The 65,171-nt window shown below is 40.4% G+C and overlaps 1 protein-coding gene across 5 annotated transcripts; it reads right to left on the bottom strand.

The window, feature by feature from the left end:
* Positions 1-13,716: 13,716 nt before the first annotated feature.
* FNIP2 (folliculin interacting protein 2) lies at positions 13,717-62,261 on the bottom strand. Of its 5 annotated transcripts, none has more exons than XM_059844463.1 (18): positions 61,976-62,261; positions 39,698-39,824; positions 37,588-37,722; positions 36,411-36,511; positions 36,253-36,324; positions 35,566-35,666; positions 35,296-35,385; positions 34,125-34,196; positions 33,397-33,526; positions 29,792-29,993; positions 29,138-29,226; positions 28,130-28,276; positions 27,819-27,988; positions 23,228-24,536; positions 22,284-22,440; positions 20,349-20,549; positions 16,673-16,788; positions 13,717-15,430 (listed from the first exon to the last, which is right to left on the bottom strand). In XM_059844463.1, the coding sequence occupies exons 1-18, from the start codon at positions 62,068-62,070 to the stop codon at positions 15,352-15,354; spliced, it is 3,393 nt and encodes a 1,130-aa protein (XP_059700446.1). In that variant the 5' UTR covers positions 62,071-62,261; the 3' UTR covers positions 13,717-15,351. The 5 variants fall into 5 exon arrangements, with proteins under 5 accessions (XP_059700446.1, XP_059700442.1, XP_059700443.1 ...); XM_059844459.1 differs by lacking the exon at positions 61,976-62,261 and adding an exon at positions 44,772-45,352; XM_059844460.1 differs by lacking the exon at positions 61,976-62,261 and adding an exon at positions 44,772-45,347 and having other exon boundaries at positions 33,400-33,526.
* Between the last annotated feature and the right edge of the window lie 2,910 nt (positions 62,262-65,171).

Raw genomic sequence — 65,171 nt, 5'->3', positions numbered from 1 at the left:
TTACTACTAAGAAGCACCTGTAATTGTGATTACTTTTTAAGGAACTATTTAAAAAAAATTTATATGTTTTCCAAAGAAACCACTCAATTGAATTTGATGCATAGGTAGTCTCATTTTTAAAAGCTTCACCTCTAATGGATCATTTTTATCTCAGAAATTGGGGCATGTAAAAATACGTTTCCTTCTCTATATTACAAAACACAAGTAGAAGGAATGGGTTTTGCTAGCTGTCACACCTAGTAACTCCATAAAGGACACCCAAAATTCCTCGAGTGTGCCATCATGAGCTTTTGGAGTTTCCACCTGACCAAGCCCTACAGCTTGGGACACGTGGTTCACCATTCTCAGAAACAATCTATGAATTTGAATTTGTCACCTGAGTTCAGAGAATACACCCAGTTCTGCATGTGCTCCACGTCCTTTGAGCAGGCAAAAGACAGAACAGGTCCAAGGATGAGAAGGTATGAAAACAATACTGAATGAGAGAAGGTGACCATCATGGAAAAAGATGAAAGTAGAAGAGCCCAAAAGCAGGAGCAGAGGATGGAGAAAAAGGCTGCAAGGCAGAAGCTGGAGAGGTAGAGGTGAGAACTGAAGAGGTTTTTAATCAGTCCTCTCTCACACTTTGTTTCAGAATTTGGCAATGAAGAGACATCTTCTGAGCCTCAACATGCCTCTTCTGTGTAGCTAACAGCTACAAAACCCAACAAGGGAAAATATTTTTTTCTCATTCCTCTCATATTGTGCCTTTAAATGCTGCTTTCTCAAACCTTATTTTTAATTTTGTTTTGTTTTTAATGTAACAAAACAAATCTCTTCTGTAGCAGCATTAAAAGACAATCAGATTTGAGTGCTGGGCAAAGTACAAGAGGAGTGCAAATAATCAACAGAGTTGACAACCTAGAAATTCTGGTCCCCTTACAGAACAACTGCTGTGTGGATATAAAATCTTTGTCCTATCAGTTACACGCAGGCCTCTTCTTTTTTTTTTTTTATTTTTCTTATGAACATCTTAAACATCAATTATCCATGCAACTTGGGGAAAAAAATCATAATAGATGCTCTCTTTCTCAAGGCAAATTTTGAGAGAAGAGTACTGCACTAAGTGGCAAAATACTCAAACAAAAGCAGTGATTATATCTCTGTTATTGATATGAGCTTTTAAATGGCATATGATACAACCAGATTGGTTCAGTAAGAAAACAGGTTTAGAGTTGGATGGTAGCTGAGATTTTTCTGTTGTTTTTTAAGGCTAAGGATAGCCAGATGGATAAGGATTTTATTATAGGTATTGGCAACTTAATGCTGCTGAAAGCCTGACACATGACGCATTGACTTGAAGTTGGAACATTAGATTTTCATCAACATTAAATTCAAGCAAATTTTTCTGAAACTGCAGCCTGGATGTGCCACCATGGTTTGCATATTACCTACTTCAAATGAAAAAAACCCCCGCAATCATTGGTAATTATTCCCTCTGAGGTGAAAAAGGTGAGTGAAGAGCATTCTCCCCGAGGGAAGAGCCAGAATTCTTGAAAACTCGTGCGTGCAAACACACACGCTCTGCTCTGCTCCCCTGCACACCCTGTCACAGCCAGGGCACAGGGCTGCCCTCTTCACATCAGCCTGAAAAACAAGGTTTTACTGTCAGTCTTCTGCTGCCTTCCAGGAAGAAGTACTCCAGTGATCCCCAAACCTTGCACTGCAGATGAACCTCTCACACACACGTGATCTGTTGAAAATGCATGAAAATACATGCACGTATTCATCAGTTAAATCCATAATTTCCTAATTCAGGTATGAAAACGTTGTTGGAAAACATTGGCTTGAAATATGTGAACCAAAGTGCTGGACATGAAAAGTCTCCAAAGGAGCCTCCCAGGGGTGACATTTTTCTATGTTTCTTCATTTGTAGCATAGATAAAGGGAGTCATTTGCATTCCTGAAAGATCTTGTCTCAGCAATTTCCCTTCTGAGAGGGTAAATGGAAAGAGGTAACTAATCTGTTTGTGGCCTTCCAAAAACTTGACAAGCATGGCCAGGTACCTGCCTGGGAAAGCTGGCCATGTAATATCAGATATGCCAAAATGAACATGAGGGAAAAAAATACCATAGACAGAGGAGGGTTAGCAAGGAAAGAATTCTGGCCAGTAAGACCACAGAGTAACGTGATCAGTGCACTTTGCACAGCACGACATGTCTCTGTTAACACAAAGGATAAAAAACTTCACCATTCGTATCACTCAATCTGCGGTGATTAAACATCTCCCTGGGGTTTCTCCTCTCATCAGAACAAGAACTCTTCCTCAATTTGGCCCCTATCTCCCAGCCAGTGTCACATCAGACCTTCTCCAGTAACACAGACTTCAACCGCAATAGTGAGCACCAACTATTATTTGAGTCCCTAAAGAAAGTCTACCTGAGGTGAGCCAACTGCAGCAGTCAGCTCAGAAAAATGACCAGGAGGCTGCTGTGCTTGAGGTGCAGCAGACAAGGTCAACATTTCCCTGACTAATAATGGATTTGGGACAGGAGGCATTAGGAATGAGGTAGGTTTTGGACGCTGCTTCCACCAAACCAAGGATCTGCTTGGCTTGTGATATTCCCAGCACTCAGCAGCCCAGCTGGAAGCCATAAGCACCATTGGCTCGGGCTTGTGACATCACCGTGGCACCAAGCACATTTGTCACAGACTAAGCACAAATACAGCCTGTTAGCCTAGGCAGTTTATGGAACTGCTGGCTGCAGGTTAAGCTTTCTTGTTTTGTTGGAATGATCACAGTTTTCAGCTGCAAAGAGTTTATTTTAAAAAAAGAGTCATTGTCATCATCATTGGTTACACTTGCTTGTCAGAACACCCAAAAATTAATTTTTTAAACGCACGTAATTCCTTCCAACTCTTCTTTGGTTTTCTGAAGGGCCTGAGGTTTCTGGTTGTAAATTTTACTCACCAGTAACTCAACCCTCTTGTGAAACGTGCAGAAATTGCAGAAAACAGTTTGATAAAGGAAGGCACATATTTAACCTCAGCGAGCCCAGCCCCTGGGAATAACACTGCTCTGTACCACAGCACGGGCAGTCTTGTGAAAGAGAAATGAATCAATCAGCCACGTACTCTGCCCTGTAGCCTCACAGAGGCTGTACTGAGCCACTGGCTGAGGGGCCAGCTTTTCACCTCATTATACCTTTGGGGAAGAGAAATTACTATGGTTGAGGCATTTTGCAGCATGCTAAGAGGTTTCACAATCCCTGGGCAGGCAGAGATGGTGAAAGAGCCTAGACCTGTCAAGTTGAAGGAGTAAATCTTTGCTCTGCTCACGTGTCCCTAGCAGCCACCACCCGCTGGCCTGCACTTGGGCTGCCTTTCCCTGAGCTGAGAGAGAGCACTGCTGCCCGTGCAAGGAAGGGGGGATTTATCTGGGGGAGGAGAAAATGCTGCAGGCCAGGCATTAGATCTGAGACAGAAAGGCCAAGCCTAAGCCTAGAGCTCTGCTGCAGCCCTGCAGACACCAACACAACTCATGGAGGAAAACCATATCCTACCTGACACAGAGGCTGTGGCTGGCTCCTCAGAAGGGCTGGCTTAGAAGAGACCCATCTCTTGATTTCAGAGATGCTCATGACCTCAAGTGAGAAATGCACAGAGCTTTAGTCTTAAAGCTCTACTTAAGTCTACTTTATGTTGACCAGATAGAAGTCAGCTGCTCAGCAAAACAGACTTCTGCCAGGTTCTTTATGCCATTTCTGAGGATGGCACAGTGTCAGACCTAGAGTAAAAAATGCTTTCAATTCAAAGCTGTAGTGTTTCAAAGTTCATTGAATTTTTACTGCGCCAGAAAGAATGTGCAGAAGTGAAAGGCAGAAGGCAGCCCTATTCCTTGTGCTGGTTAAAAGGCATGGTTTTAGCAGCTTCCAGTTTCCTTGGGTGAGGGAAGCTTAGCTGCAAAGGAAAGATTTGCTACTCTTCACATATAACTGAAATAATACACTGCAAAAGGTATAAACAGTCACAGGTCTTCAACTGTAGAAATGTGACCAAAATAACTGAGAACAAATCACACTGAAGTAGAAGTTTGAGAAACAAATTTGAGTTTGATGTCATTAATTTATTTTTTTTTTACATTCACAGGATGACCAAGTACCAGTGGCACTCCAGTGTGCCAAACACAGCACAGCTCAAGTGGCTACTACTACTTTAGTGTTCCCTACTGACTTCTTTTTTTATAGGATGGCTAGTGCAAAATCCCAATCTCATGAGAGCAAAAAAAAGCTTTGAAAGAGAAAGAGGAAGACAGCATTTTCTTACTCTCTGTTGGTGGCACACAGCCACGTTTCCATGCACAAGACAGCAGTTTAAAAAGATGTGGATTCTTGTCTTCTACCCAGCCATGATCATTAGGGTCTGATTTAAGACGTCTGAACTCCTGGGTGTACTCAGCTATTAAGGCACGATTTGACCTTGATTTCCAAGCAGTCATTGCTCTGTGGCTCTGCATTCTTCTTTGAATTGTTCCACCTCTTTATAGATTTTTCCAGCTGACCCTCTTGATCCTATTTGAAGAAGCTGTGTGGGGGCAGCTCATTGCATGAAGGAATACAAGGCCTGAAGAGCAACAGCTGTAGCTCCAGCAGAAGTTAGAAAAACTTCTATATGGCAGTGTTTTCCTTTTAATTCCTATGGAACTGCCTTCTGAGTGCAAAATACACTTAGCAGTTCATCTTAATTCTCTGATGACTTTGCCTTTCCCCAGCCAGCAGGACAGCGATTTTGCAGCTGCTGCTACTGCACCTCATTTATCAGCAGCTTCCCTTGCCGGTGCTGGGAGCTCTGACAATTGTGCTCATAATTCACAGAGAACAGGGACTTCACTCTGCAAGGAAACAAGAGCTCCACAATGCCCTTCTGCAGCTTTCACAGCTGCTGTGGGAGATACTTGGATGAAGTGGTTCCTTCTCCTGCTGATGGCCACTGCCAGCCCCACATCCCTGACAACGATGTGTAATGGCCAGGGAGCAGAGTGAAAATAATGGAAACAGAACAAATACATCCTGCAGTTTTCCAGGAGTTACTCCTCTTCTTGGCATGGTATTAAGGTCAGAAATAATGGCAGCTACCTTCACAGGGTGCTTCTGTGGTGAGGAAGGGAGAAATTAGGATATATTTCCATAGGTTACCTTAGTCTCTGGCAGAATAACAATCAGGTCCAATAAACACATCACGAACAGCAAAGAGGGTTTGCAAAGCTGAGCTATTTGATGCCAATCTAGAGCTAGGCAAGCAACCTGAAACCAGCTTTTACACTAACTGCAGCTGGGGAAAAGGAGCGTGACTGGCAGTGGTCCCACCAAGCAGACGTTTTGGTATTACAGCCAGCTGTAGCCCCGGTACTTCACCAGCCCTTCAGGGGGCAGTTTTCCTGCTACAGCTACGCTGAAACAATGGGGAGGCGATGCTGGAAAGGGGACTCCCGCTTCTCCTTCTCATCCTTACACCTGGCTATGGATTCTCAAAGCATCACAGTAGCAGCTCTCATCTGACCCCTACTGCAAGCAGGTGGGTAAGGGCATATTTCCACCAGCAAACACAAGGGATCAGCGACAGACTGGCTTAACTAAGGTGAAACTCACTGCCCCAGATTCACATTTCATCACTGCTTTAAGCAGACTTCAGTGAAAGGGGCAGACCAGCTTCTGTCTTCCCTGCTGCAGCCACTTCCCTTGTGCCGGCAGGAGCACCTGCACTGGGTGACAGCCGAGTGCTCCAACCTCATCCTCATCATGAACACAAAGATCAAATACTGTTTATTGGCTGGGTGAGGCTCTGAGCAACCTGATCTAGCTGAAGATACCTCTGCCCATTGCAGGGAGGGGTCGAACTACAAGACCTTTTACAGGACCTTCCAACCCAAACTATTCTGGGATTCTATAAATACTATTCCTATAGCAGGCACCCAGGCTTCTCTTTCTCTTGCTGTCAAACCTTGCATTCCTTCCCCCTGACATGGGGGAAAAATTGAGGCTCCAACTGGGTTTGACATTTGCTATCCTTCAGAAACTGGTGGTGCCTCTCAGGCATTCACTTTTACAAGAGCCATTACTTCATCCTAAGCAGCAGGAAGACATCATTTAATGGCCTTTGTTTTGAGACAGTTTGCACGCTTGTCTAATTATCCAAAAGGCACCTTATCCCCAAGGGGATTCACAATCTCCAGCTACCCAGCAGCTGGCCAAAATCAGCCATCTCCCAACAGCAAGAGCCAGGATTGCCATGGTAATTTATCCCCTTAGAGAATGACAGTCACATCTTGCCTGGTCATGGTTGCTTTTTATCTTTGGATTCTCACCACATGGGTTAAAACAAACAGCACCAAGACTGAATCAGGATCTCAGACAGTGGTACAGAGTCAAATGGCATTTATGACACATATTTTTACATTTTTGCTTATTTTTATATTGCCTCCTGCCCCTATTCTTTCACATTGTTTAAAGCGATAACACTGGCTGCAGTATTTCAGCCCATATGAAGGCTAATTCCAAGAAAAACTGCATTGTATCACTGTTCTCTATATGAAAATGGGCAGATATAAACACACTGCATTGCCACAGCGCAGCATCATCACAGATACCTTCATGCCAATGTGTAAAATCTAGCTGTTTCTGTGAAGCACTAAGTTAACATCTTGTATGATCCACAGGCTTGCCTGTAACACCTTCCCACTGCCTCAAACAAGGAATTCACTCAGAGACTTTGATCTTTCACTTCTGCTTTTATTTTTCTGAAAACTAGCACTTCCCTTGGGTGATTACTGACTCCTGCTATGTCTCCTTACATGTTGCTCAGCTGCTTGTCACGAGTTACTTTTTCCCACATAAGTCATGCATCTAAAGCAAAAAATAAAGATCCATAACAGCAAAGAAGCAGGTGTTCAGAAAAGCAAAATACACTTATTTGGCAGCATCCACGTGGCAGATACTTTAGCTAAACTACCCTTATAGGCAAAATTGTAATTGTACACAGTGTATAAGAACGAGCACACATTTTCTCTTTTTAAATTTCACAAAAGATATGTCTAAATGCCAGACACGGTGTCTCTGACTCTTTTAAGCAATTGCCAGGAAGGGAAAAGGGAGGTGTATGCATGCCCCCAGCCCAGCTTGGCCAGTAGGACTGTTTGATGATGAAGTCATTATCTGAGGACTCAGAAGATCAGATACTAACCTTTGACACAGTATCCCTGCCAATTGCCCCATCCTTTAGTAACTAACAGTGGTAATTACCAGAATGCTGAGAAAACAAGTAGGAGCTGATTTAATGATGAGCCACAGACACAGGGTGAAAATTCCCAACCTGCCACCAGTCAGGCTTAGTCAAGAATTAGGAATGGTTAATCAGTGTGGTTAACCCAGCATGAGATAAAGTTGTGTTACAGAGTGAGTAGAAACAGGTTTAGCACATCCAGAGATGATCTCACGACTACTGCAAAGCACTGTGCTACACTGACAAGCTGTGCTATCAGGATGCTCTGTGCTATACATCATCACAGACTACATAAAACTGCATTTAACTCGAGCAAGTCCAGCAGGCTGTAAAGTTCACAGTCATACTTCAACCTCAGCTACAATGCAACCCAGCTCTGCATCACAGCTCAAAGAAGGGCAGCAGTGTGCACTTTGGCAGCCAACCATCATCAAACTCTTGGACTTGTCACACCGCAAAGGGCAGGCTGGTGCTGCAGTGACTTCACCCCAGACCATTAACATCTTTGTTCTTTTTAGCACAGTCCCCAGTTGTTAAGAAAAGAATGGCACTTAGCAACACTCAGCAACACACAGTGAGAGGAACTGCAGGTGCAGATTGCTGCTTGGATCCAGTGGGACAGCAATTCCCATGGAGCTCTCCTTCAAGAGCTTTCCCTCCTGGCTGGAACCATTCAGATCTTAGCTCTCCAACTAAACCAAGATCTAAAATCTCAGCACTAATCACAAAGTCCATACCAGGTTTTTTTTAGGGCTGGCAGAGCAGTTGCTGGCTACAAAAATAGACATGCCAAAAAAGCTTTGTATATTTAGAAGAAAAGAAGAGAATACTAATTTGAAGTGAAGCAAGGCAGGGTGGAGGAAAGCCAGCTCCCCTGTAAAGTTTAGTATGATCCCAGGGATGAACTAGTTAATTAGGTCCTCTGCAGCAATACAGTCTAACCATCACAAGGCTCAGGACAGGAAGCCTTGTGAAGACAAGAACAGCATTCTCTAATTACCAGCTTGCTTTTATATCAAGAGCATCAGCACTTACACTTGGGAAGCCACCAGATCTTATTTAATTCAAACATGTAATAATGCACTGCTACTCCTGCAGCCACTCCCAGCAGCCAACTCATTACCTGCGAGACCCAGAATTTATTTAGCAACATTACAAATGGGCTTTGCATCTTTTGCTTGTGGTGTTTACTCACTCCTGAGCAACAGGAGAGGCTACTGCATTCCTGTGGGAAGAAAATGGCACACAGCAAACCAGAGGCAGCTGTCTATCTTTGGGGTGCAGCCGTGGCTCGGCGTAACACAAATGGTTTAAATACCAGAGGCCTGACAAACTCACCTGGAACACGGGTGGTTATGTCCCAGCTGGACTGGCACAGCTCAGTCCATGGCTTTGGCAACGGCAGCAGGTCAGCATCCAGAGAACCCTGCTCAACAAGCCTTGGGGTTCAGTGACCCTTTCCACTTTAGAGACATCAGACTGTGACAGGAGACTGCCAGAAGTGTAATTGCAGTAACAAAAGGGCAAAGGAAAAAAGTTAGCTTTCTCTCAGTGCTAATTCCATTTTTGTTTTAACCCCCCCATCCACCAGGCAGCCTGCTCCCAACACTCCTGACCAACAAGACCACAATGCAGAACTAGGCTCTCCTCACCCACACGGTGAACAGGCTGCAATGATGCAGGCAGCCCAGGAAGCTCTGCTCCCCAAATCAAAAGTTAAGGCATAATTTCTGAATTAAATACAAACCTTTACAGAATTAAAGCACTTGCACTATGACTGCAGTGTCCTTACACAAGTCAGTCCCTTAAAGAGGGCAGGAGGAGCTGATGGAATGGTTTGGAAATGTGATTTTTAATTTCACATTGCTTTCAGATCAGCTATGTTTCAAGGTCAAAAAAAGCTGCATATTGTACAGAATGACACTACTAGTTCAACAAAACACATTCCCTGATATTTTTCAAAGATAAAGTGAACAGTTTTAGACTTGTCCATTTTGAGGCTAACAGGACTTGTGCAGATCTTAAAAAAAAAAAAAAAAGAAAAAGTGATGTAATGCTGTAGAAAATGAAAAATTATAACATCTATATGACACAGAGAAAACAAAACTCCTGTCTCATTTTGCCTAGGGAAAAAGAGATGAGGTAGCAAAAGAGAACTAAAATGGTAACATTATGGACATATTTGAAACAATTTTGTTATATGCAGGGTTGGAATTCAATCCAACAGAAAGCAAAACCTTTTTGTGAGCCAAAATAACCCAGCCCTTGACACTATAGCACTCTTATCAGAACACACAAACCCACCCTGGGAAAATCTCAAGCAGACCTAAGCCTCACTTTTTTTTTTCACACCCATGACCATTTCTCTGTCCTTTGGAGAGGGAGATTTATTCCTTAGTGAGAAACTCATTCCTCATGGAAGTCTGCTCTCTCTCAAACATCATTTTGTCAGATCACAGTAGAATCTCTTTTGTAGCTCTAAATGAAAAAAAAAAAAATCAGTTTATGAGATTTGAGTACTTGACTGTCACTCCTAAGCCCTTCAGCCATGTGTTGACCTTAGGATTTCAAGACAAAGTGCTACTCTACTTGCACTGCTTAAACTGTTTTAGCTTTGGGATTGTGCCAGACAGACAACTGACTGCAACTATTATAAGAGTAATTTTCCAGCATGTGGATTACTAGCATGTGTCCACTTAAGCTAATTTTATATGGGATCAGAAGCCTTACACAGGTCACAGTCTCGTGGTTTGTCACTTGGCTTTGTGTCCTTTATATCCAAAATCCTGTTTTGCATGTTTAGTCCTGATCGACCTCTTCAAAGCTGTAAGCAGAGAAAACCAAAGGATATGGTGCACAGATGATCAGCAGAAAGCTTTGCTATACAACTTTTTCAAATAGAGAGAAAAGTAGGGAGAAAGACTGGCAGAATTTTGGCACAAGACTTAGTTACTTTGGAATATAGTTCATGTTTACTGCTGAAGCCTTGAAACCATTTTTACACATGAGGAGAACTCCTCCATCAGATCTGTGATCTTCCTTGCCACTTACATAAGCAGGAAAACAGTTCAGTTGCTTGTTCACTATAAACATTTGTATTATTTCTAGTCACGTCTTCTGAACAAATCACGGAATCTGACTTCAGAGTTTGAGGATTTTTCAAATCTAGGTATTATTTTCCCCTTTGCAGCTCTCAGTTCTAGAAGCTCTTTGGCCACCCTCTCAGCCCTACCTTGTAAGTACTCATTAATGCAGGACTCCACCCCTTCCCAGTGCTTGGCTATTTAATATCTGCCGACCTCTGCACCTCCCTCTTCCTAATCTGCCACCATCCTGAACATTTGGATTCTGAGAAACTGGCTAAGTGCCTTTTAAAAAGAAATTCAACCAGCTGGTATGAGCAACAGCTTAACTACAATTTTTTTTAAAGTAGTGAAATCAGAGCAGAGGAGTTTCATGGAGTCTTACAAGACCTGGATGGAAAAACAGGTTGATGAACTGCACAAATCACTAAGACGTTCCCATGGTTCACAAGTATCAAAGAGATCAGGGACTGAAGCAGTCAGGTAACTGGGTTTTCTCCTCACTATCAAGTCCTTGATGCCAAAGTTCCTTGGCTTTTTTCTTACTTCCAATCCTTGGTAGCCTGACCCACAAGCAAGCATTTTAGTCTATAAGTAAGAAATGCTTAGATCCTACAAATCAGACTAATTAAGACGTGCTCAAAGAAGCACAAATACAGTTGATCATCTCATCTCCTTTCTGTTTTTATTTCTAAATAAGGATTTTTCAATAAGCTGCAGAATACTAAATAGAAAGTCAGGTCATGGAAGATCTGAGAGAAATCAAAAACCTCTTAATTTGGAACTAAATCAGACCAAATGCACTAACCATTTCATAATCTAGTAGACATGAGGGGTCACTCACTCCAGTTCAGTTGAGCAATTTTAGAAACTGGATTTATTATCTAATAGCAACATATTTTCAGCTAGCTCAAATGCTTATGGAAAGAACTAAAGAGAACACACCTGTGAAACCTCTGCACCACCTATTTCAACAGCCACTGTCTTCATTTTCCACTATTTTTGTCCATATTTTTCACACTGTAAGAACTCTTGTTTACAGGTCAGTGGGGTAAAACTTCCAAGGATAACCAACCAAGTTCCAAATTTTGTGTGGCCTTCCTGTCAGACACTTGTAACAGTTACTTACTTTGCTGAAGGGTTATCTAATAGACCATGTGCTGTTAGACCTCAGCTACAACAAAAACAATTTCAGAAGCTTTAAGAAGGAAGATACCAAATACCACTTACATTGATTTCAGAAAGTTTATTGCACCAAATGCCGCAAAGAAATTGACCAAAATGATAGTGTACATAAACAACTATAAGAAAAAAACATGTAGTTTGACATTGGTGTTCAGTCATTCCTAAAAAAGCCTATGTTCTCCAAACATGCAATAGCAACACACATTTTTCTACTATGGAAAACTTGCCATGTATGTCAAATTACCTCATTTGACCTCAAATTCCCCCACCCCTCCGCCCCCCCCCCAAAAAAATTAAAAAAAAGAAGGAAATTGTCTAGACTAAATTCAGCAGTTAAGACTTGATTTTTATTTGGGTCCTTTTAATTGAAGTAGAAGTTATCCTTGAGGGGTAAGTGATCATTTTGTGTAAACCTTATATACAAGAATTTGATGCATCTGAAAAGAGGCTCTGACTTTAAGAGTAAAGATGCTTATAATATGGAGTGGGGAAAATCAATCTAAAATTCTGGAAGATGCCATCAGAAATGTGAATTAGAGAATCAGTGGCTTTGAGTTTTTTGGGAGCAAAAGAAAGTTGTATAGACTAGTTCAGAGTGTACCTCACTTAAATTAAAATGTTCCAATCTTGGTATTGTTTGGGGTTAAACAATTTATTTCAGTTAAATTCTACAATTTAGCAGTTCATTCCTCCCCTATGTTTAGTCTTGCCTGAAAACAGCATACATTCTTTAAATTTCAGTGTGTAAACTGCATTTATGTGGGATTTTGGAAAGACTGTGCACTCCCACCTAACCAAGAAAGTATGTATTTAAGTTTACAAAAAACCTACATAATACTGATAAAAACAACTTTGGAATATTTGAAAATTAAGCTACATTATCAATTTTCAACACAGCTGTACATTCATATCACTTTTCATCCTATTAAAATAAAACCAGAAACATGCCCTAAAAATGTCTAAAAAACACATCTGTAAATACTTACTGCCCTGTCATGCCACACCAATTTACATAAACATCAAGATGCTACCAAAAACAAGTTAAAGACAAAAAAAGCCCTAGAAAGTGGAATCCTGTCAACTGAGGTAGTATATTTGGTGGAGGGGAAATATGTAATTAGCTTTCATTAGTCTAAAGCCTTTTAAAGGTAATAAAGAGCTTTCATTTTGAATTTTCTTTTCCCCAAAACTAAAACTGTGAGAATAAAATAGTTCAACGTGTAATTTCTGAGGAGCAGCAAAATGTTAGAGAAAGCAGCAAGAACTATAAAGTTTTAGCCTGGGCTGAAGAAAATTCAAGTGCTTTTGACCATCAGCTCACATGCCACCACAAAGTTAACTGATGTCTTGCCCAAAGGCAGATTTTTTTTTTTTTTTTAACAGTTGATGTGGTAAAATCAGATCTATTATTGATTATGGTATTAATCTTGCAATCACTGAATGTCTGCAGATCTCTGTCCTCTTTAGTAAACCCTGTGACAACAAAAGCACATCGTTAAGTTCGCATCTATTTCTTTGAAGAACTGTCAGAGTCTGTTCAGATAAAAACCCCACTTTAAAAGAACTGGACTGACTATAAATGATGCCAGCTACTATTTAAGAGTGACATGAAATAGAGAAAGTACATGAGGATTTCTATATACACTCAGAGAAGCAGTTTCATAGTCTTACACATGCACACACACGTTCTCCATCAAGAGGGTAGTTTAGGAATACGTGACTTGCTCTGTGGTTCGTTCCTTGTTTTAACCTTGTGAAACAGAAAGTGGTATCTGCTAAAAGCCATATGCAGAGGTAAATTTACTTTCCAGCAGATAGGATTCACAGACCAAAGATATGAAAAGTCTGCTTAGCTATAAAGCACGAGAAAAAAAACCTGAACCATAGAAAGACTTTAGCCTTTTTAGGCAGAATACTAGGGAGAAATATGAAAATGCAGTGAAAGAAACATTTGGAATGTCAGGTCAGAAAACCAGCATAGAAGGAACAGCTTTAGAAGTGTTGTATCAGAATATTAAGTATCCCTCCACGTGGAAACAACCTCTTTTCACAGTAGGCCAGTCTATCTATTTCCCTCAAAAGCAACACAAGGTTAATCAAGACCCCGTCACATTTAAACAATTCACAATAAGCACATTTCATTATTTCAAATAATTGAAAGTTTACTGTAGAAAAGTCCAAACATCAAGGTAGTAGGAAATAAAAACACTTTTAATAAAAGTGTGTCCCTTCAGTGTTAAAAATCTGTAACCACCAACAAGGAGAACTCACAACTGGTGACCAGGAGTTTCTTTTTAGAATTCACTATTTTCAAGCAATTGTGTTGCCAGAAATTTGCTTGCAAGATGACAATTTCAGACACCGTATTCACAGTGGCTCACAACGGAACAGTCCAACATCGAGTTTTCCATTTAAGAATGTTTTGATCCTTTGTTCTCTCCTCAGTCTGGTCCACAGTTTCATATCCAGCTTAACAGTGCTTTATGCAAAAAAAAGTATTTTTTACATTCATTTTAATCAACCACGTGAAAACAGTGAAGTACAAAATTTTATTTTGCTTTCTAGAAACACCAAAGGCCAGTATCAACTAGTGGAGAAGTAGTTTCTGGTGTCAGAGTAGATAACCTAGTAAGGAAAGGCACCTGGATGATAGTTCAAGATTTCTGTAGAATCAAAAAGGGTAATTGCAAACATTCAGAGTAATATCAAATATTGGGATTTGCCCCCACATTTCACTTTACTTCAAACAACGGTCCTCTTCTATTCCTACTCAGAATGACAAGTCATAGCTGGAAAAAAAGTAATACTTTTAACTAAAGGTTTGGTGGGGGTTGTTTGATGTCTTGTATTTCCCCAATTCGATTGTCTTCAGTTTGTACCAGCTGTTTGGTGTATGTGCACACGGACACATGCTCACAGCACTGGCATCGTTCAGATGTTTTTCAAATTCATACTCCTTGGAGATAGCAATACTTGATGACACCAAGACAAGTTTAGTTCCCAGGACCACAGTCATACAGCAAATCAACAGTTACTGAAGTTGCTTCAGCAACAAATGTAAACTTGTAGCAGAAGTTCCATAAGGCTTTCCCACAAAATTCCTCTCTCCGAATTCCATTCATTTCACTTGTAGCCATGGGCCCATTTGAATGCCTCCTCATTAAAACAGAAGCAGCCACACCTCTCAACCTCTTGTCCTTAAATGGAAAAGTCACATCAACCTCACACACACCTCCATTCCCACATGACATCTGGCTGCTGAATCCAAGTTCCTTGTTCTGAGCCCATTCCCACTTCTACTATACAAACCACACGTATGTTCTGCAAGAAAATCATGTCCCACCGAATACACTTTTGTATAGGAATGCTATATACAGAGTTAACAGCTACTCCTCCTCCTCCCCAGCAAAGAAACATACACCACACCACACACACAAGCATAGTATTACGAAATCCATTCTAACCCACTTGTTCTTTTAACTGGTACTTCATGGTTTTGAGCAGCGTTTTGGATGGCAGCACCCGGTCTGCCACATAGTGTTAACTTTTGTCCTTTGAATAAAAATAAAATGCGAGGATGCAGTCTCTTGATTTAAGTCAGAAGTGAGATTGTAAGAAAAACCTGAATGCCTTTTGTGTTATGTAAACTGAAGTCCTCCGATATAACATCCGGCTGAAATCAGAATCGGAAGGTGGCAGAATGTACAGTCATCACCTGCTTTCATCAGTGCTCCCCTTGACCAGTGTTTGGCACCTCTGTTCTTCATTCAGCATTCCCATTTTCATAATTGTACTTTAAGGGAATGACTATCCTGAGAATTTAACTTATAAGAGTATTTGAGCAACATATGGGGAATGAGTACTTGCTATAGCAGCCAACAAAGGCAAGTCATTGGATTCAATCCTAAAAATTAAAAAAAAAGAAAACAGCCTTTAAAATAATATACAGTCACTTTTGCAAGAGAAATACAAGATGATACTTTTCATCCACTTTAAAAAAACTGGAAGTGTCTTGCTATTCCTAATTTCATAGTTTAATTATTATTTACTGTCAATAATCATGTACTACCAGTAAAGGTAGGTAAATAATGCTTAAAACCAAGAAGTACATTAGCACTTAAAAGATAGCAAGCAGTATTACATTCTGTGCTATATAATCCTTTGTGGTTTAAATAAAAGATCTTTTATGTATTTGTTAAACCTTAAGCCTCAGCTTGTAGGTTTACCAGTGAGGAGGCACCAATAAGCCCAGTTTAACAAAGTACTAAGTATCAGCTTATGGAAGATTATGCATTTCAGGTGTTGAATATAACTCAGTTTGCTACATAGTAGCACTTTCTTACCATAAATGACCAAAATCTGAAATTATTAATTATTATGCAATAACACTTCAAGGAATGTCTCTCAAGTGCAATGGTCAGTTTCCAACTATTTCCAAATGTGAAGCTGCTCAGAGGCCAGGATGTATGTACATATTTATATATATTTAACATGTACACACACACTGAGAAAAGTGCTTATTTCACTGTTTCACTATTTACAGCTGCATTTCTGAGTATGAAATCTTGAACAATCTGGAAAAAGATAAGTTAGACTTAATCTACAGTGCTAAAAACATCTTGAGAAAGTGTATTTACTTCCTCCCCCTTTTCTGCTGTCAGCAGGCAGATCCCTAAAGGTTATATGCCAATCAAGTACTATTATTAGAAGACAGTTGCTGAACAGAACACCTGTTTATTTTTCTACACCTGATCTTTGAGACCCTCTTGCCCCTTAAGTACAAATGCACCCTTTTCATTCCACAAATTCAGAAGTATTTGGTGGGATGAAGATGTCATTAAGGAGATCACAACAGAGCAGAGTGTGTACGAATGCTTGGCTAACTTAATAATGACCAAAACTCAAACTCTGTTAATTCTGAAGATTTAAAAATGACAAGCATTTTGTTGTTGCTGTATAAATGCCTTCTCCTGATTTTGAGATAGCTCAGTAGAGCTCATTTTTTGCAACTTATTAGGCACATGAAAGAGGAGTGCCAAATATGAAGCAAATCCTCACAAGAACAAGCTGTCAACATTCAGAAGAAAAGGAAAAATAACTGCCCCAGCTTTTGCCATTGCTTAAGACTGATACCTGCAATACTCACCCCAACACAATTCCTAGTTCTTTTACATGAACTCTTGTATGTCCTCGCAGATATTCTGAAAGCATTTTGCTTTTGAGATACATCTCTTGCAGTCTATCCTCAAGATGCATTATGCACTGTAAACACAGACCACAAAGCTCAGAACAGCTTTTGCAATCACATGCAAATATTACAGAAATGTAAGCACATCACTCTACCTTCTATCTCAGAAGATAAACCAAGCCTCCACTCCAAAATCTAGAAGAGGCAATTGGATTTATTACAACTGTGCTATACACATAAAAAAGTTACACTACCCCACAAAGAGGAAACCCCTCATAGAACTGGGGCATTCCAGCTCTCCTGGGCAGCAAGTTTGTTGCACAAACTGCACCTCTATTTCCACTCACACCACTGCATTTCTGCCACCTTAAACAGTTTTACTGAGGTTCAAAATAACTCAAGATATCTTACTAAGAATTAAGGCAGTATTCTTGCATCAAGATGTCTTTTTTATAAGTCGGTACTATTTTTCTGAAAGACTTGGTTTAGACTAGTTTCTAAAATGATCATTCCAGCTCTAAGACTCTAGTGCCATTCAAGAAACTAAGACTTAAGATGTGGAGGACACCAGTACCTTATTGGTAACAGAATTATAACTCTTTTGCTGTCTGCTTTTCTGTAGCAACTAAGTTACAAATCCATTTTAGGCATTTGTTTTCATAATTCCTAAGTACTTCCAGTTTAAAATTGCTTAAACATTTGATGCTGATTGCCAAAAGGTAATAGTTCAAGTTGAAACATCAGTTTAATCACTCCACTTTTCTTCCAGCAGTGGAATGCTAGAAATGCATATTATTTTTAAATACAGTCATGTGATTCATGGCAATTTCTCATATACCAACTAGGAGAGAGCAGATGAACCTTGGCTTCAAGGAGAGAGAGGGGTAATTCTGGCAAGGTCAGCAGGCAGCATGTCTTTACAAGCTGAGTAGGTAGGAAGTCTTATCAGGTATTTTGTTGTAGGACAAAGGTACATTCAATTTCATATATTCCTTCTTTTCACAAGGATGACCACTTCAAAAAAGTTAAATTAGGTCAGCTCTCTGAAATCAGGAGATGAAAGCAGAAGCACATACAGAACCTCACATTATCAAACATATAATCATCCAGCAGGCACAGACAGCAATTAGAAACAGCAGCAGCAAATAGCTTCAGGCCATCATCCCATGTGCTGGAGCTGAATGAAAACCCTAAGTATTAGAAGTGAGACCTAGTGAGACCAGTTTTGTTAATTAAAAAAACTAATGAGAAAAAAAGGACTCAGGCTTGTAGGTAGCCTAACATGTATTTTTCTGATCATCCAGAGCAAGATGAAGATGTTTAATTATTCTTTCAATGAGCTAATATTGAGTCTTAATAATGGGAAATACAGAGGCATTTTAAAAATGTGCTTTCATAGTAGTAGAGTAAAATCACTGCCACCAATGGAGGAAAAGCAGAATGTTTTTGACAATAGTTTGACCAGAATCAGAAGTGTTATGATTATAATGACTTGAGTGAAAATTTGCTTGAAAGAAATTGATCACAAGGGAAGCAAGGACTCTTATCTTTTCCTTTACAGGTGACCCTCATGCAAAAAGCCTATGAGCACTTTCTCAGTGGTTATGGGAGACATGCAGCTGATTAACAAAGCTGTTCAATCTGTTTCAATTCCAGTATTATATGTGTTAAGGATTATGGATTTTTTTTTTAAAGTTATGAGGGAGCAAGTAAGGAAGAATCCCACATTATTTTAAAAGAAGGGTTGTTTACATCATATGATCTATTCCTTCTGAACACCAGCAAAGAATCAAAAGACATTTCTGCCCACAGGCTTGGTACATTAACCCATCCCCTTCTGTGTCCACAAGTATTCTCCTTTTTTTTTTTTTTTTTTTTTAATATTAGTTTCCTCTGCAGTTTTTTTCATTGACCAAATGGGAAAAAAAAAAAAAGTCAAGTAACTTCTAAAAATAGAAGAGTAGCTTAAACTGAGCTTAAAGGTGCAGGTGAAACTTTTGACATATTGCTGAAACGCATCAACTTCAATCAGCACTCTCCTCTCACCAGGGCATAATGCAAAGCTCTCTGCAGCACAACTATCAGTCTGAAGTGGTAAAATAAAGATATCACCACTTGCCTTTCATCTGGTCTCATCTTTCATCTGGGGTTTGTTGTTGGTAGCACAAAACCCCAAAAATACTTACTCATCTGAACAATAACTGCATGTAAAGAGATATACACTCCTAAAGGAAACTTCAAACATATTGCACTGTGGTCATCTCTGATTGATATGAGTACATCAATACATATGTTTCTATCCAAATTTAAATCAATAGAAATCCTACTACTAAAATGTCACACTTCTCCTAGAGTTTAGGAACACTTGGCTTCCATGCACTGATGTTGTTTTAGCAGAGTTGCAAAATCTCCTGACAGAAGGATCAAAGTATTTCTAACACAAATGATGAAAAATTTACAAACAACTAGCACTGTCACTTCACAGTTCCTTTTTGTAAGAAAAAGGAAATAAAACTCCCTGAAAATCATTCTGCCTCCAGACACTTCCCAAACCACACAAGCCATATAGAAACTATATATACAAATCCTAAGGAAACACTGGAAAGAACACTTCAGTTGCAAAATCAACTACTCAGTTTAAGAACGCCAGGATTTAAGGTGTGACTGTGCTAGTGTTAAGATACAATTTCAACCACAGCTGCATATTTTTCAGAGTCCAGAAGAATCCAGAGAAAACACTCAAAAATGTACCCTCTTATTTTGCCTAGCATTTGACTTGAAGAACTTCGTGTAATCAATACCAACAATTTAACCCAAAACAGTGCCAACTAATACTATTTAGAGCTGTTAGTGTTTAGCTCTATCTTCCTCTTCCATCTGCTGGCACAGTCATTACACAGGATTCCTACAGAATTTCTCAGAGCTATCTGCTGAAGGACAAATCAATTCTATTTATTAGAAAAGGGGTGATGACTGAAAAACCCTCCATCTCCCCTCACCAATAATCATGTGCTAAAAATTGAATTATAGTTATTGCAGTCAGACTTGTGGGTAATTTTGTTGTAATCAGCAAAATCAGCATTACTTGATTTGCTCTGATGAACTCCACTACAAATGAGGACAGGAAAGGATGCTGTGGCATAGGGAGTATGCAACATGACAGAGTTGGATAGAAATTCCAAGAATAGGAAGCTGTTTGCCAGAACCTACTTGGTTCCCATTGGTATCCATTATTCCCTGCTGCAACCCACCTATTCCCAGGTGTCTCATCCCATCAATCCTATGGAGCCATCTGCAAAGCTACCCAAGAGAGCACTTGCTAAAATATGTATAAAGCAGAAGGGTCAAGTAACCAAACAGGCACAGCTAGTTGGAGGGGAGAGAGAAGAGGCATCCACTGCATGGGGTTGAATAGAAACCCCAAGAATAGGAAGCTGTTTGCCAGAACCAACTTGGTTCCCATTGGTGTCTGTTACTGGACTGTAGCATGGATTCTTTTCAACACGTTGTAACAGCTCTGCATTATATCAGGCTTTAGTTCACTGATATTGCAACACAGTGTACAGAACTCTCTGCTTGCTATCTGAGCTAAGCAATTTCCATTAGCTTCAGCCTTCAATAAAGAAATACTTACGAAGTCAGCTGGGACGTTCAGTTTGTAAAGCTGTAAAATAGACTGCAACAGACTGGATACTTGACTTGAAACCAGAACATCCTTGCCTAACTTCACACCGTCCATCATCTTCCTCTGGCTTGTAGCTACTTGTACATTCCATTTATCTGTGTCTGCAATAATGCAGACAGCTTCTGCTATAGGCTCATCTAGCACTGGATGCTGCAACAGAAACAAAACACAGTTATGTGATACTTTCATATACAATTCCACAGCTCAGTTTGAGGTTCTACTTTTACACACTGATGTAGCAAATAACAAAGTGATTCAATGCATGTGTTTGTCCATTAGGAGACCAAAGGCATCTCAAAAAATGAGAAGAGAGACTAACTTCAGTGACAAGATTTACAATCAGCAGCACTGCATCTGCCAATTTGATTGAGACATTTAATTTTCATTAGTGCCTGAAAGTCACTCCATTTTATTATTATTGACGTATTCCCCCGACCCTGAAGAGATTAGTTTCTTTCAAAATGTAGAGTGTAATAATTACACTGATCCAGTGATGTGAAAGTTCATTCAATGTTTCAGAGATATGTGAGGGATTTTACTATGCACAACCAAGAAGGGTATAACAGAACTGCTAGGGTTGGAGGGGACCTCTGGAGATCCTTTAATCCAACTCCTTGCCAAGGCAGTTTGCCTTGGAGCAGGTGACACAGGAACAAGTCCAGGTGGGTTTTGAAGGTCTCTAGAAAGGGAGACTCCGTGACCTCCCTGAGCAGCTGGTTCCAGTGCTCTGCCACCCTCAACATAAAGAAGTTCTTCCTCAGGAGCTGAGGTGGAACTTCTTGTGTTTTAGTTTATGGCCATTGCTCCTCGTCCTATTGCTGAGCACCACTCTCTTGACACCTGCCTTTACAATACTTATATGCATCAATGAGATCCCCTCTCAGTCTAGTCTCCTCTGAGAAGAGAGATGCTCCAGATCCCTAATGATCTTTGGGGCTCTCCGCTGGACTCTCTCCACTAGCTCCTCATCCTTCTTGTCCTGTGGAGCCCAGGAGTGGACACAGCACTCCAGATGTGGCCTCACTAGGGCTGAGTAGAGGGGCAGGTTCACCTCCCTTGACCTGCTAGAATGCTCTTGCTATGCACCCCAAGAGAGCACAGGCTCTCTTTGCAGCAAGAGCTGTGCAGGCTCATGGTCCACTTCTCATCCACCAAAGAACAGCCACACTATCACACCAGACCAATCCAATGTTCCTTAAGGAACAGACAGACACACACATCACTGCTCTGGATAGTACATGCAGTAATACCAGCAGAATCATTCTTAATTGCTGCAGAGAGAAGCTGCTGACAATTACTAGATAAGCATTTTAAATTGCATACTGAGGTCACACAGTTATTCCAGTGAAAGCTTAGTTATAAATATTATCGTTTAGGAGTACTTACAGTGGAGAAAGAACACAGCAAAGTTCTTATCTATATACAATTATCCTCTGTAGTCAGCCATTTCTGCTACTGACTAGCATGATACAGGCCACAACATGACTTTACCTCACCTGCAACAATGCCACTAAGTGGCAAAATAAGATGTTTCAACTTGCATATAATTTTTCTGAAATGCAGGTTATTTTGTCTGCTATTGTGATGGAAAAGAGAAGCAGCTCAAGGGTTTTTTTCCTTGTTTATAACTTGAAGCTGCAAACAATCTTCCTTGTGTTAATCTTTGAAGAGAAGCCTTAAAAGTAATAAAGGAAAGCACATGATTCTTTGCATTAACAGGTGTTGCATATAGTAAATTAAGGGCTTATGTCTTTCAAAGAGGAAGACATGGCAGGTGTGGCTGTTCAGAACTGGTAAGTAAAAAAAGTGACCTACTGAAATGACCTGCTTCTGTAATTTCAGTTAATATCACATCTCCTACTCTGACTCAGCACTTTAACTCACATGCATTGCATGAAGTAGATCTGCTAGAAGACACTGCTTGAGTTTTTCATCATTATTTATTCCATGCAGCACTAGATCAGGTATATACGTATGACAGTAACCACCCAGAAGTGATCTTCCAAAGTTTTTCACACATTGACTGCTGATGGTACTTGACCTGGAATACAGAAATACAAAGCAGGTAAGACTCTTGATTGACAACCTGCATTCAGATTTTCCATTAAAACAAGGTCATGCCTCCTTCTACTGCAAATATTCATCAACAGTTGTACTACAAGTATACATAAATGTTCACACCAGTAAACATCTACAGCTGCTCTTTGAAACAAGAATTTTAAAAGCTAAAATTTAACAGCATACTGATTTCTTCAAACTTGTACATAATCAAATTTATATGCACTGGAGTTTGTGGGATGTATGGGCTCCAAGTTCTGCAGCTTACAGTTTTGCTAAATTTGAGTTTTCTTCAATTCTCATTCTTAAGGTCAGTCTAGAGACTGACCTTAAGCACCATCAAACTCCATATGCACCTGGAATGCTCAAAAATTTTCAAATAGCATGCCCATGTTTATTCCAAATCTGTATTTGACTTAAGAATTACGTCAAATCTAAACAGTTATCTTTTTAAGCAGTTTTGCTTGTCCTCAGATGTTCTATCTACATGTCTACACTAAATGTTTCAGCCAGCTTACATAAAAAATTTGGTCACCTTTTTTAGGCATTTGAAGTATACCTTTGTCATAAAACTTTATTAAATCTGCTCTGTCTCTGTTTCCTTTTTGCCAAATCTTCTTACAAGAATTCTAACTACATCCCTGTCTGCTACTGATTTGTTTGCAAGGAACTTAAGTTCCCAGAAAACTTCAGACTTGAAATTTTAGATAACTCCAAAGTAGCTACAGCTTTTGACTCCATTTAGTTCTAAATTAATCAGATTTCTTTACCTTGGCAAAGGAAGTTCCACTTCTGCAAATTCTTCAAGCCGTTTGCTGATGTTATCATGATGCACTTCATCAGGGATACAACAATCACCTTCTTCATCACTAGCTCCAAGAGCACTGTCTGAACTCTCATTCCTTGGAATGTCCCCTTCAACTCTGAAGGAGGTTTTCCTTCCAGAATCCCCATAGGGGACAGCTTTAGCACCTACTTTAGAGGAATCCTGTTTGACAGCAGAATCTGCATCTACACAGTCAGAAGAATAGTTCTCCAGATTGCCAGAGCATAAAGTTCTATTTTCTTTCATGTTTGGCAATTTTACAGTTTCTATGTTTTCTGTGGGCACAAGCCGTTCACTAGATATTGAGTTAATTAAATTCACTTCAGTTCCTTTACTTTCCATATGTTGGTTAAGTAAACTTTCCTTCTCCTCACATGGTGGGATTTGTGCATAACAAACATTATGTTTACTGATGGGTATAAAGGCAGCTTCACAACTGTCTTGATTCTGAGAAGCATCCACAGTCAGATTTGTGGAACTTGAGGCACAATGTATCACCTCTGGACTTTTAATTAATGCCTTCAAATTTTCTTCCATTTCTCTTCTATGAGTTTCTAAGTCTGACTCTGGTGATGCTGAGCTTCCAATCTGAAACGTGACCTTTTCTAAGTGTGAACTCCTGTGGCCAGACCTTTCAGGACAAGGTACAGCAGACGACCTAGCAGAAAACTGCTTCTCCACTTTCCTCTCATTCTGGTTCTTGTTCTTCTTTACATCCATTACATCCTCTAATTTAGATGATTCTTCAGAGTGGTAGGATATGATTCCTGTATCAGTTCTTTTCCTACCATCAGCTGCTCCTTTACAGAAACTGCCAGTTAGACAGTCAACAGATGTTTCAGAGGTCTGACTGACCTTTTCTATTGCTTCCCTCTTTTCTTTTGAAGAGACTGGGACAGCCTGAGTGCTTTCTGGTTCATGCACCCACTCGGCAGTACTGTTGTTCTTACTCCCATCATTCTTTGGAGGTAGGATTGGAGGCACAAGAGCAGGGTCATTTTTAACAGTGACAACCACGTAATCAGATTCCTCTACCTCTCCCTTTTCTAGTGCAGTTGTGATCTTACTTCCATTTAGCACCTGCTCTCCTTCCCCAGCCTTCTCACTCCAGGTCAGCTGATTCTCCTGCAGTTCAGAGCACCGGATGAAGTAAGTTAGGACGTAGAGCAAGCGCTGCACCAGCTCCTTGCGCTTTCCAACTATCACAGTCCGAGTCAGTCTAACTGGAGAGCCTATGGCACCGTAGAGATCACCTACACAGGAAAGCAAAAATTTCACAGGTTTAATGTTGCATTGTAATATAACATACTGTTCAAGTTCAACACATTTTGAAACAGCATTTACTAGGGACACAATTAGACAGTTAACTTCTTCCACAGTGAATTCATACAAGTCTTAAACAAAGAGTAACAAAGGAAGTCACCTAATGCTTCTTACACCTGGCTTTTGTCCAGAAGGGCTTTTGTGAGGAATCAGCTGCTATGACTCATTTTCTTTCTGTTAATATCCACTAAGATTTAATTTACACTCTCCTTACAAGACATTATCACCTGGAAACTGACACAAGAGGGGGCAAAGAAGAATATAGGTCCAGCAAAACTCTGAAGCCAGCTATGTTATTTTCTATTTTTCGACTAATTTTCTTTCAGATCAAAGTTTTTCTGGGTTAGTGCAGTGACCTTTCTGTTAAACACAGGCATTTTTACACAGATAGTTTTAATTATATTTTTCAGGACTAAGATATCAAAAGAAGAAAAAAAGGAATAAATATTAGCTTAATAAATGAGGTTCAGAAAAAAGAGGCATGTAACTACCTTTCTGAGCAAGGCACGTGCTGTGTATGTGGGAGCCAACCTCTCTCACATGAGCATTTAACTTTGGCAGGGGGAGTGAAGAAGCAGAAAATCAAAATACAACTGCAATATGAAAGATAGGCACTTCTACATCACCATCTGAGTCCCCCCAAGAATGACTTATTTGCTATTTATCCTGAATAACTGCTTTTTTAACAGAACTAAGATTCTATGTACCCTACTTTCAACATATTTCTTTGTGAGAGTAGCAATTATCTTCCAGCTGCTTATAATCTTCTATCAGGTAAAGGTCTCCTACTCCAGAGTTCTGGGAGAAGTAAACATAGATACCCAACAAAGGAATGTTCACATGCCCTATTGGTAAACGATCAGCTAATTCAAACAAGTGTCTATTCCTAGGATGAGTTAACCCAGTTGTCTTCACATGACACCCACCAGAGAACACTCACTAAATGGTCTTTGATTAACACATCAGAGAACACTCACTAAATGGTCTTTGATTAACACATCTATGTCTGGTCTCACCAGCACATGGGAGACAGCCAGCAAACACTCAATTTTCTGCAGCTACCTGAAGTGTGCGAAGCAGGCTTCTGTACCTTGAGGCTTGATCAGCTACCTGCTAATCTATCAGACTGCTTTCAGGTGCTAAATTCTTCCTCTGGGCTGCTCAAATTCTGTTCTGTACAGAGCTTGCCATCAGGATTTTGTACTAGACCTCAAGAAGCAACACTATATTAAGAGTTACAAACAGAGTTTCAGAAAGGCTTCTTCCAAGGACAAGGGGGCCTCTGGTTTCCACACTAACACAGCAAAAACAAAAAAACCCCAGGAGCACATTTCTGTCCAGCCTCCTTCTCATTATACAGAACATAAAAGGAATAAGGCTCCCAACTCCATTCCTACAAAACAAGGAACAATGAGACAGTAATTCCATGGCTCTCTTACTGTGTCCCCTGCTAAGATCAGCCATTTCCCATGATGCCAGTGATGCACTGGAGAGGCTCCTGGGTGGTGGCATCAGTGGTGCCACCTTCCCTCAGTTAGGGACACCCTTGCAACCAGCCCCAGAGCCTAACAAGCCAGCAAATTCATTCCTCAGGAACCAAAAGTGGGCTTCAGACTCCTCAATTAACCTAAAAGGGTGGTAGGCCACAAGGACAAGCAATATGGAATTGAAATTGGAATATATTGTTTAACTTTTGAGTCAAACACAGTTGCTATGGAAATCAGATTCAGGCTTCACGTTCATTTGCACAATTGGGTTTTATATAAATTCTAATAAGACAGCGGAACAAGTCAAAATTGTGAACTTCAAAATGTACTAACACTTGTTGAAATTGAATCTGGTGTTTAAGAGACAGTATGTCTTCATGACAGAGGAACTTACAATTGTATTAGTACATAATGCAGTTGATATGTAATATGTAATGAAAATACAGGTCTGAAGGTAGGAAGACAGGTACATCAAAATCCTGTCATTTCCATTTTTAAGCAACAGGACTTGATTTTTTGTTTTTCTTCCCTCTTCCTAATGAAGAGGACCAGCAGAGGGCAACATCTCCCTTTCACAATCAGCTTTTACAGCCACAACAGTAACAGCTTTTTGGGCTTTATAAGAATGAAACAAAATCAGAGAGCATTTTGAGTTCAGGCACTGAGAACTTGGCAAGACAAAAAGAGAAACAGACTCCTGACTAGTCACCAGTGGTGACTCCTGGGAGCGACCACAAGAGCTACTACTGAGCTTACGCCTCCAGTCCAGCTGGTTTTTGTAACTCCAGGCCTGGCTCTGTCCTCAACACCACAAACACACTTCTAATTTCCCCTTCAGTCTAACCTCTGCACAATGTTTAAATGACATCTTCAACCAGGAAACAATTCATTACAATTACATGGCCAAAACAGCAAATCTTACACTTTTAGAGAGGTTACTGAGAAATAGAAGCCTGAGACAATCAGGAAGAGACAGCACCAGCATCACAGAGTAAGTCACACATCATTGCCTCAGTGTGCACGTGTGCTATTTTACATGGCAATACAGTACATCAGCTAAAATGAAGGGCTGTCTGATGTCAGACTTTTATTTGCTGCCAAGAAGAGAAGGAATTTTCAAATATTTACCACTGACAGAATTATTTTCTCAGCTTTCATTCACCTACTCATTTGACATCAGTTATCTAGTCCCTTGTATCAAAATAATTTACAAGCTATAAAATTTCTCAGAGACCAGCCTGAGGCACAGAGCATAGAGAAAAAATCTTGCCCCAAGCCCATTCATGTAACAGTAAGTGAAAGGAGCTACTGCCAGTTGCCAGACTTCTAATCTATTGCCCTGCTCTCTATTCTAGCTGTGTTAGAAAGAGGCAAAGGGAGGTAGCTAATTTCAACTACAAAGGGCATCCAAGGCCCAGGTAACTCCTCTCAATCCAGTCTATCTCATCTTGCTTTTTCCCAAACTGCTCAGACCATTCAGAGTACTTGCACCATCTTAATACCTCTATAACAAGTTAACCAGTGTAACAGAGGATGTCAACAAGGAACAAGAATAAAAAGCAGGATATGCAAAGGAGGCCTCCAAATGCTCTGATTAATTAGGCAAAAGATATCTGTTGGTAGCAGGAAACGTGACCTGGACTACAAGCAGCCCTTATCTAAAAGGAGTGGATGCACAAAGGCGATTGTTACAGAAAAATCTGAAGCTTTCCAAATCATACTGACCCAGCTGTGCCCAGAGAGGGTTGTAAGGGTGGGATTTTGCCAGCATGTTCACAGACTGGGATGTGCGCTTCTCAGAGAAGGCCTTGATGGGAGGATGGTCAACTGGCATCACTGTTGGGACCCACGCCAGGTGATATGTCAGCACTGCGGTCAGCAAAGCAGCAAAGAACCTAGGAGGAAAAAAATGTTTAAAAAAGCATGTCCAAAGTAAAACCAGCAAAAGAACACCCCATTAAGTGCTTTAACATATTCACATGCATTGGGAAGCACAAAAGCTTTTTCTTAACAAAAAAGGAGTGGGGGAAGCTTACTGATTTTTGTTGATCTGTTCTATCAGAAAGGTAAATTCTTTAAGAAAACGCTGGCACAGCTGGTTCTTTTCCAGGGTGCTGGACATCATATTAAGCCACACAGGCTCCGCAATCCTTGGAACAGAATATAGGTTCCAGATGGTAACTCTGTCCAAAGAAAATTCCCAAAAAGTCAGTGTTAACATGCACGTTTCAATTCTGCAAATAAATATAAGTAGCCCCTTTCCTCTTCTGTTGTCCAGATTATAATTTGCTGCTTTTTTTTTTGTAAGACCTAGGAGACTAAACAAACTGGAAGAGTTTTTACTCTTCCAGTAATTACTAGCATTCAGAACACTAGTCTGTTTAATTCATATTATCAATAACCCAGTGTCTTCATATGGGTTACATATTGGCTTCCCTTTCTTACATTCCCGTGTGAATTTTATTCAGAGAAACCATTCAGAAATAAATTTGAGGGGAAGAAGAACCCATTCTATTAATTGCACAGATTCAATTTTACATTCCAGATATTACAGAACCTCCATTCCATTAAAGCCTTCTCTCTCTCTCCTGGGCTGACTTTCTCAGTCTTTCACCATTCCTTCCTTTCTCAAGTACAGAAAAGAGAGCTTTTGACTGCAACTTTCTTGCCAGTTACATTGTTCAACATCTATGGCTAGGAGTAGACACATCTATCTGCCTGAGTACATCAATCCACCCAACTGTACAGTCATCACCAGAAGCCAGCTCTTGATGAGATGTTTAGACTTTAACTGACAATCCCAGGAACACGTGAGCGCAACAGAACTACTTTCATTCGCATTTGGAAAACGGCTGAGCTGGTTTCACTCAAAGTTTTCTGAAAACATTTCCCCAATAACCAATGCAGAAAATTCATTCACACTAACTGAAAGACTGTCTAAAATACAAGACCTTACACTCAGTTGCTTATAACTGAAAGTGACAAATATCTTTCATGGGGCATGAAAAGTGCTCTCCTTGTAATTCAGAATTCCATCAACTCACCTGAATTCTCCCAGGGCATCCATGACACGGCTGATATAAACCTGCACTCTCTGGCTGGATTCTGCTATTTTTCTACATGAGATCATGGCCTTGATTAAGAGTTAAAGACACAAAACAGCTGCTTAAAGGATTCACATTCTTCATCTCTTTAAACTTCATTAACATGTCAAAATAACTAAGATCTAGCCCCAGTCCTATACAGCCACTCAGGACAGCAACAAATGCCAACCTCCCTCCACCTCATAGGAGACCAATCCCTAATACTGACAAGGGGAGAGAAGGGAACATTTCTGAGAGGAAGAAGACAGCAAGACAAATATTTTGTGTCTCTTTTAGACACTGCATGAAAGGACAGAGTACCATCATTTCTACAGTCTCTAGGGAGTCAAGAAAACCTCAGAGTGAAATATGGCAAGAACGAAAGAAAAACCACCCATAGCATAAAACTCTCCATTCTAATTCTGTCTAGAAAAGAACTGCACCTCTTTCGGCAGATGCTGAGTTCCTACACTGGGCTCAAGCTCAAGACTGCATGTGTAAGGAGGGAGGCAAGCTTGAAACCACGCACCTTCTCCCACTCTTCATCTATCAGATTCTAGAATACTTCATTCTGATTGACATTTTTCCACATTATGCCAAATTAGTATTCTGTACCTTTTCTATTGCATATTTCAGCTTGTTCATGTGAGACTCAAAAAGAGGAAAGTGAGAGAAAAAGAAATCCTGGAAGTTTCTCTGTGCTTCTTCTTTTTCAGGCAGAGAAAAGATGATGCTGATTGCAATTTTTTTCCTCCGAACAATTGCAGGATTGGAGCTGCAGGTTTCATCAGCCATACTAAACATTTCTTCAGTGGACCTGTAAGACAGATTTGTTAGGACAGTTACCTGCGTACTGAGAGATAATTCAGCTTCTATCCATAGCTCTCTATATAGTGGAAGGAAACTCATTTGTAGGACTCCTTTGACTACATAAGGCTTTGCTGTCACATGTTTCTGAACAGAGGATGCCTGACATTTTGATGGATAAGTCCTGTGCTTGTTCAAATAGGAAGAAGACAATCCCCAGAGAGGCCTGGTGTGAACACTTTCCTCTGAAACAGAACTAATGGACTCCCTCCTGGATTTAACTTTGAGGGAGACAAAGATAAGGGAACAGAGATACATCATACAAAATCATAACCAAAAAAGGTTAAAGGTAACTTTGGAGCTGTGAACTGCATCCAGCACTTGAGCTCCTCTCTAGGTGCTCAGATACATATCTATGATGCTCTTGAACCTGGACTGATGCTCATGAGGGAAGTTGGGAAACATATAACCTATACTATCTAGATTGTTCTTAAGATGGATATTAGCAGTCAACTATTCAAAATAAAACTTTCTATTTGAACTGAAGACAAAATGTCAACACCCAGTAATTACTGTGAAAACACAAACTTAATGCCTACAAATCCACATTTGCCCAGCTGAAAATTGTGTAGACTTCACCTTACAAAGATTTGTTTTCCGCTTAAAACTCTAAAAAAATACCAGAAAAAAACCCCACCCCCCCAATAGTTATTTTACAACCATTATTTTTTTCCCCAAGTTCTGTTTATTTCCTTGATAGTGCTGCCACATTTCTTTCAAGAATTATGTCTCTTCTCAATATTACACATGGGCTGCTACTAAGAGCAATACTGCTCAATGTTTTGATTATGAGCCTGGCCTGCGGACCAAAACACACCTTCAGTGAGTTTGCAGATAATGTCAAATGGGGGGAAAATGGTCAATCAAGGGGATGGTAGTGTCCAGAAAGGCTGTGGAATCTCTGTCCTTGGAGTTTTTCAAGACCTACTCAAGAGTCAAGTTCCACAGACACTTGATGTAAATTCTGAGCTATTGCTTTGCACAGGCAACTGATTTGGATGATACCCACAAGTCTCAACCCAGCATAAGTTTTACTGTGATTATACAAAGGGGTGGCAAATACCCCTGTTCTTCTATAAATACTAGCCTTGCAGCACTGGATATTTATATTGCTGGATTTACAAAATTATTTTTTCTTGCTTAAAAAGTCTTGATTAATTTCACTGAAAAAACACCATATATATATATATATATATATATATATATATAATGTGTATACATAAATAAGTAAAATAGTATGGAAAAAATGTCTATTGGAAGGAACTTCAACTGAATAATGGGTTTTAATCTACTGAGAAATTATAGGAGAAAAAGGTAAAAAAGACAAAAAAGCCATGGAGACATTGAGCGGCAGCTCATCTGGAAATAGCTTGGTTTTAGTTTCTTTTAAGTTAAGACTGCAATAGCAGTGAGTGGTAATTAAAAGTTTGAAGTCTTTTCATATCAGAATTATCTTGAAATAGAGTCTCTAGTATTTATAGAACACTATGAAGCAATTAACAAAAGGAAAGACTCAGGGCTAAGCATTCATTCTTAGTCCATTCTAAAAATAAGTGGTTTACAGTTTAATTGGTTTGACAAAGTTAAATATACAAAAAATTCTCATCACAGAGGTATGAGTCCATGAACACAGGATAAAACACACAATTAAACCCCAGCAAAATACAGCTTGTGGGAAAACAGAGTTCAAGACAAAAACATAACCTCATCTGAACTTCAGGAACTTGCATACAGAGACAGAAATTCCCAAGGAAGTCAGGAAAGGATGGTCAGTCAGCATCTAAGAAACATCACAAGCTTTTGTACTGCTTCCCAGGAACAGAAATTGAGGTATTTAGGTCTGAGAGAGGAGCTTTTTCAATAAAACTGCTAATCTAGCTCGCTTGCCAATATGTGGAATTCCAACTAGACATCTCAATTTCTTTGAGCTCTTGGCCTAAAACATCAGTCACAGAGACTGTAGAATCTTGGCTGTAACAACCTGGGGTGCAAACTGTGCGGCACTGAAGTATTCAACCAGAAGCCTTCTGTTTCTCTAGCAAGTAACCAGAAAACAAGTATCTGAAGAGGCCTTTTGGCTTAGAAAGAGTCCCAATTCAAGAATAATTCTAGACAGTAAAAATAATGATGTGCTGTTTCCAGTATCTTTCCCCAGCACATGTTCTCCAGTGGGGAAAAAACCAACAACCCTGCTCCAGACAGCAAATAAGCAGCCCAAAGAGGCTTTCCTCTAGACAATTTGTAATGTTCAGAACACTTTGCAGAAATTTCTATTTGTGAAAATTTGGCTACTTCTTAAACTGGGCTGAAATGATCTTATTTACCCTAGATGTTTTAACCCTTTTTACATGGGCCGCTCTCAGCCTTTTTTCTTTAGGAAACTAGACTAAAAAGTACTTCAGTTTACTTAAAGCAACCAGTTTATTCTCAACTGCAAGTGTGATTTAGACAGCACAACTGCTACATTAGTACCATGGCACAATTCTTCATGGTAAAAATGATTCACTAAGAATATCTAGAAAAAATGCTGCAAGTGTTGGTTGACACTAAGGAAATAAATCTTTTTAAATGAGGTTTAATTTTTTATTTTTTACTAACTGCATATTTTAACTGGCAGCTTTTATGCTTTTCTTAACTGAAAAGGGAGAGAGGCCAAATAGCATGAATTTCTTGTAGGTCTCCACTAATTCCCTTCTGTCTCTGGGTACAGGTGGATGAGTACAGAGAGAGGATAACCAAGAACCATTCGCTATTTTGCAAATGACAAGGGAAGAATTTGCTTATTAGCTATGAAAAGTCCGCTGCATTCCACGCTTTGTTATGCCACTGAGCTACAAAAGCTAACAAAATTCCAAAACAGAAGACAAGCTTTTTGATCACAGCTTTTTTTTTCTTCCTGTTTTGGCAGAAGTCACATCAGGAACATCCTGTACCAGCCAAGAGAGTCGTCATGGGCTATTACTCCAAAATTTCACTAACTGCTCACTAGTCAGACTTCATCACAGTATAAAGTCATTATGGCAGCAGTGCTGTTACAGTCCCTTTCATCTCAACAGGATGCTCTGCTCCTTCAGAAACAATTTATTTTTCAGAATATGGCTTCATACACAGGCTATACATTCACACCATATTAATACACAGCCTATGTATTCAGTAAAAGTAATTGTATTCCAAATTGGGCTTTGAACTTCATGTTCAGCCAAAACTTAATCTTTTTTTATACTGGCAATCTTATGTAACATGCACAGAAGATAGACTGAGTCGAGAACATTCAATAACAGGGTTTGTGCTTTTAAAGAAAGGAGGCTTAAGCTCTCAAACACTTGTTGTAAGAAGAAAGGTGCTACACTCACCACCTTGGAATAATTCCATTCTCTAAACTGGTTGTCTGACTTCGGAGCCAGCGACGTTGATAGCTGCTAGAAGATGATGATGAAGAGCTTGGAGATGGAAAAGGAGTAACCAGAAGACTGCTCAGAGATGCTATGAAGAAAGCAAGAAACCCCACATACAATGAATCACAAAGAGTGTTGGGTAAATACTTTTCTTCATACTCTACCAATAATTTCTCACAAATATTGCTCTTGCTTGCTAGTCTTTTTCACACAACTCACTTGCAACAGGAGAGAAAAATATTTAAAATTAATATCCTCAAGCAGCAAGATTTATTTGTTATAAAGTAGGAGATTGTCCCTACTTAAACATGTAAAATGTATCTTATTCTCATTAAAAGTGTTCTCTCCCACGAGTTGTTGCACTCCCATTACAATAGACAGGATGATTTCTGGTCTTCATTTTCCTATTCAGTGTAAAAAGCCATTTCTCTTCATTTGCTCTAGTAAAGGCTCCAACCAGTTCTTCCTCCAAATTATAAACAGGTTAAGAACCCAGAACATGGTGGCTATAAACAAAGACTATAACTGCAAATATTTTTGCATAAAGGCTTGGGGCAAATGCAGAAGGCAAACCACCTAGCAGATAAAAACAATTATGGATTTACAGGTCATGAGGTGTCTATATTTCAGGTGAATCACTGCAGCCAAGAACAACTACAAAAGCAGGCAAACAAGACAGCAGATACCTGACCGAGCAATGCCACTGTCTCTGTCTTCATTTTGTCCCCTGCTAGGCATATCAACAGGTGTGCTATGTGCTAAAACAAACAGAACAGATCAACAGAAAATATTACATAACTCATCATACTATTTGTCAACATTCAGAAAAAATGTTTAAGTTTAAAGGTCATACACCAAAAAAATTACATCCTGTACTGTTGCTCAAAATCAGTACGGTGTGAAGAGAAGAGGCAGCAAACAGTAGCCTATGCTGAGTATCATGTTACCACAGGAAGGTTATTTGCCCCAATGTAAATGTAAAAACATCTCTAAGGAGCTTAAGAATATGAATACAGTCTGCATTATCAGAAATCAGAATTTTGAAAGTGAGGGCTGGTGGTATCCTCATCACTCTTGATAAACCCAGTGTGCAAGATTGTCCTTTGACACCGGTTAAGATCAGAATGAAATAGTCTAGCACAAGGTCCATTAAAAGCTTCTGTTTCACTTGCTGAGCTGAGATTTACTGTCCACAAAACTCACAATAAGAAATATTCAGCCTATGTCAGATAACATCAAAGTGTTAGTAGTGCAGAGTAACTCAAAATGTAGAGCATGCAAAATTTGCAAAGGCTGTGAAGAAACTGCATTGGTACTTCAGTTCACATTTTTGCAATTAACAGAAGTAATTAGGCCCGAGATCTACCCACCTGCATGGATCAGCATTCTGCCTGTAAAAAGAGACTGTATGCAGCCTAAAGTTTTGAGAATTAAAGAAATTAATATTGCTTAAGGAAAAAAACCCTTAAAGCCTCCCAGACTTAGCTCAAGAATTTTGAATGTCTGCCACCAAATTAAAAAGTAGCAAGAGATCAGAGAAGAAAAAGCTGTACACCAGCAAGACACCTGCATGTTAGCAAGAAAACAGCAACAAGCCAGGAAACATAAGTTCTCTAAGAAACATAAGGGCTAATTCATCTTAAAAAGACTGCATAAAATATCTTTAAAATTAAACACAGTAATTTAGCCATCTTTTCAGGAGACACATTTTCAAGTATATACCAGATACACCTGTTGTCACTATTTTAGCCCTCTGTTTCTAGAGACTAATTATGCATGTCCTGCAAAGATTCAGAAGGAGCTGGATTTGTGTGTGCATATGGATGGGTCACACTGTGGCTGGCATTCCACACAAACCTGCAAAGAAAGAAGCACTGCGGATGAGCCGGAGGGGACCTCCTTCAGACACACCCTGCAGCAGTTTGCTGCTACACAGCTGTAACACACCTAGGAAACAAAAGCAACGTAGAGAAAATGGAAAAAAATGAGAAAATAAAAAAGAAACAAAAAAAAGTAAAAAACCCAAGGAGGTGTTGTACTGGGAAAAAAAAAAAAAAAACAAAAACAAAACTGAATGAACAGATGGCCTCATGTTGTCAGAAAGACACAGAACCTGGAAATATTTACCTAAATTACTTCCACTGCGACAGGTTCCCAAACCATTCTGATTGGAGCTCAGCTTTGCCAGACTGGGATCTTGGTTGATGTATTCAAAGCTATCTTGCAAGCTAAAACAGGGGGAGAAGCCAGTATTCCTTGAGAATATGATCAAAACACATCAATATCAGCTTAAGAATCAGGTTCATTTTATAAAAAAAGAAGGCTGAACATTAAAAGCAAATTGAAGGACAAGTAGGTTTCTGAAACTGGAAGGAAACAGCTTTTATTTTTTATATTTGAATTATTGGAAGAGTCTTTCTATGACATTTGGGATTCAATTTATTCATATTTGCCCATTTTGGGGAGGAGATATAACAGAACAGCATATTTGTTGAAGGAAACAGAAATGGGATACGGGGACAAAGCATTCTCAGCATATCCCTTCCTCACCCTTCTGACAGCAGTAAGAGACAGAAGTTTGATTGTCCAAAGCACCTAACCTCTGAACTTATTACATGTCCTGGACAAATTAGAAAGCAGAAACTTGGAGATTTTTTTTTAGTTAAAAACTTGGCTGGACAAACTAGGATCTATTAAGAGAATTCTTCTCCACAGCTGCCTTCCCAATTTTCTAACAGACCTACAAAAGGAGAAAGACAGACAACTGCACTGGCTGGGAAAGGAAAGAAATTATATATAAAAAAAGATTCTTACTTATTGTTGCTTCCACTGAAGCTTCCTACCCTGGCTGAGAAGACTTTACTTATCATCAGCTGTGGGGGAGAGCTGAAAGGATAAACAGTCATTTATTTCACTGAGTCATCAATTCCAAGTGCCTGACAAGACAGTGCATCACAGAAAAGGACACTCACCGTATGTAGTGAATTTTCAAGGTGGAGCCTTTGTAACTCATTGCCACTGAGCCAAACATCATTTCTCCCAGCATATTGACATCGGAGGCTGGTCTGGTGTACTACACAGACAAGAAGATGGGAACAGCAAAGTCAAAAATAACTTGGCATACTATTTCAACTTACCACAGTGCCACAGTGATGCATTTGGAATGGAGAACAAAGAAGTTCATCTTTTTCATGCAGAGTAAGATCAGTGTGCACTCAGTGTGGGTTTAACACTGTGGATTTAGCAGGTACAGCAGAAAGAAATCCTTCATTTTGCTTACTAGATGAGCAGTGCTACCTTTGTTCTGGGGGGACCCCCAGAGGCAAGAGAGAAAAAAAGATCTTCTGCATTTCCAAAGAAATAGCTGTTTCCACAACATTCCCATATAACAAAGTGTTTGATAAAAGGTGTAAATGTTACCAGGACTTGGATTCTGTGGTCTGGATCCCCAAAAAATAAACTGCCTGCCTTATTCAAATGAGTAAATTCACCTTCCCTGACCTTGTAGAAAGCTTATTGGAAACATTTTTAATTGGAAAATGACTTGTGATTATAGATGCTGTGATTAGAAATCAGTTTAGAAATCAATTAGAAATTTTGTTTTAAAGACTGATATCAATAGCAAAAACAAAGAGAAGTTTATTAATTCTGAAGAAAATCACCTTCCAGTTAAATGAAATTATTTTCTTTTCCAGCCTTAACCTATGCATCCTTCAAACTTCATTTTTCTATGTGAAATGCTAACTCTTTTACTAAGAAAGAGACAGAGTACCTAAATTTCATGTTATAGTAAGAAAGACTAAAGGGACTCAATTAACCATGTTCAACAGCCTCTTCAGAACAGACCTGAACACAGAACAGTATAGTGCTTCTTTCGACCCTCTTATGACAAAGTGCTATTAGATATATTTCACAACTCCTTGAAAGGTAAGACCAAGATAGGTAAAAAGGTAAGACTAAAAGGTTAAGATGCAAACACACATATTTTTATTCTACAACACTTTAAGGATAGACTAGATATCTCGAGGTTCAGATTAATCTGTAATGTAACAGAAGCCAAAGTCATTCAATGCACCTAAGCGAAGGCTTTAATAAACTAACTCCTCTGGTAAAATAGAAAAACTAAAGCAACAAAGTAGCAAATATTACCTGATACTTCGGTATCTGCTCTTTGATATTTTGCATACAGCTTAGAGAGGGACTATGGGAAGAAACACTGTTGTTCCCATTGCTTGCTTGGCAGTTCTTGGCAGAAGTCTTTACAGAAGCCTCATCTGCCATTTTCTATGTTAAAACAGAACAATGTGATAAAAAGTAAATCTGAGAACTCCCATCTGTAAACATATCACGGCAAGAATCTCCTTAAAACTACAGGAAAGCAACAGAAATAAATACTCTTATTTGGTTCAAAAAATATGTATCAGTTTTAAAATATTTTTTTTTAATGACAGGATCAGAGCAAGTGGAGAATTGCTCTCACATTCACACTGTCAGATACGTTTTCATAGTATCACATACAATCAGAATAATCAGTTCCACAGGAAGATCATTCCCAATTGTTATGAATTACTCTTTGTAATATTTGCCACAATTTATGTAAACAAAATCTCAGCTTATGGGTACCTTACAAACCAATTCCTGTAATCATTTGCACAATAATCATTCAAATTGCATATAACTTTTGCTCCCCAAGTGATTAACGGATTTCTGAAATAGAAGAACAGCTAGCAAAAACTAGGGATGAATAATCCACCATTTGGTAGAATTAGCAGGTTAAAGACAAACAATGTATTTGAATACTCAGTGTGAATAAGCCTTAGTGTATTTCAGAAAAACACACAATACACACATACACCTCCTTGACTTCAATTTAAACAGGACTGACTTTTGAAAGTAATTTTGTCTTCCTTTTAAATGAATCAAGTTTTAGTTTTAGTGTTTAATAACAACCAAATACTCAAAATAATTTTGAACATCTAGGTTCTTTTGCATGGCATTCAAAGTGGTTTGGCAGTTTTAAAAGGGTACTTAGATTAGTGAGTGTCTGGCTAGAAAACAGATTATAGCCTGTATCATGTGTTATGAGGGAGGTTATAATCTGTTTTATGTCAGTGTTGCATAGAGAGTTTCTGGTAGGACATTTTGTAGTTAACTTTTAGCTAAGGTATTCAAGTAAGTGGAATAATTTGAGTATTTAAATGAAGCCAGAAATGCTTTTCTTGCTAAGATGCTATTGGTTTTAAAACAACTTTAAGATACTAAGTAATGACCTTGATTTTGGGTGGGGGGTGGGGGAAGAGGGGAAGCAAGATTAACAACCAGTCTGACCCATTTACGCTCTTAAGTAGATGAGCAGACATCAGCTGATGATGCTCATCAGTCTTACTGATTCAGCACAATGGCATATTTACAGTGTGACTGAAACACAGACTGTTGCTTTTAAGCATCTTCATAACTAAGTTCTACAAGTTGAGACTGTTCTTCCACGGCTTATACAGATATATATATATATAGCTCTGCAATAAACCATGTTAGTCTAACAAGCTGAAGCTGCTGGTTCTGAAAAAAAAATCAAAACAAACAAAAATTTGAAATAATTTAATGTAGAAGAGAAACATAGAGGCAGTAAGAGAAAACAAGCAAAACCACCACAAAACAGAAGACATTATTGCTTTACTGATATTAAAATGACCTAAGTTTGCTGAAAGCTTTATTCCACAATTTGTGTGCTTGGAGAGAAGCAAAAAGAACTTGCATCTTGACAGCATCTGCTCTTGCTTCTATGTGTCACCAAAACTTACATGGCCATATATACCGTCACATGTCATGCTTACACAATACAACGCAGTTAGCTAGTGAAGTTGTTTTAATTCACATAAAGACAACAGCTTTACTACTCCAAACACCAAAGGAAAAAAAGCACCTTTAGACACATGGTGGACATCACTGAAACAGATTGCACAGCCAGGACTAACAACAAAAAGCAAACAGCATTAGAAAGGCTGAAGAAATCTCAGTTTAACAGTAAATAGATTTCCCTGCCTGAAAGCAAATCCAGATTGTTACATTTGAATACCATATTTACATTATAAATACAAAATACCAGATATGTTCATAGGCTTGCTGCAATGATGCTTGTGGCAGCTATCACAGTGAAAGATCACAAGATTAAGAAGTTGACACTGTCCTCTTAAAAGAACTGCTTTTGGATAGGAAAACAAAAGAGCAGTAGGACAACAGCAAAATCAACATTTCATACCTGAACCACAGCTTCATCAATTTTGCGGACTGCTTTGGAATCAAATAAGACCTGTCTGCCTCTCCTCTCACAGTCTTGGTAAACTATCAGGCGGATTTCATTCAAGTCCAACTCTGAAGAGGACCAGCTACGGATTAGAAACACAAGATATTAAAATAGTGTGCTTACTTTGCAGGTTCATTTAAGTGAAGAAACGGGTATTAGGCAAATACATGTTTTACTTAGCATTTACAGTATCCAGGCTGCACATCACATAGCTCCAAGCAAAAAGGAATGCCAAAGGAGTGTCTAAGCTCAGTGTCACTGACAGAGGCAGGCACAGCCAGACCGATTTTCATCCAATCTTCTTCCAAAATTTTCCAGAAAGAGAACACAAAACTTAGTCTCAGCAATCCGCTCCAGGCTTAACTACTATTATTCTCATCTCTGTACACAGCCTGGATCATCCTTATTATAAGCTAAGCGTACTATTTTATGCAATACTCCCAGTGGCAATAAAACACATTGGATTACCATCCTCTCTACTGCAGCCTTTCAAAAGCACAAGGCTTACACCTTCTCTCTTCCTTCTCTAAACAGCACAAACCTAATTCCTTTTGACCTATTCCTGACAAGTTAAGTTAAGATTTTCCCAAAGTTTAAGCCTTGCAACGGATAGACAAGGTTTATGTTGTTCCATTCTTCTCCCTGTTTTCTGAGACATTTCAGGGGTTACAGAGCAGCCATTGATTACTGAGACTTGATGTCCAGCTACAATGAAAATAATTTAGTACATGAAACCAAGATACTTGAACTTCAACCTGAAGCAAAACAATTCTCTCAAGCCAGAATCTGCCCATTCTGCAAAGATACAACATGGCACATGACCTGCCTCGCTGCACTACCACAGAGGCTGAGAGGCCAAAGAGATTATTGTGGCAATGACAAGAAACCTCATTTTCTAATTCCAAAAGGAGTCAGTCTCCACATCAGAGCATGGAGATTTGCTCGGCCTCAGCTTTAGCTACAGAAAACACTTCTCAGGTTATTCAGCTGACAAGCTGAGATCAATGGAAAAAACCTACTACTGCATAAAGCAGTGCCATAGAGCACTGCTGCTCAGTCACACTGCCCCAGCCCTGACCTGGATGGACTGCACCTGGGGGGTGAGAGTACAACTGTTATTAATAGTTGTTGGTTTAACAAACTGCATAACAGACTTCAGTCAAGGCCACACTGATCTTCCACCCAAAAGGAAGCTTCATTTAGGAATTTCCCCAAACTGTGCTTTACAGAAATGGAAGGTAGATAATTGAGAGAAGAGCATAAAACTCCTATACAGATGAAAGACTAGAATTTAGGAAGCTATTTCTTTTATTCCATGCTCTGTCAACATCCATAAATCAACAGCAAGGTAAACACTATCAAATTCTGCTAGAGTCAGGATAACTGCTTTAGAAGTACACCTGCAAACTTGTGATTTTAAAATAATTTAAAGTAAAGCCAACCTAATTTCTTCTTTGTGCTATTTCTACGTAGCTAAAAAAAGCAAAAAAAAGCCTAAATAGACATCTTTTTCAAACCTGAAAGACCTCAATCTGGAGGTCTATTTTTAAACATCTTGGGACAGAATAAGCCACATACCTATCTCCATTGTCCCTCTAATAATACAAGTATGCCGTATGTATGTAATATACAAGGTTTCCCATCATGGAATGATGCTAAAGGCTGTTTTGCCATCCACAGTGAGGAAACCTCTTGATGTGTCTGTAACATGTTGCCTTCAGAACTGCTGAGTGCCAGGCAGATTTCTTTTCAAGCCTTCCCTTTCAAAGGCAGTCACAGCATCATGGTAAGCTGCATGAGACCAGACCTGATACAACTGTTGATAGCTGCCCAACAAAGATCCTACACACCTTGCTTACACAGAGAGCTGCAACTACACCATCTGTGTAAGAAGTCTGTTACTAGTTTCTCAGCCCACTGCCTGTGAAATGCCATTACAAACTCCAGTTATACTGAATGCAAGAGAAGTCAGGGCCATCAATACACTTCATCCTAGTCTGCCACATGAATCTGATACTCTTCAGAACTAGATACCCTAATGTCTCTTCAGTTACACAGCTATCTATTTACTTACTTGCTGCAACAGACAACCTGAAGTAACTATGCTATTTTCTTAAAAAGGCTGCAGGTCTTTCCTTTCTTTAACAGCAAAGAAAAGTTACATATCTATGGCTTTAGCTTAAATTCTATGCAAGAGTAAAGCCTTATTTATCTCCAAGACTGGCACAGGAGCATCCATACTTCAGACCACAGGCTTGTAAGTCTAAACTAATATTCCTTTCAGACACAGATTAAGCCAATTTAGCCCTGCATCTGCCCACTGATGCAGGGTTGCATGAATTCAGGTTTCCTGATGAACAAATGAACTTGCTCATTACACACTAAAGCAAACCTCATGTTGTTCTTGCAGTGCTGACTTCTGTATAAGACATGAACTGGATTTTATGTTAAAGTGGAAGCCAACTTAACAGCCTTTTCCACACCACATGCTAGAACTAAAGATTGCTGTAATCTGCCAGAACTACAAACAGATTCTTTGATACCAGACAGCAACAAGCTAAGAAATTACACAAAACCTATCATACAGAGCTTTATGTGACTAGCAAACCAAATCTAGGGAAGTAATTTCAGATAATGCTTCTTATAGTTCTAACCAAATACCAAACTTATGTTTTAATGATGCCATTGCTTACAGATGCATTTCCTGCAGCAGACCTAGCCATTACAGAAGAGATCTCATCTATAGGTAATTTATACAGGCATACAAGTCCATGTAGCCTCATTACTTCCGCATGGAATTCAGCATCAGGCCCAAGACCAGTCAGATGACCGGGATGTTTATGCCCATCACAAAAGCTGATGAGCACTGCTTACAGCACTTCCACCCTTTATTGTTTAAGCGAGGTTATGTAACACAGTTCCCCCAAAACAGGGACAGCAGGAGTATTCAGTCGTCTCCTAAAAGCAGAGTGTTGAAGAATACAGACTCTTTGGTCAGATCTGCTTTCACACACATAAAAACCAAAACCCTAAAATGTTACTTCCTTATCTCTATATCAGCTTATTGCTTATTTAGCAATGCCAGGTCCTGCATATTCTTAAAAACCAGCTGAATTAACTAAATCAATATGATCTTGTTTATATGTTCACATTTCAGGTTAAATTTGGCTGGTTAGACTAACCATATGTTCTAATTTGACCACAGAACTAAGAGCCCCACATGTCTTCTCACCCCTTTTTGTAACTATGTGACCCTTTCTGTTACTTGTGTCTGCTCTGGTAATTGTAGGAAACTGAATTCTCTGCAGCAACCGAAGTCCGTCCAAACACATGAAAGTGGATCAGAAACATGGTTGGAGAAAGGAAGAAGGAGAAAGCAGTGGAACCTGCACCTCTTGGTGGCAGCATGACTTACACTAACCCACTTCATCCATGGAACTATATACCTTTAGGAAAGGGCACACAGAAAATGTTCCCAATACATTACAAGTCAGTATTGAGGCTAGTTGGGATGTTAATTGAGTTTTCTTGTTCCCAAGTCAGTTCTCTGTCTGGTTAGTGAGCTGATTCCCTAAGGGGAGCCAGTTGCAAAAGGACTTAAAAGGCCAAGGCCAGAACAAGGGGAAAAAGGACAAGAGCATGATGCCAAAAATCAAAGAAAGAAGTGGCTCCTTCAGCACCATCAGTCTGTTTGAGCAGCACAGATTACCTAGCCTCACCTTCAGATTGTACCTTTACCGTAGGTGGAAGATGCTAGAACTAATAAACACTATCTTCAAGTTAAAATAAACAAACCAAATCAAGCTGTGCTCATATGACAGTAGAACCAGGTCTACCACAGATACTAAAATGTTATGGATTTTTTGAAATTTATTTTTTGAAAGGAAGCCACAAGTTGGAACAGCTTGCTGATATCCTGAAAAGTTTTGTCCCTCCCTAGAGAAGCTTAAGCTTGCTTTATTTTCTCCTACACATGCCACTTTCCTTTGGTTTTTTCAACATTTCTTCAATTAGAGTTATGAGACATGGAGGCAAGATCTCTCTTACTTAGGGGAAAGCAAACTTATTTGTTCCAAGAAAAAAAATCTCAAAAAATTTGTCTCATTCTGCCCTGAATAAATACTTTAAGTTAATATAGATCTCCAAACTCTAATGTTTACAAAGAAAGCTTTTGCTTCACCTTTATAATTAGCAGCATGCATGCAATAACTGAAGAGTGACCTATTCATTTATATTCAAAAACTACTTTGGCTGACCTTAAACTGTTTTTGAAAGTGACTAACTCCTCACTCCTCCAGTGCAACTTCACCAGGCTAGAGAACCAAACAGACTGAAACATCTATGCATATTTATCTATATTTTTCTGCTTCTTAGGCCAGCAATCCTGAATTTAGAACAATAATCCTAAAACCCTTGGGTAGCAGAATTTGGAAAAAGCCACCCTGAACTGTATTTTTGACACAGCTACATAGCTATAAATAGTCAGACCCTGAAGACATGCTGGCACATGTCTGAAAAGGGCAATACAAAAGTTAAATAAATACTATTCCCCCTTCAGATTACTCTGATGTAATGCTCGAATTAGAGGTAATTCACAAGGAAAGCAGAGGGTTCCCCTCTCTGTTCTTCCCCCACTTCACAGCATTCTCTCCTGTCAGCTCTGTACACTGTTAGTACTTGACCCACTAACACAGGAGGTGGCAAAAAAAGTAAAAGAGGGGAAACTAATTAGGAAACTAGAAAGAGAAGGTAAGATTATTTAACCTTAATTGAAAAGAAAGGCAATTACCCTTATGCCTCAGTTTGCATATACATAAATCTTACACAGAATCAAGTATGTTGGTTTGGTTTCAAAAAGGAAAAGACTTTCTGGAGCTTCAGTCATCATCATCATCAAGGATAAGTTTCTAACAGAACTTTTTCAATTATTTACAAAGTAGCCTTTCAGCATATGATTATAAATCTACTGTTACATTAAAATGTCTTTCTTTGTCAAAAATCATATACATCAAAAAAGTTACATGCATACCTGTTTTGCAGCAGTCTAGTCACTTTGTTGGCACAGCTGACACTTTCATCTCTCAAAGACTTCCTAATTCTTTCATCCAATTTGGTACAAGAGAGATTATTTCCAAGTGGTACATCATTGTTGTTTCTCGTTCTTTCTATTCGTCCCCCAGTGCCATTTGCAGTTTTTGGTGTACCCCCACACATTTTCTTAGCTACAAATCCTCTTGTAAAGCTCCCTCAAAGAAACTAAATACCTGCTGAAGAGAAACAGCCTCAAGCAAGTTTCTTCACTATCGATCAACCGTTAACAATGGTAATTTACCATCAGCTTTCTTCCCTATTAAGGAGCACAGGCAGATGAATTTCCAGTTGGGGGAAAAAAATGCAAAACGATCTTCATATATTCTGTAAGCCATTAATACAAAAGGACAGCTGTAGCTAATGTACTTCTGCAATTATTCCAGACAGAACAGACATGACTTTCAGGTTTCAGAAGCCATCGTGGACTTGCTCTTGCTGCTGTCAGAGGTTTTCCCTCCTAAGCCTGGTACAAACCTGTAGCAGATACAACAGCTAATATTGACTTTAGCTATGTTTGTTTCCTGGTATGTGATTTAGGTAGCTGGCAATTATGTAGTCACAAGACTGAACCATATGGCCTCTTTAAAAAAAAAAAAAAAAAAAAAAAAAAAGCATAGTTGCTTCTGCAGTGACTCGCCCTTAGTTGCAAGGTTGTTCTAACTGGCTACAACACCCTGTTAATGGCTCTCATGTGAGCAAGTGTCATCTGACAACCCCTAGCAACCTCCTATAGCTTAGGAGCAAGTAAGAATCTGTCATCATTGCCATATGGTTATCAGTTTAAAAAACCCAACTACCAACACCAAGAAACATGCTAGATATTCTGCGCTGTAATGCTTTTATTTCTAAGGACAAATACTAATTATACTTGGACAAGAACTTGACACTAGTACTTGAAAAGTTTTTTTGAAAAAGTATGAAAGAAAACCAGAAAAGGTTACAGACTTCAAGTTGCTGGATGAGAATTTATAGTCATGTGCCTCTTGAAATAATTCAATAACAGTACCGACAACAAAAATACCTAATATAATACTCCTGACCCAGTAAATTTAGGTTTTTAAACAGAACAAAGGAATCAGATCACAGAAGACAGAATATCATCAAGTCCAACTCCTGGGCCCGCACAGGAGCATGCCCAAGAGTCACACTTCTGCTCCAAAGTGTTGTCAAACACTTCTTGAGCTCTGTCAGGATTGGTGCTGTGACCACTTCCCTGGGGAGCCTGTTTGAGTGCCCAAACATCCTCTAGGTGAGTAGCTTTCTTCTAATATGCAACCTAAACCTCCCCAGCATAAGTTCAGGCCATTCCCTTGGGTCCTGTCACTGGCCACCACAGACAAGAGATCAGTGCCTGCCCCTCCTCTTCCCCTCATGATGAAGTTGTAACTGCAATGAGGTCTCCTCTCAGCCTCCTGTTCTCCAGGCTCAACAAACTGAGTGGCCTCAGCCATTCTTCATATGGCTTCTCCCTAAGGCCTTCCATCATCTTTGTTGCCCTCCTCTGGACACTCTGATAGCTTAAATATCTTTTTTGTATTGCAGTGACCATAGCTGCACACAGGATGTTCTGTTAGGCTCTGGTAATTCTACTGCAGAACAAAGTCCTCTTCCCCATCTTTGCACTAAAAAGTTATCCAGACATATCTGCTCATAATTCCCATCTCATGAACTATGATGGGCTTTCTCCCTATCAGTAAAATTTTAAACATTTTATAACATAACAGCCGTATTTCCCTTCCAGGTTAAAAAGGGAAAATCACTTCGTTAATGGTCAACCAGACCAGCAGCAGAGTTAGAAGCAAGATTTCAAAACCCAGGGCTACGTGCTACCTGCTAAATAGCACAGCACCCTTAAAATGATTTTGTAATCACAGTTAACCCCAACCTCCAAAAACTGGACAGAGGTGAGGAAGAAAAACCTAGAGCAAGGTTAGGTTGAACAACTTGCTCTGTTGCTTAGGGAAACCCATAGCAATAAAATATCCAAACTCCACTTCAATCCCTAGAGAAGTAACAAGTACTGGATCACAATCACTCCTCCTCCCAAGTACAGCAAACAAGTGAAATCTTTGGCCTGTTCTCAAGTGACTTAAATGATCTCGGAGAAGACAGCTCTAGCCCTCACCTCATTGAGGAAGACTACTTTAAACACCAGTGTTACCAGTCATCTTTGCAGCTCAAATGAAATAAGTGAAATAATACACTTTGACTAAGATCAGGAAATCATAGCTTTCACTTCTGTACTACACTTTTCCCAAACAAACCAAAATTCTAGAACATTCATCAAACTATCAAATTCCCATCAGGCATTAGAACAAGGAACTCCTGTAAGCTCACTAAATAGATGTGCTTCACAACACTACCTCATCTGTAAATGCAATCATCTGTAGAATAATATAAATCCTAAAGTACCTGGGGAATTAACATTGCAAATCCACAGAATAGTTTCTAAACAGCAACAAAATAATACATAAATCCACACATGGAAAACACACAATCCATAAAGTAGATAACACAGAAAATGGAAGAAAGTGTCCTGCTCTGCAGATATAATCCTCTGTGAAGCAGAATTTAATCACTCTTTTTCTAGGCTATGTGACAGCCTGTCACCTGCTCTGTTTGTAGGTCATTTCCTGCCCTTCATCTTCACTGCGAGACAATTGCCTTAATGATTTCAAGTCAAGGTAAGACTTCAGCAAGAAAATTCAGGGTGGGGGAAAGAGGAAATAAATGTATGCTATGTAGTTCAGAATAATTTTCTGTACAAATTACAGCTGTCCACTAAAACTTACGCACTGTTTTCAACCTAAGAGAATATTTTCTGAGACCCATGCAAGGTTTTATTTTCCAAACAGTTTTTAGAAGTGGCTAGAGAAGCTTAAGAAAAAAAAGTTTGAATCATACCTGCTGTTTCAGTGAACATTTCTTTTTGCAAAACATACACTTAGCAAGATTGATACACAAAAAATGCCTAGACCCAGACATTGAGGGTTAGTGCCAAAACACATATTTAAAGAAGAAGTGGAACCTCTTTTGGACTGCCTAGTGATGATTTTCCCTCTTTTAGTCCATTGAATAGCTTATAGGGAAGACAGGTTCCCATCCTCCCTCCTAATTTGCCTCATTTACCCTGCATTGTTTCTTCTCTTTCTAAAACCTCAGATATGGAAGAGTTGTGCCGATGCCACACCACATTCCTTTTCCACGATGACTTAAAGTAGTCCTAATATGGCAAAGCTCTATTAACCTCAGATGAACTACCTTGTTCGAGCATGATACATAGTTACTAGTTTCACACAAGTTAGGCGGGATACATTGCAGATTAGTCACGCAACAAGTGAAGGAAGGTATTATTTGGAGCACTGCTCTCTCTCTCTCAAGACAGATTTTCCTGAAGAAAGAGTTCAGGTGGAGAAAAATAAAGTTCTAGGTATGAAATCGCTGTACAGAAGAGTTACTTTTTTTTAGGCTAATTTTATATATTCCTCTATGAAATCCAAAACAATATTGGATATATTTTTTCATTGAAAAGCTAGAATTCCACAGATTCCCTGCTTAGGAAAGGGCAACATACTGGATTTCTGTAAGGCTGGAAGCATTTGTTCATCATCTTTGTTGCTACAAAGCAGTATTATTACAGACATGCACAAAAAATGACAAGACACACACACTGCTGATAGAGGTTAACAAACAGATCTACACAAGTTGGAGTCACCATAAAGTGCATACATCAGCTTTCCACAAACATAAAGAGCAGCCCATTAAAGCAGTACGTCACAATTCAACTTCTCTAAGTTATCAGGAATCACTGCTCACTGGCTTATCTACAAGTCTGAAGTTTGGGAGTTAGCTTTCATAGAGTATCTCAGTAATAATGTAGAAATAAAAAAACAAAACCCACAATAAAACAAGACCCTAATCAAAGAAAACACTCAGCAAGTACATTGTTTGAAGTAGGACCACAAATAGCACAGAGACAGTGCTCTCAGTTGCTAGCTCCAGAAGTGGAATTCCTCATTAGCAAAGAGAAAAGCTAAAGGCTTTTAATTGCATGAAAAAAAAAAAAAAAAGGCAGGCATTTAATTGTGTTTTACCATGGTTTTCTTCTTTCTTAATGAAGAAACATGTGGTTTTTGTTAAACTAGGTCTTTAAACAAAGAAAGGTAAAGTCTGCAGTAAGGTTAGCACCCTAGGTCCGCCACCTAGTTCTTTCCTCCACACAGAAAGCTGTGCTTAGTTTTATCAACTCTCCCCTTTGCATCCCGCTTTCTGCCATCATCTCCATAGCTTCCAACAGTCAGGACAGCTCAGCTGACCCAAAGTAATTCAAGCATTTTGCCGAAGCTATTTCAGAGTGACGATCTTTATCATTTCAAAGAACTGAAAATTTGCTTGTAATTTAACACTCTCTAGGATTTGACTCTGCTCCTTTCCCTGTTTATTTTTTCAAGGCACCTGCAATAACCAGCTTCCAGCTTTCACTGGAGCCAAACAGCAGCGGCCATCTGGGAGCAAGCCGCTCTGGGTCCGGCGTGTGTGCTGCGTGGCCGGGCTGGCCAGGCCACCCCAGCTCCTCCGGTACGCAGCGCTGGGTCTCAGCTAATGCATCGTTCCCGTGTCACTGGTTCCAGCGGCGCCATGTGACTGGGCCAGCAGCCAGGAACACGGCTACTAAATACAGACACTGCCAAGGCACGTCTGGGAACTGCCTCTGCCAGAAAATGAGATTAAGAGAAATCCTTTATCCTGCCTCTGCCTTTCCCCACCTTCTCCTGAACCCAAGGAAGAACTACACATCGTACATCTGTCTGAAGGAGAATTTTGAGCAACAATGCAAGGCAGAATCTGGTATTTATAGCACTGTACTAGCTCTTACTCCACTGCAATGCTGTATAAAAGTACTGACAGATCTCAGACCTTAGTATCTCCTACATAAGTGAGCAAGCCAAGACAGACATCACCACACCTTAGGGTTGGTATCCTGAGGCATGGGTTTGGTTGCCTGCTCTTTCCTGTTCTCTCTCCTCTATAAAGCCCTATGTTCTATATTTTATTCTTTTTATTTAAGGAAGATTCTGTATACAGCTTTCAAAGCTCTATTCAAAGGGTTAATTTCAGAATATGAAAAAAAATACTAAGAAAAAATGTTATTTATTGGACATATGTCAATACATAGATACGGAAAGATAAACAATGTCTGGTGTTTAACATTCCCCCCCAATTTTTTCTAGCTAAATGAATTTTTTCTGCTGTAACACACATGAACACCTTCACTCCAAGTAGCTAAAACCACCCACATGTTAGCAGCAACCATTTCTTTAGTAATTTCCTCCACTTCTACTATGAAAAGGCTACATTCACAAGAGGGCTTTGTGAACTGCAGAGGATGTGGCACTTTCTCAAGCTTTACAGACAGAAGTTTAGGGTACTCTCTCCAGGGGCACAGAAAGATTGCAAATCCCCATTTCTCATCATTGTTCTGAACACGCACTCCCACTGTACAAAAGAACATGCTCAAGGAGGGCTAGAAGCAAGTGCTATCCAAGGACCCCATGGCCCTCTTCCAAGGGAAATTGCTTCAGAAGGGGTCAGTTTCATCTAACCCAAAAGCACAAACTCAGCAGTATCACTTCACTAAAAAAGAAATTAATAATTACCTCCTGAACTCCTATTCTATGAAAAGAATACATGTGGCTCTCTAACAGTGCTGAGAGCTGAAGCAGCCCATTTATTTTTTACCAGCTAACACAATATTGGTAAGACCTCTGTAAATGGTTATGTTAAACTGTTGTAAGAACAAGATGTGTTTTGATCCTTCTAAAACAGAGATTGCAGCTGAAAAGTTAGTCTGCAATAACCAGGAAGGGAAGGAAGAAAAACTAAGTTGAATATTTATGAGAAAGTACTGATTTACCCAACTGGCAAGAATACGGGAAAGAACACATACACAAGTAGCCATGCTTGATCACCCAAAAGTTGCTGCAGCATCAACAGCAAAGTCCACTGCTTCGGTCTAGATGAATGCCAGGAAATCCTGACTTAGACTGAATGAAGTGATAACATGGACGGATATAACGTCAGCTCCGGCATTTTTCACTAGTTACAGCCAAAAATACGTTTTGCTCCTCTTGTTGTTATGATAATTTGTCTATTTCATCCAAAACACTTTCCTTAACTCCCTCTTGTAGACAACACACAGAGTAACTTTCTAGTAACTAGAACTGAATCTTGAAGGCTTACACAGATTTATTTTCAAGTTTCACTGGAAAGGGAAGGAGGAACAACTTGGGACCATGTGCAGAAGATCATGGCAATTAAATCACTCATACCATACACCTTCTCAATGACAAAAATACACGCAAAACCAACCAAACCAACCACAGTCCTGCAGCAGACTGGCATGGGCAAACCTACCCTTGCTGCAAGCCACTATGCTAAAGACTTACGTTCTGTTTACCACCAATTGCGTAGGACTTTGAATGTATAAATAGTCATTAAGTTATGAAACAGTCTCCCCTCCTTAAAGCAGGCCAACCACTCTAAACTACTCACATAGGATCCCAAACATTTTCTCAAAAACACTGGTATTATAGTAGACTTAGAAGTTTATCCAGTCAGGTTTGTACGTAATTACAGCTGACCGCACCCAGTAGCATGCCAGCATTTGGCTGCCAAGTATCAGTCCGTCAACCCTGAAACATTTGAGAAAAAAAAAAAAAATCACACAGAAAATTCAGTTGCATCCTTGTCCTGCAATAAGAATGATTTGCACATCGATAGATGCAAACAAATTTCAGTCAGCAAGCTTATGTAGCAATTATTTAGACAAATTAGAAACCTTTCTCCTCACAAGAAGGTAAAAATTGGTCAAGCTCCTTTAGTGTTCCCCAAAAAGACAGTGTACAAGAAAATCCTTTATAACAGACCTGATTTAATCCTGAGATGAAGTCTACCAGAGCAGACTCGCTAGAAGCCATCCTAACAACTACAGATTCAGGATAACTTCATTTAAATATAAACAAGCCTCTTTCTTTTCACTTTCTATCAAAACAGGGACCAAGGATACAACTCTGATGAAGATTACAGTCAACTTTTTGTGCTTCAGTAACGCAAACAAAAAGCCAAAATCAAATCAAATTTCTAATTCACATGCTAACACATTTCAATACAAATACAGTATTATTTCTTTCAGCAGTAAACAAAGTTTAATTCAGAGGTTCAAGTCATCGTTGGCACTCCACATAGACATGTTTTGCTTAAAAACAAAGAAATTGGACAGATGCATTATCAATGTGCACATGGGTTCACTGAATTGACTGATTATTACAAAAAACCCACATTCACTACAAAATACATTGTTCTGTTTGCATTTTCATCTTCTTTGCATGCCTATCCCTGTACCTATTATCCAGTCTAGCTCTACATAAGCACCAAGTGCTACAATAAAGTGACAAACACAAATAGCTATTTTCAAATATATGTTATTTCCCTAGTTTCATTCAAAAGCATTCCCAAATATATCCCTGTAAGACTGCTTCCAGGAACTTCTGAACACAAGAAATTTAGTACCTGGACTTTTCTGAACTCAACTGTACTGTGATCTAGTCCAGGAGGTGACTGACATATATCCCCAAGTCTCCCAAGTACCAAAGTCATTAGGTATTACTCACCCACTCCCTAAGTTAGAATTGTATCTGAAATCATTTTAGTGCTTTGTAAGCATGGTTTATAAATACTTTTATAAGGAGAGAGGGTTAATTTTTCCAACTCTTTAACTTGATATGATCTAGAAATGCTTTTAACAGTTGGGAGGGCAGAGGTTGCACTCCTGAAGCTGTTTCAAGTGGCTAACAAACACAGGAGAGCAACCTTCCTCCAGGCTAAAAGCCAAGAGCAAGTAGGAGCTAAGATGCATGTCACTATGGCTGTCTGCTAAGTGAACTGAAGTGGCCACCAAATCCCTGTTCTTTATTCCAGCCTTCTCAACACAGCCGAGGATTAGCCCTCCATAACCATTCCTACATGGTGTGACAGCTTAACACAGACTACTGTAAGAAGAGCTGGTTCTGTCCCTGAGCTTTACACAGACACCACTGAGAGTGTCTCAACACTGTTCTACCAATGCTACTGTGGAAGTGACAAATGCCCAGGCAATACCCAATTCCAGCACAGAACAGGAGAATGCAGTAGCATCTTGTAAGATTGGAACCATTCACCAAGACCAAGCCTTCATATGCATGGACTGACCCTGCTGCTCCACAGCTGAGCAAAGTGGTTTCTGCACCAAATTTCTTCTTTCTTGTGCCTGCACCTTCCTTCCCAGCACCTCACAGGTCTCCACCCACCTTGTCCAACCCAAGCTGTTAAACAAGACAGGACACTTCAGAAACAAAAGGCTCATGACATTTCCTATAGAACGATTTGTCCTAAAAAGTACAATCCATTTTAGAGTGCAAGTTAGAGAGCAGGGTGTTAAATGTGGAGATTTTAAAAGGTCATTTTGGGAGAATGTGAAAGGAAAGGCAAGCAAATGTGACACAAGCACTCAACTGTTCAGCAATAGCTGGACAAGCTCATGTGCACACAGAAAAACAGAAGATACAACAAAAATTTGTCTGAACATTAATTTCTTGAATTGCAGATTTCAAAAAGTTCCAATAACTATCTTTTCCAGACCACAGAGGGTTTTAACATTACATTCTGTAAAATTATCCACATTCAGTGAAATAATAATAACTAAATAATAACTTGTTCATAACTATGTATTCAACAGTTTGTGCAGCCTTCTCTCTGGGTTTTCCATCAAAAACTTTATCTAATGTACTCTGCTCAGATTTTCTGTACTCCTGGAGCTGTACATTAACAAACCCAACCACAAGAGTTGAGCAATTTCAGGTGTTGTATAACATCCAGATTCAGAAATCAGTACAAATATTCTGCACAGAAATTCAGAGCACTGAGTTTATTCAAACCTCTGTTTTCTTTCATAAAAGTCGGTAAACTCAGTGAAAACAAAAGCTGAGCTGTTATTGTAAGAAACTTCCCAATTCCATTATAAAAAATTAAGTATTACTGTGTTCCGATTTCTAATTTGAAAGTGCTAATACCAAATTCAGACTGCTGGCACCTCTATTAGAAAAATAAATAAATAAATATCAATTGTTTACTTAACACAGCTGATTTCATTAGCACATCTAAAATTTCACTGAGCACTTTGGAGGACAAAAGTTGAACTGTATTGCACTGGAGTGAGAGCATCCTGCAGAGAAAGCTCCACACCGATTCAGTAATTACATTGCACACAGCTCAAGTTTCACTTCAGCAAAGTCCATGGAAGCAGAATCATGACTCAGTTCTAACAGTAGCAAGTGTGATGTAAAGCCCTCGTGCCCGTTTATCAGTTCAATTCTAAGAATCTCACCCCTATGAGAAGTGTGCTGACTGACCACAGACATTCCAGCTGCTGGTCAGGTAAATGCACCTGCACTTGCCCTAGTCGATGTGGGAGAGACACAAGCACCGCTGCCAGAACTCCTAAGCTCGTTTGCTCAGGGCCTCAGAACACTTTGTCTTGTAGTCTGCACAGGAGCCTGTTTTGTGACCTCAGCCTTGCACATTAAAACATGACATTACTGAGGCATTCAAGTGACAAACCCAGACAAATAGGGGTGACTTGGGAAAGGCACTTAAAGTGGGGAGAGAGCAGAACAGAGAAGAACCTGAGCATGAAGATTAAGAAGCAGCATAGGTGGAGCACACACAGAGGAGATGATTCATGACAGGCAAAGGTGAACTGCCCTGTCCATGCGTGTTAGTCAGATCAGCAGTAACCTGACACTATCACAGGAAGCACACCGAAAAAGTGCAGACAGATATTTGCTGTCTTCACATTAGTACCCCATTCAAAGTCCTCCTTTTCCTGCTTATTCTCTCTAGCAAGCCTGTTAACCACCACCCTACAGAACTGCATTCCTCATCTTTTGCCTAAGAAGTGTACCCATGGAAACCTTCACACAGCAAATACTGGTAATTAGGACAGGCTAAGAACATTCTTCTTAAAACACTTCATCTAAGCTGCATACAAGACAACAGTGTGCTCTTAATCAAGGGTGCACTTAGAAGTAACTCTTGACAAATATAAAACACAACACATGACTCCAAATCTGAATTTACTCTTCAGAAGCTATCCACGAACATCACTAAGGTGCAAAGAACATGATGAAAGTACGTGATTGTTAGTGTCAGAAGGAATTCTTAAAGGAACAGGTACATCACCAAGGTTTGTAGCACATATAGTGAGTATTAATCCTAAGAATTTTCTTTGCAAAGGAAGTCCTCAGCAGCTTCAATAATACTGAAATGTCAGAAAAAGGGATTATCTGTATGAGGAAAATTACTCCATTTTCTGTCCTCCCTGACCCCAACTCCTTTGCCTCATCTACTATCTCAGGGCATTTGGTCTGCTGTTACTCACTGTTTAGACCAAAGCAGCAGCTGAAGGCCCCTACCATGCACTGGAAACACCTACATCCCATAACGTCTAAGTGGGATGACATGATGACTAATGACTAAAACATTTTTGTGAAAACTCTTCCATCTTCCTTCCCCCGAAATTTAATAAAGCTATTTTGCAACTTTTAACTTAGTTTACATAAGAAAAGTTACAAAGTTTATGTAAGTTTACATGAAGCCACCTGCTACTGGCTACAAAGCTCTCCATCAGTTTTTAAAATGTTTCTCCACAAATTCAGCTTTTATGAATGCTTGTCCACATTTTCCAGCCCCAAGCAGCTTTATTTTCTCATCCATATCAAGCCTTTACAGCTATTCCCCTACAGCATTAGCATCACTATGGTAAATTGCAGTGTTTCCTGCTTTAAGTTGTGCCACCAAGGAAAGGTACCTCCAAGGCTTTCTGCTGTTGGGGAATAGTAATTCCACAAATCACTTTCCACTAAGCATAGTATGTGGCACAGCACTCACCCAGTTTTGGACATGTCAACAGCAGAAGTGCCCTAAGAATAAGGAATCCAACTGCACACCAATTTAAGAATCAACACATGGAACTCCATGGATAAGTTACTTGTAAATCAGAAACAAGATAACCCACAGGCAAAACTCATTTGACTGCCAGGAAATAATGCATCTTTTCATGGAATTAAATAACTAAGGTACATCCATCCCTCTCAGAATGTCAGTAGCTTGTGCATTTCCACACATTTTTTGTCATTTGTGACAAAGACAAAAATCAAAACAAAAAACAGGGTGTCTTCTTGCAACTTTAAGAGAGATGGAGCTAGACTCAGAGCAAAGCTAGAGCAAACCAAGAGGTTGTTCAGTGAGAGCAGTGTTTAGGGGAGGGGAAATTCAAACAACTAATGCAGAAGAATGGCCTTAGTTCCTGCAAAGCTCAAAACCAAAGGACTTGGGGCTTGTTTTCCTTCAAAAAAGCCCTAGGCTGGAAGTGTGGTTTCCATGTCAAAAGACCATACTTTCAATTGTTTCCTGTCTAAGCTGGTTTTTTGACTGGGACTCTAATAAATCTCTTTCTGCAGAACTTATTCTTTAGCTCACTTTATGGATGAAAGACTAACGCCAGCACAAAGGTGCAATACTCCAGCCTAAGGCTCACCTTCAGCTGTCTGTGAAATGGGATATGGTTTAGATCTGCTCTTTGACCTCTCCTGCCCCCATGCTCAGGTCTGGCCCTGGGCTGGATTGCCCTTTTACTGCATGTAAAACAGTGAATTTTTTTCAAACACTTTTCAAAGGGTTTACAGCCAGATGTTTATGGATATTTCCATGTATGAAGATGGACATGTGTGCTCAGTAGGGTAACTGCTGTGTGGATCTCTACAAAACTGCAAGAAGCTCAAGAAAAAACCCATATTAGGTCACAAGAACATTCTGAGGAGTGTTCCATTTGAACAAACTGACACACAAGCAGACTCCAAGCTCACTACTGCTTTCTTTCCTTTTTCAGAAGGTGGAACATTGCCAGGCTGGTAATAAATGCTGTGAAATAATACTTAGCAAGTAGGAGCTCACCAAGCATTTCAGTATTATGACCAAAGGAATCACTAGTACCAGCTGCCAAACAAATGACCTCATATACCAAAGCTAACAAACTGTTACCAGATAGATATCCTGAAGCTACAACATGACATCCGTTCCATTATAGACACCAGAAGGAGCAGCTGATACTTAAAGCTGAAGAAATAGACTGCATGCAAGTTTCAGACAGAGCTAAAATAACACAACCTTTTTTAAAAATAAACACTTAAAATGAAGTTATTCCCTACTTTACAACAGTCCTTCACTACACATACCACTATCAAAGAAATTTAATCACAGGTTGCAATGCATAAATTATATATTCAGCAGTGAAAGTAGTCTTCCAAAAACTCCAAGACTCTTATTTTCATTTAAAAAACCCAAAACCAAAACAAACTATCAAAGACTGAAATTAAGGTGAAGTCTGAATCCACAGCTTAAGGACAACCTCAGACTTTAAGATGAAAAGTACAGTAAAGCAGAGATGTGAAATTTCTTCTAGAATATACAGAAAAACTGCTATCAATTTAAGTAAAATCACACTATCTGCAACCCATATCAATTTCCTTAAGGCCATCCCCCAATACCTTACTCAAATATATGCTCAGCACATGAGACATCATAGTCTTGAGATACTATATGCTTATACTCTATGCAATCCCTAAAACTTAATGGGCTGTTCAGTGGGCAAGGAATTGTTTGGATGGCCACATCCAAAAGGCACCAGTCAACGGCTCAGAGTCCTGATGGACATCAGTGGCAAGTGGTGTCCCTTGGGGAATATCGGCGATGGAATTGTGTGCACCCTCAGCAAATCTGCAGGTGACACCAAGCTGCGCTTGTCTGCACACCTGAAGGATGGGATGTCAGCCCAAGGGACCAAGACAAGCTCAAGTGGGCCCATGGCAATCCCATGAGGTTTAACAAGACCAAATGCAAGGTGCTGCACCAGGGTCAGGGCAAACCCCGGTATCAACCCACGCTGAGGATGGACAGATTCAGTGCAGCCCTGCAGAAGGACTTGGAGGTGCTGGTGGGTGAGAGGCTGGACATGACCAGCCATGGGCACTTGGCAACCCAGGAAGCCAAACATGTCCTGGGCTGCAATAAAAGCAGCATGGCCAGCAGGGCCAGGGAGACTATTCTACCCTTCTACTCTTGTGAGACCCCACCTGCAGTGCTGCATCCACCTCTGGGGTCCCCACCAAAGGAAGGACATTAACCTGTTGGAGCAAGTCCAGAGGAGAGACACATGATTAGAGGGATGGAGCATCTCTCCTGTGAGGAAAAGCTGAGAGAATTGAGGTTGTTCAAGCTGGAAAAGAGAAGGCTTTAGGACCACCTAATTACTGCTTTCCAGTACCTGAAGGGAGCCTACAAGAAATATGGAGAGAGAATATTTTAAAACACATGTAGTGACAGGACAAAGGGGAATGGCTTCAAATGAGGAGAACAGGTTTAGATTAAATATTAGGGAAAATTCTTGACTGTGAGGGTGGTGAAACACTGGAAGAGTCTGCCCAGAAAAGTAGTGGATGCCCCATCCCTGTAAATGTTGAAGGCCAGGTTGGATGGGGCTCTGATCAGTCTGGCCTAGTGGAAGTGGTCCATCTAAGGCAGTGGTGACTGGAATAGAGGATCTCTAAGGTCTCTTCCAACACAAGCTGATCTATGATTCTGCTGAATACATGACGCTGGTAGCACTCCAAAAAATTTTACAAACTATGCTAAACCAATCTTGCAAGGGAAGCAACATTTGATAAGGAAATAAGAAGTTTTAGGGGAATTTAGCCACATAAATACACAATGCTTGCACACAAAGTAATTAGGGTTTTCCCAGAGCCTCAGAGGCTAAGAAATATATTCAATTACAGCCACTCAAATGCCTCTGCTGAAAGGGATGTGTGTATATACATACATACACTTTTACATATGTATTACACACACACACACACACACATATATATATTTAGTTAAGGGAAGCAAGAAGCAGCAGTAAAAAAAAGAGAAGCTCAAGTCTGTACACAAAACTTCTTAGAATAAATGTAATAGCTCACTAATACACATCTGTTCTCCAGCTGGTTTATAATTTTTGCAAAAAAAGGAATTAAGCTATTCTATAATTCTAACTACTACCCTTCTACCAGTTCATACTTCCATTATCTTGAAGGGAGGCCTGGGCCAGAACAAAGTGCCACTATCCCAATAGCTCTATATTACCATCTACACCTCATGTTTACATTCCACTCACCCTGCAGGTAAAGGCTGTGCTCATGTGAACATGTAATGCAGCCCAGACCAGCTCCACAGACTGCATTAGTTTGTGCTCAGGACCTGACACCCACACTATATGTGTTCTGGAGTTTTACTTTTGACCAGCTGTAGTATGGTCCCAGGGATTGAATACCCATTAGTGGTTGGAATACACTTTCTAATTTCATTCATTCCAACAGGAACCCAGTTTATGTACCAAAGCCACTTGGCTTTGTGAGCCAAAGTGCAGTTAGTGGGACAATTTAGAGGTTTTCTTTAAAAGAGCACTCCTGAGCCAAATTAATATGTTCATATTCATGCACCCAAGAAATCATTTCCTGTGGCTCCACATTCATCCATAGGCACTATGTCTCTTGCTCTTTGAGGCTGTGCCAGCTCATCCTGGTAAGCAGCATGGACCTTGAAGCTTGATGCTTCTTTCAGAGCAGAAGCAGCGTGGACCTCTGGCCAAGATTTAGCTCCCATTAAAGGAGAGAGTGCAACAGAATGAGCACATGCAGTGCTTGTTACAGGCAAAATGCAAGCCTGGTTGATAGCCCTCTGCAACAGAACTTTTTCTGGTGCTCCTGGGAAGACTAGAAAACACAAAGCTTCCCAACAACATAGCTGAAAAAAGTTGTCAAATCACATTAATTTGAGGAGGCATTATCTACTAAAGAGACTTTTGGTGATTGCTCTGTTTTTTAGGGTAAGGAGGGTGTCTGAATACCCTTAAGCTTTCAAGGCATTCATAAGAATTGAAAGTCCAAGGATACAGATTGTTATTGGTCTCACAGGACCCCTTAACAGAGCTAAACACTGCCAGACATATTGAGCATGGAGGGACCTCACTAACCAAAACCTGGAAGGAATAAAGCTAACTAAAGATCCTTAAAAAGGCAGCCTTGTCATTAGAAAATGATTCTGCCACTTTGCATCCAACATTGACCAGCAGAATGTGCTTAATACAGAAGCTACCCAAGGATTATGTTTCCTACTTTACTTAGATCAAATCACATCTCTCCACTCAAACAGAGATTACTGTTTAACAGAAAGTCTATTAAAAGCATTGCAGCAAAGCTTCTCAGACACTGTAAGCATGCTCTTGCAGATCATGAACAGATCACTGGAAAGAAGGAAAAAACATTACAGCATACTTAGAAGTTGTAAGGAAAAAGCTTAATATTAACAAGCAAAAAACCCCTCCATTCACATGTAAAATACTTGAAAAATTGTATTAACCTTAGGTGCATCAAAAAAAAGTCAGAAAGGGAATGAAAAAAAATAGAGGATAAAAAGAGTGAAGGGTACCTACAGAAGTATTTTCATTATAACAGCTTTTATGCAAAGCATCACATAACTTAAATGTTACTTAAACTGAAAACCAAGTGTGGAATATCTTATCCAAAAAATAGAAAGAAGGGGAAAGTACAATCCCTAACTTCAGTCCAGATGGAATAATCTCACTGATTTTAGGGGGAAACACACTGTGCAAGGAATCTGCCTTCATGGAGACACTTGATAATCCAATAACAATCCAATAATCCAGAACTAACAACACTGGTCTCTGACACAGAATATTTTTAAGTACAACGCAAAATAATAGAGTTAGTCTGGAGCTGTCACTTTCAATGTGGAAAACTGTTTTCTTCCACATTAAAGGAGATATTTAACTCATAAGGTGAATAAATGCTAAAAGAAGTAAGTAGCAGTTACACAAAAATAATCTGCAGTTACAAGTGCAACACATAGACTCTGCAGCTTCACAAAATTCACCAGATCTGTTCTCTAATATGAATGCAGCTCCAAGACTGTGTCCAATCACTTTCAAAGGAATCACCTTGTAATCCAAACACATTGTCATTTTCATCTTACACCACCGCTCTCCATGATCCTGTAACTTTAGCCACACAAATGGCAATATCCCGCACAGACCATCTTTGGAATTATAATGGATCACAACTGCGATCTTTCATACTTGGCACGATGGCATTTTGTGAATCAAAATATAGCCCACTGCTCTCCCTGACCATCCTTAGTAGTTTCAGCAGTTAAAGCCCAGATTCCGATTCAACCCCGTGTACCATCCGATCACAAGACCAGCCAACTCATGCCGCACAGAAAAACAGGCTCAGAGGTTACCGGGCACGCATGTGATTGTCACTGTGCTCACCGGCCGCTCGGTCTTGTGAGCAGCACAGATGTAACACGAACAAAGCTCCAAAGCACCAGCCTGAGCAAAATGCTGTCCCCGAAGGTTCAGAAAACATTAAAAGTTCAATATTAGACAGAGAATCGATATCATATAGAGGTTATACATATAAACCCCGAAGCATCGATAGCTACTGAACCTCACCTTTCAGCACGCACAGTATCAAAAGCAGGGGGCAGTGAAAGGTGCTAATGCTTAGCGGGTCACCAGACTGCGCACGTGTATTTAGGTCACAACAATTAAGCCGTTTCTTAATTTTCCTGTGCTGATGAGACTCGGGCACGACTTTTCACATCAACCGCGCCCAGACAGGGGGCCCGGCGCCTCTCCCCCACCGCTGCCGAGGGGCGTCTGCCCCAGGCTCCCGGGCGTGCCACCGCCAACTCGAGCAGAAAATGGCTGAGAGATCCAGCGAGAGGGAAAGGCGGGAGAAAAGCCACCCCGGCGCGGCCGTGCCTCCCGCCGCGCCCCCTTCCCCCCGGCCGCTCCCCCGGAAACTCTGCGGCGGGGGACCCCGCGGGGCTGCGGCACACCTGCGCCCCACGCCGGCCTCTCTGCCGCCTGCGCCCGCTGCCCCGCGGGGGCAGCCCCCGGGGCCCGCCGCCGCCGCCGCCCCGGCTCACCTGAAGGCGGGCCCCTCCCCCGGAGCCCGGCCGTGGGGAGCCGCCGCGCCGCCGCCCCTTTTGTTGAAAAGCTTCTGGAGCAGGGTGGGGGCCATGCCGCCCCCCCGCCCGGCGGCGGCCCCGCCGCGCCCCTCGCAGCGGCTCAGCGGGCGGCGAGCGGCGGCGGCCGCGGCAGCATCCCCGGAGCCGCTGCGGAGCCGCCCAGCATTCCGCGGAGGCGAGGAGAGGCGAGAGGAGGCGAAAGGAGCGCCGGGCCGCTCAGCCGCGCCGCTCCCGGTGGCCACCCGTCACCTGACCGAGGGGCCGGGCGCTCCCGGCCGGCGGCGCTGGCACCGGCCGTGCACCGGGCAGGGCAGGGCAGAGCGAGGCAGCGCTCCCCGCGCCGCCGGCAGCCGGAGACGGGGACGGGGCCGCGGTGGCGCCGCGCCCCTGGGGCGGTCCCCATTGGCTGCGCGGCGCCCCCGCCCAGCCCCCAGCACGTGGTAGGGCGCGGAGGCGGCCTTAAAGGGACAGGGCCCGGCCGGGCCGCGCCGCGTGTGCCCCTACCTCGAACCGGAGAATCCGTGTGAAGGGGCTGGAAGGGGCCTTAAAGGTCACCTGGTCACAGACTGCACTCCCATGGGCAGGGACACCTCCCACTAGACTAAATTCTCAAGGGCTAATCCAGTCTGGCTTTGAATACCTCCAGGGTCGGGGCATCCACAACCTCCGTGAACGACTTGTTCGAGATTCTCACCACCCTAACAGTGAAGGATGTCTTTCTAATATCTAACCTAAATTTCCCTTGTTTCAGTTCGAACCCATAGTTTCTTGTCCCATCACTACTGTTCCTCCTCTGGCTTCCACTGAGGCCCCTTCAGATACTGGAAGATTGCAAAGAGCTCTCCACACAAACTTCTCCAGGCTGAACAGCCCCAACTCTCTCATCCTGTCTCCGTTTGGGGGGTGCTCCAGTCCTCTTAAACTTGTGGTTCTCCTCTGGACTTGCTCCAATGGTTACAACTCCTTATGTTGGGGACACCAGACCTGCGTGTGGTTCTCCATGTATGGTCTCACAAGAGCAGAGCAGAGGGGGAAAATCACCTCCCTCGACCTGCTGGCCACTCTGCTTTTGATGTAGCCCGGGATTTGATTGGCTTTCTAGGCTGCAAGCACGCATTGCCAGCATATGTTGAGTTTTTCATCCACATCCACACATGGATAATGTGTCTTTTACAATACATTTCCCTACAGATAGAATAGTGTTTGCGTACATATGTGTGCACACATGTAAATGATGTGTTTGTGATTAACAACACTATATTTGTGCAGTGAAGCAAGAACAAAGCATTGCCTATATTAGAAAGGGCTCCCTGCTTGGGCCAACAGCACAATGTGGTGTCCAAGAGTCCTCCCAGCCTTCTCACACCAGCCAAACCCACAGACTGACAAAAGTCCACTGGGTTTCAGGAAGCTCACATCCCTTGTTTTGCTCCATACACCGGACTGTCACTGGTCCAGGAAGATTTTCATGGGATTTTCTCCCTAGACAGAACTAGAATATCTGTAATGGAGAAATCCCTGGTATATAGTTGTAGAAGTACTGTGATTCCCTTGAAGAATCTGCACTTTTACTTTAGTCTTTGACCAGGTAAGCAGCAATATTTTTGCAGGAAGGTAGGTCTGCTGGAATGGTGCCTATTTTCACACAGATCTATTCTATTCACAAATAATTAGATGAGGCTACAGTGTTTAGGTATCATTTGGAGCTTTATGTTTGTTTAACTTGAGGGAAAGGATTGTTTGCGTGGCTTTGCCCAGCAGCAGGATGACACCCTCATGTACCCAGCAAGAGTACATAACTTCAAATGCTCTTTTTCAACCAGCTAAGTCACTGCATACTGTGGTGGAACAAAAACCAACCAAACAAATCCCCCCAAAACCCCAAGAAAAGCAGAATCACAATTACTTCCTGCTCTTTTTAGGAAACTGGAAGATGAGACATGGACAATAGTGGTTATTATAATAGCTGTAAAGAATCATTACAATAGTTGTCTGCAAACTCAGCATCCAGTAGTGGTAGAAGAGGTGGTGAACCTATTTTGGAGACAGCCGTTCGCTGTCTGGAGAAGCTGATTTCTCTTTAAAATAAGAGATGACTGTCTACTGGCCTGGTAATCTGATCAGGCCTTGATAACACCCCACGGAATCTTGTAAGGCTCAACTGATCCTGTACGGAGATCCATTCTCAGGAGGGCTTTCACCACTTCCTCTGTGAGACTGAATACCCAATGTAAATCTTTCAGCCTGGATGTTGTTACTGCCCCCAGTTATTAGAGTCAATCCACTCGAAGAAAGCTGAAGGACAGAAGAGAGAGCATGTGATGATGATAGCACACAGAAAGGTGAATACCAGGGCGTGGCTGGACAAGATGAAAGACATCATAGTTGACACAGTAATCAACACAAATGAGAATCTGGGCATCCAGCTCCAGAAATAATCACTGGACTGCATTACTCAAGGAACAGTGCTGAGAATGTTTAAAGCTGCAGATACCATGGCTGTCCCTCTTAGGTCCATCAGTGTTAGCAAGGAGTGCTGACCAATGGGGACAGAATCAGGCTAACAACCAGTCGTCTCCCAATGTCCACACCACAAATATTTTACATTTTACACAAACATTTTACCAGTCCTTTATTTTGGACTGATTGCAGACTGGTCCTGACAGCAGAATGCATGTCAGTGGTTGAAGAACACTGAATGCATTTCTGAAAAATATGTGGTTTAGTTTCATCTGAAAATGATCCACTTTGTATGCCTGGATGCCACTCCAAAATGTGAAGCAAAACAAAGTCAGTGAAGACAATTGGGATGCTCTCTTCACAAATAGCAGTGTAAATGCACCCTACATGTTGGCTGATGCTCAGTGCAAAATTAGTTCTCAGCGTGTTCTGTTTAATGTGTATGACCATCACTACTGAAATTGATAACAACACATTAAGACACTAGTGTTCTGAAGGCTATTTCTGAAAAAAGAAAACAAAAAGGGAAAACAGCAGAATCAAAAAAAATTTCACAATCAGAATGCACTGTCACACCCCAGAGAGAGTTGGGCTATAAAGAATACCTGGCAAAGCCAATGCAGTGATTTGTCACTAATCCCAGAGTGCAAAATAGGACCAGATACAAAGAAAATAGCCATATCAGTTGTCAAGC

This window comes from Haemorhous mexicanus, chromosome 4 (assembly GCF_027477595.1).
Source record: "Haemorhous mexicanus isolate bHaeMex1 chromosome 4, bHaeMex1.pri, whole genome shotgun sequence".
Taxonomy (NCBI): Eukaryota; Metazoa; Chordata; class Aves; order Passeriformes; family Fringillidae; genus Haemorhous; species Haemorhous mexicanus.
Note: the sequence above shows the minus strand (reverse complement) of the source record. Positions and strands in the feature narration are given on the sequence as shown.

Bases quoted from the DNA above. Each gene is read 5' to 3' on its own strand.
- FNIP2 (XM_059844459.1), bottom strand. From the start codon at position 44,956: ATGTGTGGGGGTACACCAAAAACTGCAAATGGCACTGGGGGACGAATA. The intron at 37,723-39,697 runs GTATGAAATGTT...GTTTTAACATAG, and splicing joins TTGATGAAGCTGTGGTTCAG to AAAATGGCAGATGAGGCTTC. The intron at 22,441-23,227 runs GTAAAGAAATCT...TCTGTATTCCAG, and splicing joins GTGGAACTTCCTTTGCCAAG to GTCAAGTACCATCAGCAGTC.